Source organism: Elephas maximus, chromosome 1, assembly GCF_024166365.1.
Source record: "Elephas maximus indicus isolate mEleMax1 chromosome 1, mEleMax1 primary haplotype, whole genome shotgun sequence".
Classification (NCBI taxonomy): domain Eukaryota; kingdom Metazoa; phylum Chordata; class Mammalia; order Proboscidea; family Elephantidae; genus Elephas; species Elephas maximus.
Window position 1 is genome coordinate 75,503,875 of NC_064819.1, and position 72,089 is coordinate 75,575,963.

At 41.6% G+C, this 72,089-nt stretch overlaps 7 non-coding genes across 7 annotated transcripts; 5 read left to right on the forward strand and 2 right to left on the reverse strand.

Moving 5' to 3' along the window:
* Positions 1 to 11,978: 11,978 nt before the first annotated feature.
* Positions 11,979 to 12,051, reverse strand: TRNAM-CAU (transfer RNA methionine (anticodon CAU)). The gene has a single exon. It is a non-coding gene; the product is annotated as a tRNA-Met (tRNA).
* A 3,303-nt stretch (positions 12,052 to 15,354) lies between these two features.
* On the reverse strand, positions 15,355 to 15,426 carry TRNAM-CAU (transfer RNA methionine (anticodon CAU)). Its single transcript has one exon. It is a non-coding gene; the product is annotated as a tRNA-Met (tRNA).
* Positions 15,427 to 26,404: 10,978 nt separating this feature from the next.
* TRNAA-AGC (transfer RNA alanine (anticodon AGC)) lies at positions 26,405 to 26,477 on the forward strand. Its single transcript has one exon. It is a non-coding gene; the product is annotated as a tRNA-Ala (tRNA).
* A 19,027-nt stretch (positions 26,478 to 45,504) lies between these two features.
* On the forward strand, positions 45,505 to 45,576 carry TRNAM-CAU (transfer RNA methionine (anticodon CAU)). Its single transcript has one exon. It is a non-coding gene; the product is annotated as a tRNA-Met (tRNA).
* A 3,313-nt stretch (positions 45,577 to 48,889) lies between these two features.
* TRNAM-CAU (transfer RNA methionine (anticodon CAU)) lies at positions 48,890 to 48,962 on the forward strand. Its single transcript has one exon. It is a non-coding gene; the product is annotated as a tRNA-Met (tRNA).
* Positions 48,963 to 65,997: 17,035 nt separating this feature from the next.
* On the forward strand, positions 65,998 to 66,069 carry TRNAM-CAU (transfer RNA methionine (anticodon CAU)). The gene has a single exon. It is a non-coding gene; the product is annotated as a tRNA-Met (tRNA).
* A 3,313-nt stretch (positions 66,070 to 69,382) lies between these two features.
* TRNAM-CAU (transfer RNA methionine (anticodon CAU)) lies at positions 69,383 to 69,455 on the forward strand. The gene has a single exon. It is a non-coding gene; the product is annotated as a tRNA-Met (tRNA).
* The last annotated feature ends 2,634 nt before the right edge of the window (positions 69,456 to 72,089 follow it).

Here is a 72,089-nt window from a genome sequence, read left to right on the forward strand (position 1 = left end):
ATAGGGCATTGAATTTATCTCCCATCTTTCACCTGCATCCTTACAAACCTACCCTTATGCTTTACTTGTTTATTTATTTGGTAGAAATTACTAGAATAAATGTGTGCGAGAGCCAGCTCACACTGGCTTAAGAGAGCCGATTGTAAAATATTCAGGAATTTTGCAAGCCTCTTGTTAAACCACTGGTAGTTTGAAATCAGTCATGGTAGGAGCATTTATGTCACAGAATTGGGGAATACTACAAATCGGGTTGTGTTGTTGTGGTGCTGATGGTCCAGTAACCAGCACACCACTGAGAAAAACCATTATGGACCAGACAGTGTATTAGTGCTGTGTATACTGATATGAATAAGAGAGTATTTCTGGTCTCTAGAAACTTACAATCTGATAAAGAAGATAAACAGGCAAACTACAATTATGTGACAGCCTAGAAACTGACTTTGAGCACACAGACATCTGAAGGAGCCCTATCTCAATCGTCGAGTCAGTCAGGAGTGAAGGAAAACTTGTGTGTTTCAAGCATACAGAAATAGAGCCAAAGCATAGAGTAGATTCAGTATCTCTATTTTGTTTGTTTTGAGGAGCTGGGAAGAGTTATGTGTGAATTCTAGCAGAAGAAATGAGACTGGATATAGATAATAAAAGCAAGAGTGTTAGTTTTATGTTGATCATTGTAGGAAATCTTTCAAAATTTGTAAGGAATGAGTCACATAACTAGATCTACAACTGGAAGAACATTCAATGGGGTGTACTATGAAGAAAAAAATGGAGGAAGAAATCCTGCAGGTAGCAAGATAAGTGTATAATTTTTTTTTTTTTGCCATACAAAGCAACAGTAGTCAGCAAAAAAAAAAAGAAAGAAATACTTACTGATACATACAAAAACATGGATGAACCTCCAAAACATGTGGAGTACAGAAGAAAAAAAAAAAGAGAGACTAAATACTACATACTATGCAATTACAATTGTAAGAAATTCTAGAACACAAAAAGCTCATCTGTGTTGACAGAAATCTCAATGATTTCATTGTGAAGGCATGTGGGGGAGGACACTGAGGGAATGAGTTGAGGCACCCTGATAGGATGGAAATGTTCTACATCTTAATTATGGTCATGATTACATGCGTGTATAAATTTGTCATAACTCATTGAACTATACACTTAAAGTGTGTACATTTTATTAGGTATAAATTATGTTTCAATAAAGTTGATTTTAAAATATAAGCACTATAATACCAAAGGGTATAAAATTTGTTAGTATAAGTGACCTCTCCAGTCTGGTTACTTCTGAAAACAAGAATGCTGAATTTAATGATCGGAAATTTAATAGATAATCATTACAAGCCTAAGGAAGAAACGCGTAAGAGACCTCAACCCTCCTAATGGAGAAATCTGTTAGTAGCACAGACACTAGATCAAAACATTAGTTATTGGAAGAACAATAAATGGAAAGATACTAGGGGCTTATTCCCAGATTTATGGGATGGGCTGGGGAAGAAGGTGTTGCTAAAAGGTGATGTAGGTAGCAAAGCATTAGGGATAACTGTGCTAATTAGGGACATGCTTCCTTCTCCTCATCTAATGTTGTTGTTGTTGCTGCTGTTGAGTGCAGCCTAGTTGATTCCCACTCATAGCGACCTTATAGGACAAAGCCGGGAAAGTGACATTGACTTAGAGCTAGAGCTTTCTTAAAGAGGTCTTTCTCAGTCTTCCTTTTCCCCATGTTCCCAGTTCTGAGCACAAGTTGGTCACTGAGCTCCTCCTTTGAGGCTGTCTCTGAGAAGCTCTGCTCTGGTTCCTGCCCTGCTCTGCCCTGGTGATGGTGAAATTTCTGCAGGACTCGAACAACCCAAAAGCCAAAGTAGGACATGGAGAGATGTTTGCATTTCCGATATAAAAATGGGCCCGATAAGGAGGCAGTGAGGAGAATTAGCTCAGTTGGTAGAGCACTTGCTTAGCATGTGAGAGGTAGCAGGATGGACCACTGCATTCTCCAATTTTATGTGCTTCAGTTTGCTCCCCAAATTCGGCGGTTACCTAATGGTATTCGAATTTACCTGGCTTTAGTGAGGACAGTGAGTGCCATTGAGCTCTGTGCTTCCCTGCTCGGTTTGAGAAAGAAATTAAACCTTGTATACAAAACAAAAACAGGAACACAGTGGTCAAAAAGAACTTTTCCAAATTCTGGCTTTCGGGCTTAAGCCCAAAGCTAAAAAAATATTTTCGCGGGAAATAAATTTCCTCCTTTTGGGAACTAAGTGAAAGCAACACCCTGGGAATTGTGTCAGGAGACACAAGCAGGAGAGTCTGGGTGTGCGGACTTTTTGTCTTTATTCACGTTGACAATCCATGGGCAGGGAGCAGAAGAAAATCTCTCTTCTATCAGCTTCTCTGACAGTTGACCAGGTATTACGGAGAAAGACAGAGCAGAGAGATTTGGAAGGAGCGTGTGTGAAGGTGAGAGCTGGCATATTAATTCAGGTGGTCAGATTCGCTTTTACAAGGAAGGTGACAGTTGATGCTTCTACTCATCTCCTTGAAGGGCTCGTTCTGACGAAACTGTGCCCAAAATAAATTGGGAACGAGATCTTCCTCTAACTTCAAGGTGAACCGCGTTTAAAAATGTTTTTGAAATTGCACTATTACGCCACTTTCAAAGAAACTGCATGAGGTTCCGTGTTAACCACCTCTCACGTGGCGTTCAGCTCAGGTGGCCAGAGCAGAGCTCACCTTGCTGATGGGGACATTCAGTCTCTGCAAGCGCTGGGTTCTGGAGATGCCAGGCCCCTCAGGGTTTGCCCCTCTATCCATCCTTCTCTTTTCCATTTCCCAAACCTCTTTCTGGCACCACTTGATTCCTCTCAGCATTATCGTATGTATCCCAAAACCCACTGCCGTCGAGTCGATTTCGACTCATAGCGACTCTATAAAAAAATAGACCGTACCAAAAAACCAAACCCACAGCCGTCCAGTCGATTCCGACTCATAGCGACCCTTAAGGACAGAGTAGAACCACCCCATAGAGTTTCCAAGGAGCACCTGGTGGATTCGAACTGCCAACATCTTGGTTAGCAGCTGTCGTACTCAACCACTACGCCCCAAGGGTTTCCGTCTAGGAAACCTAGGAGAATATTTTTCTGGATTAAACATGCTTTCCTATTTCTTGCTGGGATGGCTGTGTCAGGCGGCCAGGCAGTTCGGGGCGGGGGGAGGGGGGAGGTCCACGGCTTGAATGTGCTTGCTGTCTTTACTTTCAGGAGATAGAGACAGTGAAGTTGGGAGGGAGGAGCAAGGTTTTTCCCCAGGACCTTTTCTGGTGATCCCTTTTCCTCACACTCCTGGCTCATAGAGGTTTTATCCCAAGCGTCGACTGCGAAGTTCTGCCCTCAGTCCGGTCCTGGCTGGGGCTTGGTGGCCTGAAGTTCCCTGCAGCCCGAAGTAACCAGAAAAGCGGGTGAGGTGTGGTATATTTGCCTATACGTAGACATCGGGGAATTAGCTCAGATGGTAGAGCGCTCGCTTTGCGTGTGAGAGGTGGCGGGATCGACGCCCGCATTCTCCAGTTTTGACCGGCTTCTCCCCCTTGGTTTGCAGACTGTGCTCTCAGTTAATCTCTCCCCCTTGGGTTGTATACTGTGCTGGGCGCTTTGTTGCCTCAATATTACTACTCCCCACAGAGGCTACTATCCCAAGTTCCAGCCTCTTGTACTTTCCACTTCTTACTACTCCCCACAGAGGCTACTATCCCAAGTTCCAGCCTCTTGTACTTTCCACTTCTGTCCCTGGCTTGACATTTCTAATCACTCAAACTTCCACTCAAATTTCACTAAAACTGCACTCGTCAAAGCCCCTGGGTGATCTCCTTAAAATTATAAAATGCAACGGGAACTTTTTTTTTTAATTACATTTAAAATATGACCATTATTCCTCGCGCCACCCCCATCCCCATGAGAATCATCTGTTTCCAGGATTTCTGCAACAACAAGAAGTTTTGGGAGCCCTGGTGGCACAGTAGTAAGGAGCTCTGTTGCCAACCAAAAAGTCAGCAGTTCCAATCCGTCAAGCAGCTCCTTCCAAAAGCTGGAGGGCAATTCTAATCTGTCCTATAGGTTTGCTATGAGTTGGAATTGACTCTTGGCAATGGGGGTTTTTGTTTTGTTTTAACTAGTTCTTGAACTGGTTAATCTCCTTCATCTCCACTTTTTCTCTACCTTGCTTGTAAGAGCGAGCTTGCCCTGAGATTCTATCCTTGGCCGCCTTCTCTTCTTAAGCTAACTTTGGGGTATGTGTAGCCATTCAGACTTGTATGTAAATATTTTTGTAACTGTGACCCCTTCCCTGCAAGGATGTTCTGAACTATTACCTTATCTCAAAGCTATCCAGTATGCATCACATACAATTTTAAATGTTCTAGTAGAAACAAATGAAATTAATTTTAATATCATATTTTATTTATTAAATTATCATATAAAATTATTAAAGAGGTATGTTAAAATTTTTTCTCATACTAAGTTTTGAAATACAGTATGTATTTTACACTGGTAGCATCTCATTACAGGCTAGCCACATTCCAAATACTCTAATTCCACATGGGGAAACCTGCTGGTGGTATAGCGGCTAAGTGTTGCATCTGTTAACCCAAAGGTCAGCAGTTTGAATCCACCAGGCACTCCTTGGAAACTCTACGGGACAGTTTTACCATGTCCTACAGAGTCGACTATGAGTCGGAATTGACTTGACGCCAGTGGGTTTGGTTTTTCGGTTTTAAAGCCACATGTCACTATTTGTTAACCACAATAAGCAGCGAATCCCTAAAGAGTTTATTTCTCCTGCCTTCATCTACAAGCCCTATCTGCATTCTGGAGGGCCATGTCCATTGAGTTCCACCCTTCATCAATGGCTCCCTCACTAATACCTGCACTTACACATCCGATGAGTATTTCAGGACAAATAGGACGTGAAGAGAACCCAATAGCTTCTCTCCCTAAACTGCTTTAGGTAAAGAACTTTCAGCGTTAGAGAAAAGCACCCTCATCCATGCAATTGCCCAAGACAGAGACCAAGGACTTTCATATCCCTTATCAGCGTGGGCATTCAGTGTTTCACTAAATCCTCTTCATTGAACTTCTCTGTCTTAATTAGAAACACTAGCTTCTTTTTATTTTCCTCTTCAGTAACCCAAGCTGATTTTACATTTGGGCCTTTGCATAGCTGTATCTTCTGCGTGAATGTCTCGAGAGTCTTCATGTACCTGACTTTGCCATTAATTGGGTTCACATTCAATTCATCTTCTCAGAAAGACTTTCCCTGAATCACATCAAGTGTTTTACTTCCATCATTTCTGAAATCATCTGGTTTAATATCTCATTTTTATTTTTTGTGGCCCTTATAAAAATGTAACACTGTCTTGCTGGTGCCTGAATCCCCAAGACTAATACATAATATAATGCCCCAGAGCCTAACACTTTAGGCCCGCCCTGAATAAATGTGTGCTGAAGGGATGGAAGGATGAATACATCTAATGCCACCGCCGGTACTCTGTATATCTATTCAGCATCTTTGCCACACCCATTAAGATAATGCCAGAACTCTCCTCCTGACATATAAGTTTACAATTCCAAGTTACAGATGCAAATATTCTTTGACCCAGCAATTCCACTTCCTACAGTGCTCTTGGACCGATGCCAGAAAAATGTGTGTATGACGATAATAATCATTGCAGCAATGGTTGTAACACCAAGAGACTGAAAACCCCCTAAAGGCCCATCTATAGTTTTGAGTTTATACAACAGTTTAATATATTATGGCAGATCCATATGATGGGATCTTTGATTAACTTAAAAATGGGGGTGAGGCACAGGATTTAAAAAAAGAGAGAGAGATTAAAGGTCTATTGTTAAAAGTAAGTTTTCCAAAGAGTGTATATAGCAAGGAGGCAAACATCAAAAACAAACCTCTTGCTGTTAGCTCAATTCCGACTCATAGCGACCCTAATAGGACAGAGTAGAGGATTCTGGGGTTTCAAAGGAGACACAGATGGAATTGAATTACCTTCACCACTGCATTACCAGGGCTCCAGCAAGGAGGCAACAACAACATTAAAAAAAAAAAAAAAAAAAACCCGTTGGCATTGAGTCTCTTCTGACTCATAGTCACCCTATAGGACAGAGTTGAACTGGCCCTTAGGGTTTCTGAGGACTTCTGGTGGATTTGAACTGCTGACCTCTTAGTTAGCAGTTGAGCTGTTAACCACTGTACTACAAGGCATCCAGAAAGGTACATAGATCATTTCCTGTACATTCTTTAAATAGTCTTTAGAAAGACACATAAGCATTTGATAACATGGCTTGTATCTGGGACAGAGAATTGAATGCCAGGGAACACAGCTGGGAGGGAAATTTTTCACTATTACCCTTTGGAAAACTTCTTGAATATTGAACTATGAGATTGTATTACCCGTTCAAAATATGCAAAGTTTTAACATTAAATGTCTGTCTCAGTGGTCTCTGAACTTTTCTATTTTTCCAGAGACAAAAGAGAAATGTGAATTCATTGTATTAATTTTCCCCAATTTTTAGATGAAACTCTCTGACCTCTCTACAGGAATCTTCGTCTACAAAGATAATTTGGATGTCCAGGGCCAGAAACTAAATATGCAAAGGACTACAGAAACCTTGATACAAGAGGTTTTCAAATTTAAAGTGTTTCCTAATCTTGGCAACACTTCTCACCTATCTGCCCAAGGTGGAGAGTGGGGATAAGGATTACATTGGAGATGCAGTGAGAGAAGGGAAAGGGGAATCCCAGGCAGGGAGCCTACATTAGTTCACATGGGTTTTAAGGGCCTGGAGGCAAGGGAGTGAAATTTCAAGTACTCCACCAAATGCCTACAGCCTCTGGAGTAAAGGGACTCAAGCCACAGAAATAGGAACCCAGGATTCACTTCCCAGCTACCCATAACCCAAGCCCTCTCTGAGGGAAGATCACACAGTGCCTGCTGGGGCACAAGGATTTAAGGGAGATAGAGGCTGAACAGTAACCCAAAAGAGCTCTAGTCTCATCAATAGGCCTGTGATTCCACAAAGACCAGCTGTTAAAATAACCCCCTGGCATTCACTATAAACATAATGTCCTCACATCTCCCAGTGCCAATCCTTGGACAGATGAGGTCTTCCAGATCTATCAGGCCATGGTTCAAGTTTCTGTCAGGTGATCCCACTCTCAAAGGTTCGCTTGACCATTCTCTCAATCAAGACATCTAAATAACTTATTTATTCATTCAATAAAAATGGGATTTCATGGATGAGATCTCCATGTATGCTATGAACACACTATGAAAATCAGATTCCTGTGTGGATGAAGGTCAGAAAGAAAATCTATCACAACACTCTGAAATGACTGAGCTGAGGGAGGTATGTTGAACCTCCAGATATCAGGGAGACAGACCACAGCTGCTGGCCTGGAGGAGCTGAAGGTTTTTTCATGATTGGATGGCTCAGAGAGAACATGGAGCCCAAGGGACTTATGGTGTTGTTGGAGAGGGATTGGGAGGAACAGGAAGCAGTAGACTAAAAAACTCTCCAAATACCGCATGGTCCCTACCTGCTTCCAGACAGATCTTGTAGTGTCAACAATTGAAGCTGAACATTGATTTCTTTCTTACAATTATTTTCCGGCAACTAAAAAACAAAACAAATTCCCCTTCAGGTCAAAAGGATGGAATATTTAACTGGAATTTTAAACTAAAATTGCTTGAGTTACATGTAAATGTACAAGTTACCAGTAAACATGGTTTTCTACTTATCCATAGCTAGTCACACAGGGGGAGCCCTGGTGGTGCTGTGGTTAAAGTGCTCAGCTGCTAAGCAACCTACCAGCTGCTCCATGGTAGAAAGATGTGGCAGTCTGTGTCCCTAAAGGCTTACAGCCTTGTAAACCCTATGAGGCAGCTTTGTTCTGTCCTTGTAGTTGCTGTAAGTCAGATTCCACACCGTAGCAATGGTTTTGGTTTTTATTTTGGTTCAGTCACACTGGGGGATGACATGTGAAAGTGGAGCCTGGAAACACAGACTCCAAACCATCTCCTAGACTTCCCTTCAGCAACAGTCAGATAATAATTCTTTTTAAATACAAGAGCCACAGATCATTCTGGGATACCTGTGCTAATTAATTCAGCAGTTATCATCTTGGCCTCCACTAGATAGGACTTCCTCTCTTCTCTTCCATGAAATCAGGAAGTATGAATTGTGATGGAGACAAGAAATTTCCCACAGTTATCTTCTCCAGGTCTTCCTTATCCCCTCCCTCCTCCTCTCAAATCAATGATTGCTCCCTCATTCTTGCCCAAGGCAGTCTCTGAGGTGCTAAGTAGGTACTGTTTTTAGATCCTGGCTTCAATCTTGATGGCAAGAGGGCAGGACATTTGTGGACCTGAATCGCAAATGAACCAAAATCTTGAAAGCAGAGGTAGATGAGGAGAATTGGCTCCAATGACAGAGCACTTGCTCAGCATGCAAGAGATAGTGGGATTCATGCCTGCATTCTCCAGTTTTTCCTCTGGCTGAAAACATGACAAGGACCAAGGAAATCAGGGAAAGAGTGGTAGGGAGAGGACCCCAGGAAGGCTAGAGTGATTCCCAGAAAGTAGAGTAATGCAAAGCAATTTCCTCTGTACTGAACTCTCCCAAACATTTTCATCGATTTCTGTGGGGCTCTAGCCTACGGGAGAAAGGCCTGGCGATCTACTCCTGTAAAGATTACAGATCAGGAAACCCAGGGGCGCAGTTCTATTCTGTCACATGGGCTCGCTATGAGTCAAAATTGACTGCACAGCACACAACGGCCTGGGAAACAAGAGAGCTATGGTTGTCCCCATGGAAAGGCTAGACAATGGAGAGAATTTGTGTGGCTGGGGTGTCCCCGTTTCATGGGCACGGGGAAGAGGCAAGAAGAGACAGAGAGTCCATGAAAGGAAGATTCTGACACCCAGTGAAATCTTTAGAGAAAATTCATGTGGGAAGAGGGGGGCAAGGGAGTAAGCAGAAATAGGTGATCAAGAGGGAAGCGTAAGGGTCTGTCTCAGGCCCCACCGTCAGTGACCCACCATCACTGACGTTACAGGTCACTCTAATGACAGTACAGATTTATATCCTTAGAATGGCCTCAAAAATTAAAAAAGGAAAACAAATAAAATTTCCCAGCACCACTGCCAGAAGCTGAGCTGATTTTTTCCTCTGGTTTTAGAGACAGAAATATGTAAAAAAAAAAAAAAAAAAAATTAACTCTTAACTGAGAATAGTGAAAAGCAGTTTTGTCCCCATCAGTTCTCAGATCCTGGCGGGGTTCAAGGCAGTGAAGACAAGGGAGAGAGCTTTCTGGTTCTCCTATTGCAGAGCAGTGGGAATCCTGGCATTTCATCCCTAGCTCACAGCTTTCCTCTCCTTCAACTTGAGCTAAGCACCTGAGACTCAAGTCCTTGGGTCCTGAGCCATCAAGAAGCCCCTTGACGATACACTGGACATGAAGGAGTCCTGAATGAGGAACGTTCTTCAACAAAGCTAGCAATCTGAAAGCCAGTGATGGAGTGTAGAGGACTGGGTTGAGAAAATGCTCACAGTTGGCTCAGCTGCACAGACACATAGTGCCATAGAGGTGGCCACTGGGCATCTTTGTTGGTTCTTTTCTAGGCTGGTTGACCAATCACAGAGGCCCTTACTCTAGATGACAGCCTTCATGAAGAACTTGTCCAGTCTTGCTCCAGAGTTGGCACTGTGGCTTCCCTATCAATCACTCAGGTTTCAACACAAGTGTCACTTTTTCAGAGAGCCCTTTTCTGACCACTGTGACTAAATCAATACCGTCTGTAGCTTCATCTTCTACATCAAATGTATCTGTATTGAAGAGCATCAGTAAATTAGTGCTGTATTGCCTATCTCCTCTGTAGAATGTATGCTTCCTGAGCCTTGTCCTTTCTTGTTCTCTCAATGTATCCCCAGTGTCTAGAGTTACATCAGGGTATCTGGGGAAAGAAGGATTCTGAAAGAAGATGCCCTGATGCAATGAGACAGCTATGAATTCAAGAATGATTAGTTTGATAAGGAAAAGCTAAATTATGTTATTTTCTCAATTTAGTCTTAGGGCTAAGGGAGGAAAAAGAGGGAGGTAAAGGATTCTAATATGCTTTTAAATATTACAGGCAGGTAGGATAACTCATCAATTCCAGCAGAAATCCATTTTACTCATGCTACATGGCAAATTGACAAGTGCATTTTGCCTTCCCAACAGTAAAATGAAGACTAAGGATATGGACTGCAATTAAAATAATTCCACAGTCTGCCATCTCTCACACTTAGCACTATTGCGTTTAAACCTATTAGAAAACATAATTTGAGTCGGAGATTAATAAACCAATCAAGTTATATTCAGTATTTTGAATCACAATAAAATATTAATTGCTTTATTAAATGTGATGATAGTCTTTACAACTAATAAGTAACATTGAATTTTTATTCAAGTCTGTAAAACTAGATTTTAAAAATTAATAATGAAAAATGAAGGGTAGTAAATACTATTCCTTTTTAGAAAATTATATATATATTTGTATATAATATTACATATTAATTTGTAAAATATAAACAAGATTAACATAGAAAATGGTTTTAAGCAGAATCTTAAAAACTAAATTGTGTATCAGTAAAATATTAATTCTTAATGCATACATTAGAAAAATCACTAAAGTTATCAGCCTACTTTGAAAATGATGCGCTGACAAATTTTATAGCATTATTCCCAGTACTTGTTAGACTTTAGATTCTACTCTGAAATAGGTCTGAAGTACAAATGATTAAATAAGCTGTGTATACAACAAATGAAGTAAGAAAAAAGAAATATTGAAGGAAGCAGAAAGGATAAACAGTAAAGATAAGTGTGGTAATTCGTTAATTAGAAAATAACAGTATCAGCTTGGTCTATTGGGGAAAAAAGTTCAATCATCAGGCAAATAAAAAAAGATGGACTAAGCCCAAATTTCTTAGCTCTTTTGCTCTTTCAAGCACAATGAGTTAGTGGATGCTCGGGTACCACATTTTAAAACTGTGGTAGGACAATTTATCGAAACACTAATTTGTATGTTATCTAACTGTTCTCCTGGGTACAGAAGTAGGCACAAAGCCGAGGCTACTGCAAAGGATGGCAGAGTTCCGGAAGGGAAGTGAAGGGGAAGACCTTCTTTCTATTTCTGCATTGCCCCCTGCTTGGGGTTCCCTTCCCTTCTCTCTTCCTTGGTTTTCCTTCATGGATTAAGTCGAAGTGTGGGTGAAGACATTGCCAGTCCTGTCATATGTGGAACTATACGGGAAGAAAAACAGAAAACGATCAAGTTTACTACAAAGACGTCCAATGTTGTTCATAAAATTCAAAACAGGAAGATTAAAAAAAAAAAAAAGACCACGTTTTCTTCATCTGCATTCAAGCCTAATCCTCCCAGATAGTCAATGAGAAGTCGCTGTCACAGACTGAGGGAGAACAGAGGAGCAAAGCTGGAGAATTTTATGCGAGCCAGGTACAACTCCGGCGCTGTTGAATATTTTGGATAATTGGTTATTTTGGGAATAAAAGTTTTATGGTTTTGCAGAATCCTGCAGGTCTCTGAGAGCTCCAGGTCCACAGCCTTGGTGGAGCCAGATCAGGACTGAGGGTGAAGCGTCTCCTGAACTTCTCAGGAAACAACCTCTGCGGAGCGGGGAGCTCCGGTCAAAGGGGGATCCCGATGCCTTTACCCTGGGAAAGGTTTGGCCCTGACACTTTTCGCTTTTTTTGATATTTTAGAAAAGAAGGGACTCCATTCCAACTGTAAGTAAGTCCAGCTGTCCCAGAATGCTCTGAGTAATTTATCTCTGAAGGGAATTGTGGTTATCATCTACAGAAGGTACAAGGAAAGAAGTAGAAGGAATAAAAACATGTAGAGCAAGAAAAGAGAGTGCCCTCTCTGAGGCTCGAACTCAGGACCTTCAGATTATGAGACTGACGCGCTGCCCACTGCGCTAAGAAGGCACTGGGCTCTGAAAGAGTTACATGTCTCAGAATAATTGAGGGAGGAGTGTGAAAGGTGTTCTATGTTCCATCTTACCCTTAACACGAAACTAGCTTTCTTTCACATCTTCTCAGTTATTTCCCTGATTAGGCCATATTCTTGCTCAGGTATCTTTCAGTTTGATGCAGGAATGAAGTGCTCCTGCATTAGAAGTTAGAGCTAAAGGCACAGCCACAGCTCTTGAGGCACACGTGTGCCCAGGGAAACAAAGGTATTGGTGGGTGGAGACTATGGTGGTGGCACATCTTTTAAATGACAGAGGCAGCAGGGTAGATCCCGTGTTCATGTTGTGTTGCTGGGTTCACAGACTTATGATGTCATTAAATGTTGCTGCCCATGGGGAGACAGGAAGAGACCACAAAGTTCTACTCTTGGGGAGAAAACGGAGAGTAATCAAAAGATGAAAGCTGAATGGGAATACTCCTGGAAAGTGGGTGAAAAGGGGTTTAAAAAAAAAAAGAGAAAAGGTAAGCTGCTAACATGGACGGTAGAAGACCCAGGGGGATAAAAAGGCTGTGATTCGAGGGTATAAATGATAAGGGGAACGCTGAGGCTTCAGAGCATATGACAATTTTTACTTCACTTGACATCACCAAGGAATGTATTCAGTATTTGTTAAGTTTTTTTGTTTAAGGTTTTTTTCCTTTCAAATACATAGAAACCAAAGATTATTAGTGGTTACCAAGGATGGGAGAGAAGGGGAAGGGGGAAGTTTTTCTTAGGGGACACTGAGTTCATGTTAGTGGTGGTGGACTGTTTTAGAAAAGGATAGTGAAAATAGTTACACAACTCGAAGAACATAATCAACAGCACTGAATTACACATGTGGGAATTAGGACTCTGTGCATGTTGTCTTGTGTAAATTTTCACCTCTATCAAAAGAAAAGAAACAATCAACAAAAGGCCAGGGGTCACCACAGCCCCTGAAGCTAGTCCTGCCTGGAATTCCAGGACAGGGTGGATCAAGTGTCATGTCTGCATTTCCTCAAAGAGAAAGTGACACCCAGTGGGATGGACTGGTGGGTGCAGGTTCAGATGCTGGGATCACCTCCGCCGCCCATCTCTTACCTGGTGGGCATGTGGGAGCAGGAGCGAACCAGCCAGTGAGAGCAGATCCAAGTTCTGACCACCATATACCTGCCCCCATGACTACCCTCAGCCTGGACCTTCAGGAGTGGAGGGCAGACCCAAGCCCCTCCTGGGCCAGGAGAATCAGGCCCTGGCCCACCTGACCTGCATCTGGGGGCAGGAACTGAACACTCTCAGGCCCCTTTCTGAGGGGGTGGGGGCAGAGGAAGGTTTGTGAAAAGTCCCAGTGCCTCCAGATGGGGTAGGGGAACACCGGTAGGTCCAGACCCTCAGGAAAGATGGTAAGCTCAGGCCCACAAGGACCCAAGATGGGAGGGAAATCGAGACTCTCCCAGAAATAATAGTAATAATTCGGAGGAAAAAGCAATCAACGTAAAAGACCCAGGTAGAAAAAGGCTTTGTTTCTGGAAAATGTGATCATTGCTTGGCAGTAATGAGGGTGCCAGAGATGTCTATCATACATATTGTACACCTAATAGGCCAGGAGAGTGGTAGACAAGCCAAATGAAAACCATGTAAGGCTTTCTACAGATATGTTAGGGAAAAAATAGGAGAGATTGGAATAAGTTTATTCAAGGGACAACACTAATAGTAATGTAATCTCATGTAATTGATATATTCCTTTCCACGTCCTGAACCCCTGGCCCTTTATTCTCTTTTTCACAAGGTTGACTTTGTTTCTCTTCAAGATTTAGCCCAAATTAAAGGTTGATGGTTCCAACTTACCCAGCACTGCCACAGAAGAAAAGCCTTGGCGATGTGTGTCCATAGAGATGACAGCTGAGAAAACCCTATGGAGAAGTTCTACCCTGTAACACCTGGGGTTTCCTTGAGTTGGAATAGACACAACAGCAGGGGGGGTTGCTGGGGGGGGGGTGGGTAGCTGGGCGGAGAGTGGGTTCCCAAGATTCAGCTCAGATGTGATGTCACAGAGAGCTTCCTCTGACTTCCCCTCCAGAGTGACTTGCTCTGCTTCTGTGGACTAGCGCATTTCCTTATTTCTGAGTTAACATTTCTCTGTTATTGTGACCCATCAGTTTATATTGATGGGGATCAGTTTATATTTATCTCCTTAAAAAAAAAAAATTTATTTATTTTTTTTACCAGATGTTAATTCCTTGAGGGTATCTCAATGACATTTCAATCTGTAGGGTATTACATTGTGCTTCGTAAACGGATATCTAATAACTGTTTTTGAGTTATTAAAGTTAACCTTTAGAAGGTTGGGAAGGAGTTGAACATTGTTATCCACGATGGTTACCTTTTACTGACAGCCTAAATATCTGCCAGCTGCTTTACCTGCATTATCTCATTTAATACTCACATACCTGCAAAGTAAGTATGATCCCCATTTTGCAGACAAGGTCTCAGCAGAGCGACTGAATAGTGGTTTGTCCAAATGCACGTAGCTAACAAAAGGCAGGGGTAAGATTTTAACCTGTTTCTTTCCTGAAGTCTACTCTTTTCTCTTCATGTCAAGTTACTTCTATGTGACATAGAGTTAAAGTTAAAACGTAAAAGTGTGGTTATCCTGGGGATGAACAAACTGTGGTTTTTAAGGAATCTGCAAAAATAAGCCTGGGAACCACTGAGAGTTAGATCTTTTATTGACAAATTTGAGTGCACAAATAACTAATTTTCAGAATTAGGAATTTAAGATTATTTTTTTGCCCTGTGCTACAGAGGCAGACTGAGGCAAATATTTCAGGTTGAGCTTCAGATATCCACACCACCATGCACAGGTTAGCCTCTAGCACTTCTGTTTCAGAAGTCACAATGTCCTTTTACCATGCAGTCATAAAGAGCAGAGAAGTATGGTACTGTATTACTAGTAACTGGTTGCCACCTGGAAACCCTAGTGGTGTAGTGGTTAAGTGCTATGGCTGCTAACCAAAGGGTTGGTAATTCAAATCTGCCAGGCGCTCCTTGCAAACTCTATGGGGCAGTTCTACTCTGTCCTATAGGGTCCCTATGAGTTGGAATCGGCTCCACAGCACTGGGTTCGGTTTTTTTGGTTTGGTTGCCATGAAATCCATTCCAACTCATAATGACGCTACACGGCACAGTAGAACTGCCCCCTAGCGTTTTCAAGGAGCAGCTGGTGGATTGGAAGTGCCAACTTTTTGTTTAGCAGCCAAGCTCTTAAGCCACTTGGCACCAGGGCTCCACTAAAATAGCAGAGGATGGTTTCGATCCATCGACCTCTGGGTTATGGGCCCAGCACGCTTCCGCTGCGCCACTCTGCTCCTTGGCTGTATTACTAAGAGCCAAACTTATCCAGTCCTGATTCATGTCAATATGTCAGCACATAGAATTAATGCCATTTTTCTCAACATTGGTACTGAATAAAAGCTCTAGATCAAATTAGTTCTATGATGCTTAGACCTGGAAATCTACTTATGGCCTCCTGTGGGTTAATTAATGGAAGACTCAAAATTCTTTAAAAAATAAAAATAAAAAAAACGAACATTTTATTTCCAACGTGGAGATGGAGTAGGGCATCGCAGCCACTAATACTTGCCTGCACCACAATCAGCCACTAACAGCACCCGCCAGGCCCCGTTGCCAACAGGAAAATGATTTTCTTCATGGAGCCACCTCTATTCTGCCCTGTGCTTTAGAGGTGGTGGATCCCATTCTCAGCTGCAGAGTCTGAATTGTGATTGATCTGCTTAATCATTGTGGTTCCCTTCTTCATGGCAGTAAGATTTAGGCAAGGGTATGTGGTACAAATGTAGCTAATGACACTGGGAAGCATATAGAAGAGACTGTCCTCACTTTATAACACAGATATTTGTTTGTTTTCCTTCTTACTTGGTCTGAAATTGTGAATGTTTGAAGTACTGCAGGGGACCAGCTGGACTATGAGACTTATATGTTGAGGATGGCAGGGTGAAGAGTCAAAGAACCTGGGTCCTACCAGCCAGGTAGCTTCCCTACCCTCTGGATTTATCGTTATGTGTGATAATAAATCCACTCTGTTTAACCCAGTTGAGTGTTGTTTTAATTGTTGTAGAACTGTTGCTAAAAGTTTCCTGTTACTGGGGAGAGGTCACTGAGCTTGATTTTTCATATAAGTACATCTTACATGCATTTTGTTCTGAATCTCTCTGATTCCTGACATTGTGAAAAAACTCAAATCTAACCATGTAAATAATACGAAAAATGTGAGTTTCTTGTGCTCTTGGCTCACTAAGCTTTTTCTTTCGTACTAGCAGACCAGGTATTCTCTTTACTTGGGAGGGCTACCTGTCAGCCCAGCTCTACTGTCCCAATCTCACTACCTCTGGGTTTACTGGACAAATGTCAGTCCCAACTCCATCCAACCCCTGGAAATTTGTACAGCCACACCTCAAAGCTATATTCATGAAATTAGGATACTTCTACTGTATATAGAGGAAACCCTCATGGCATAGTGGTTAAGAGCTACTTTGTGCTACAGCTACTAACCAAAAATTTGGCAGTTAGAATCCACCAGGTGCTCCCTGGAAACACTGTGGGGCAGTTCTACTCTGTCTTATGATGCTGATATGAGTTGGAATCAGCTTGATGGCAATGGGTTTGCTTTTTGGGACTGTATATAGAAGGAGCCCTGGTGGTGAAAAACCCAAAGGTTGGTGGTTTGAACACACCAGCTGCTCCACGGCAGAAAGATGTGGCAGTCTGCTTTCGTACAGATTTACAGCATTGGAAACCCTATGAGGGAGCTCTACCCTGTCCTATGGGGTCAACACGGGGCAGTTCTGTCCTTTCCTGCAGTGTCCGATGAGTTGGAATTAACTGGACAGCAATGGGTTTGGTTATCAGGTTTACTCTATATAGAATTTGACTGCTTTTCTGTTTAAGCATGCGAACTGGAATAGCATGGGATCTCAGATCTGTGATAATCCATCTATCTAGACCAAAAATTAGACCCTTTTCCTGATGCCTGAGGCATTTTTCTTACTCAATTCTCCACTCACGCACATAGATGTATAATGTAAAATTAGTTATGGTAGACACTGAAGGTGCTGCCTTCAAAGAATGTAAAATCTAGCGGAGAAGACAACTAAGCAGTTGTTTACAGAATAGGGTGATAAATGTTACAATTGTGGTGTGTACCCTGGGCCCTGAGAATACAGGAGGGAAAACAGCCCAACCTGGAGAAAGAATTGATAGCTCATTCAGTTGGCGAGCTTTTCAGGTTTTCCATTTGTTCACCTTGGTCCATGATAGCTAGTTTTGTTTTGTTTCCCACTCTAGGACAGATGAACCTACAATCTTCCTCCGTTATCTGCTGTTTCCAGGGCTCTCACCATGAGGCTAAGGACCTGAAGTCAGAGGAAAATTGAATTAATGAGGCTCAAAGGTAGGTCATGAATTTTTACCTTGTCTCACAGTTAAGCACTGGAGTGCTAATCAAAGCAAAAGGTCAGAGGTTTGGTTTGAACCCACCAGTAGCTCCTGGAGAAAAGACCTGGGGATTTGCTCCCCTGGAGATTACAGTGGAGAAAACCCTATGGGGCAGCTCTAATCTGTTTTATAGAGTCCTATTTTTTTTTTATGAGTTAGAATACCTCTAAGGCACACAACAACTCAGCTAGGAAGCTTGGGAGCAGACAGTGTGTGGGAGGCCAAGTGGACATCAGCCACAGCCAGAAACAGATGGTATAAAAGTGCAAAATCATGAAAGTTAATTAGCAACATTGCCAAAGGTATTCCCTTTTAAAGTCGTGGAGGAATGGATAAGGCCTCTTCCTCAAGATCAGAAGATTCCAGGTTCTACTCCTCGCTGTTTTGAGATTTTACCTTCTTGTTTTCCTGGGAGAGTGGGTGTTCTGCAGTGTTACTTATGAGACACATGGATTATTAAAAAATTCTGAAACGGCTTTTTTTAATGACGAGGCCCTCCTAGTTGCTGGGACTTTCTCTTATTATCACTCCTCAGCGAGAAGGGTCAGGAGCTGCAAGGGAGGATGGTAAGGATTTACAAGGAATGAAATAAGAATCAGATTCTATCACCACAAACCTGGAGAGACAGGTTGGAGAAAAGCGAGGGAGGCTAGATAAGATTTACAGGAATAAAATTTGAATCTGGTACAAATCCACAAAATAGTACCATTTTTACCAGCTCATTTTGCATGAAAATGTCTCTCGTTTTGGGAACTCTTCGCTCTATGTTTTAACGCTCTTTCCTGAGAATTAACACAGAATCCTCCGCGGATCTTGTTTCATTTCCTTCAAAGTTTAGCTGTAAAAGTTCACCCCCAAAACAGCTACAGCCACATAACGAAAAAGACAGAAGCAAAAACCAGGAGGGCAGAGAGCACCACCCATTGCCATGGAGTCCGTTCAGACTAAGTGAACCCATCGGACAGAGTAGAACTGCCCCATAGGGTTTCCCAACTGCCCCATAGGGTTTCCCAGACTGTAAACTTTAGGAAGCAGATTGCCACATCTTTCTCCCTTGGAGCGCCGGGGGATTGGAGCCCTCACTGACCGGTGTGAAAATAACCTTGAGCAAGGACAAGCAGCTGGTGAGCGGTGAGACCTTCACAGAGGAACGGGAAGGATCTGGATCGCGTTTCTATCTAGTGACCGGTGGTGGCAGTGATGGCGGTGGTGGGTGGGTGAAGGGGATCAGTCAGGAGAAAGCAGCAGCACAAAGTTTACCAAGAGTTTCTGTGCTTGTATCCACAGAACCTCCATCCCCAGCTGCACTGACGTCCACACCACGCCCCAGCGCCCCAAGTGGAGGTGACGCCTGGGTGGTCGCTACCGGGAGCACTCCTCCTCTCCTGCGGAAAGAGCTTGGTGAGGCTCAGGGGCGCACACAGCAGAGGAGCAGGCCCAGAGTCCTGGCTCTGGGAATGGACGGTTTTTTTTCTATCCTGGTGAACAGAGCACGTGGCTGGGAGGACACGGGAGGCGGCGGACAGAATCCGGGTGACTTCAGAAAAGAGAGAAACGTGGCCCTGAGGAGCTGGAGTTGGTCCTTGGACCTGGTCTTCCTCCCAGCCCGGAGGTGTTTTAAAGAATTCAATAGGCCCTGTGGTGGTCCTATAGGATTATGAAGCTCAAACTTTTCCTTTGAAAATTTGGAAGAGGTGGTACACTTCTGGACGGGAAAGACAAACGTGCAGTTTTTACACTCCATCACGGCCTTTCTGTTTGCCCCACCACGGACCATCACTGTTAATGGCCGCCTTGTGTCCTGTAGGAGGCCTGGTGGTGCAGTGGTTAAGGGCTCAGGATGCTAACCAGAAGGTCAGTAGTTCTAATCTACCAGCTGCTCTTGGAAACCTTATGGGGCAGTTCTTCTCTGACCTATAGTGTCACTATGAGCCAGAATCAACTCAATGGCAACGGGTTTGGTTTTCTGGTTTGGTGTGTCCTGTAGGAGCCCTGGTGACACACTGATTTAAGCTCTGAGCTGCTAATCAAAAGGTCAAGTTTATCGCCTCGGCTAAAATGCAGCCTACTGCATGGCCTGTCTCTATTCTTTTTCCTGCTTTATTTGATTCTGTGGCACCGGGGCTGCCCTCACAGGCGCAGACTGAAGTAAAGAAGAAGAAGAAAAAAAAAAAAAAAAAACCTTTAGCCCTTCCGCTCCCAGATTCTCATGCAATTCCCAGTTTCAACTCACTAGTTTTTCGAAAGGGAGTATGTTGATTCTCCAGAAATTTACACCAACTTCTGGTTGCAACTCCAAACCCACTATCTGTAAAAAGGGATTGTGAAAGTAGATGTTTTCTTATTGCCTTTGTTGCTCAGCTTTCTTTTCTTTTTGAAACAGTAAGTCTATTGACAATTTCTACAAAGAAAAATAAACTCCCCTGGAATCTTCAGCATAGGATCTTCAGATTCAGAGACAACCCCTCTGACTGCTCCACTGATCTCCCTGCCAGACAAGATGGTTAAATTAAGCCCCAGAAGACCCAAGTCCCCCTCTGTGTGCTGTGCTGCTTGATGGAATGATATTTCTCCATGTACAGAAGCAGCAGTTCCTTGAGGCTTCCCACATAACTCAACATGAGATATCTTTTGAAAGTGCCTGGCACCCATGGCCTTGGGGTTAATACTATCTTGTGATCACCCAGCAGCTGAATGCCCAGGGAGGTACTCAGTGCCTAGGTACATACAGTATGCCCCCAAATGAGGATTTGTTAAATGAATGAAGGAGTTTATCTCCACTGTCCTGCTCCATTAAGGATGTTCGCCATCTCTGCCTGAACTATTATGATAATAACCTTATTCTTCTCCTGGCCTTTGCACTCAACTCTTTTTCCCTGTTATAATCATCTGGAAATCCAATTCAGTTATAGTCCAATCTAAAATCATTTAAGAACAAACTTTTGGATACAGAGAGTATCAAACAGTTTATCATGACCCCTACAGTTCTTCATGAGAACAGCTGACTTGTCTTTCAGCTTCATTCCCAGAAAACCCATGCACACTCTGGACATGCACCCTCTAGACAAACGAAGCCATTGCCGATTCACTTTCATTACTTACTGTTTCATTTTTCTTAAGACCTTGTACACTCCTGAAACACCCTTCAGTAAGGTAGCTGAATGTCTCCTAATCCTTAAAATATAATTTTGGACATTGTCTTCAGTGAAGGTAGAAAGAGAAGGGGAAAGAGAGTGAGAGACAAAGGAATGTGGAAACTCTTACCTCCTTTCCTCTTCTTGTCTGGATTGACTGTCGGTGCCCAGAAAAAAGGAACAGAAGAACGTTTTCTTTATATCTCTTCTGAATAGAACAAGGCCTAACTTCCCATTAAACCTTAGAATCAGTGTCCAAGGGGGGTGGGGTGGGGTGGGGTAGGGTGGGGTGGGGCGGGGTGGGGTGGGGTGGGAGAACAGAAATTTCTACAGTGCCATGATTTGAATTCAAAATGAGGATGCTAACGCAACACAGAGTAATAAGCACTATACAATCACGGAATACCACTGTAAATATTTGAATACTGCTCTTTCTTGTGTATTAATTATGACATTTGGCTTTCTATTAAACCTGTAAGAGCTCAAAAACACCTATTTTCTGACTTTGAAGCTGAGAATGAACGCCACAAAAATTTCATGAGTGGATTAATCTTGCTTCCAGCTGTGGAAAGTTATCTTGTCCATTCCAGAACACCAGAGGGCCTCGCAGCTTGCCACTTTTCCTTAGCGTAATAATTATTTCTTCTTGAATTTACTCCATGGAGGAACTTAACACAGAGGAAAGTGTTTCCCCTCTATGTCACCAATTTCTGGACAGCTAGTAGCTACAAAGAACATCATTCTAACCCTAGCCACCGAGGATAAACTGGGAGGATCTAGACTATGAACCTTTTAATAAATCTTTACTGTAGGAGAGAAACAATAATTTAATATACATTGCCACACAGGATTTTATAAACACAATGGATAGAGAGGCAGGGAGGGCATTGATTTAACTTGTGAGGTCAGGGAAGGGCCCTCTGAGGAAACGATATTTGAGTTGTAGCCTGAGAGAAGAGAGAGTCAACTGTGTAAGTCCGGATCAAGAGTAGAAGAGATTAGAGGCTGACATCTGGGGCCAGGATCTCTGTTGGCAGGCAGACGAGGAGTCGGTGGAAGAGCCCAGTTCCACAGCACACCCAAATATAAGAATTTTCTTTTTCTCAATCTTCGAAACTGTATAATATCCCAGGCCTAACCAGTCCTGCATTCCTGAGGGTCCATCCCATTTCCATAGGGCCTTTGTTGGTAGAACCTCATCATGGATCCTTGGTATCTCTGAGGCTTAAGCTGAAGTTGAAGAGGGGTGAAAAGCAGAAATGCCTCACTAAGTGCTGGCCACTTAGCTCAGTCTGTTAGACGTGGTGCTAATAACACCAAGATTGTGGGTTTAATCCCTGTAGGAACCACTTTCTCTTTGGAGCCAAAGTTGCAGAATCGGGCAAGTCTCTCTTTGGATCCCTGATAGCACAGCAGACGACAGCCCAGCAGCTAACCAAAAGTTCTGCAGTTCCAGTCCACCAGCCACTCCTTATAAACTTTGTGGAGCAGTTCTACTCTGTCTTGTAGGCTTCTACTCTGCCCTACAGGATCACTATCAGAATCAACTCGATGGCAGTGGGTTATGGATTTTTTTTGATTTGGGTAGTGGTGCAAAGTTAAGTACTGGGCTGTTAACCAAAACCGTGGCAGTTTTAACTCAGTACAAAAAAGAGGTTGCGATCTTCTCCCATAAACATTATAGAATAGGAAACCCTCTGGGGGCAGCTCTACTCTGTCATATAGGGTTGCTAGGAGTCGGAATCAACTCCCTGGAAAACAAAACCAACATGTAGGATTTTGCTCTGGACTTTCATTACTGTAAGAAGACACAGACTTCAATGGTGAGATCTGAGCAGATGTTTACAGCCACAGTTAACTGCCTACTGTTCCCACTCTGCCTGCCAGAATTTTCTATACCAATTTCATTTTGTGTTAGAACCTTACTTTCCCTGACTCTTTGGTTTTCTAAAATCCTTTTTCAAGTGCTGCCCTGTGCATTCTCTCCTACATATGGCCCCTTTAGCTTCCAGGCTTTGGTCTTCTTATTTGCCATCCTAAATCTCTGCATAAATCTCAGTCTGAATTAGCAGGGATGCCTTCTCATCACCGCTGAAGTTATCTTTTCTCTGTCCAGAGAATAGAGGTGATGTTCAGGCTCCCCCCTTCTGAGATGTACCATTCATCCTCCATGCAAAATGCCCAGCACAGCCTGGTGACTTTCTCCCTCTCTGAGGATCCCAGTCTCCTCAAGATTCCTTCCTTGCTGCTGCTTCTTGGTTTCCTCCACCTTTTTACAGTTCTTGACTTGGAGCGTTGGTCAAGTCATTGTCAGCCGCATTCTATTTATGCCCACAAGAAAAGAAAAAACAAAAAGACCTAATTCCAACTGTTACCAAGATTTGAACCTGCTGTCACAGGTGAGAAGCTTTGTGGTTGTCATCTAGAGAGCAGAGATCTCTACTACATGTAAGGGAAAGGAAGGTGGAAAGAGGAGAGAAGCCCTGAGTGTCAGTTACCTACTGCTGCTATAACAGAAGTACAACAAGTAGATGGCTTTAACAAACAAAAATTTATTTTCTCACAATTTATGAGGCCCGAAGTCTGAATTCAGAGCGCCGGCCCTAGGGTAAGTCTTTCTTTCTCTGTTAGCTCAGAAGGAAGGTCCTTGTCCCTTCTGAGCTTCTGCTACTGGGCAATCTTCATGTGGCTTGACACCTCTCTTCCCCTATCTCTGCTTTTTTTGCTTGCTTGTTTAATCTCTTTTATATCTTAAAAGAGATTTCTTTTATATCTCAAAAGAGATTGATTTAAGACACACTTTATACAACCCAATAGGACAGGGTAGAACTGCCCCATAGTGTTTCCAAGGAGTGGCTGATGGCTTTGAACTGCCCACTTTATAGTCAGCAGCCATAGCTCACTGTAGCTCTTAACCATTGCAACACCAGAGCTCCAATTCAGTCTTACTAACAAAGACAACCCATTTAGAGGTGGGATTATAACCACAGGCACAGACGTTAGGATTATAACACATATTTTGAGGGGACACACTTCAGTCAATAGCAGCTGTCCTACATGCCCATATGTCTCTCTGGCAAAGTGCCTGAACTACCATTACACCTAAATGCTTCCTGCAAGTCCATTTTAAAATTCAAAGCCCTAAGTGCCACAGCCTTACTTCACTCTCCAGTCCATCCAGGCCTACCAGGAACTTCCAAGCCTCAAAGACTTTTTCAGCACTGTGTGCTCAGAGGATTTACATCATTTTCTTCAGGTCACATAACTGTAAGGAGCAAACCCAGAAATGGAAAGCTGATTTTTTTTTTTTTTTTTTAATTTAAAAAGCTTGGATCCAGCAAGTGTACTCCTAGGTATATACATACATGAGTTGGAAAATTACATCCACACAAACCCTGCCCATGGATGTTTACAGGAAAGTTATTCATAAATTCCAAAAAATTGGAAGTAACTAAGATGCCCTTCAATAGGTGAGTTCATAATAAACTGTGATGCATTCATACAATGGAATATTATTCAGTGACACAAACAAATGAGCTATCAAGGCATGAAAAATCTCATGAAGGAGACTTAAATGCATATGAGAAAGTGAATTAAGCCAGTCTAAAAAAACCTACTTGTATGCTTCTAACTATATGACATTCTGGAAAAGTAAAACTCTGGAGACATTAAAAAAAAAAAAAAAAAAGCCTGTGGTTGACAGAGGTTCAGGGGGAGGGAGGGCGTGATGAAAATGTAGAGCCCAGGGGATTTTTAGGGTGGTAAAACTGTTCTGTATAATACTGTAATAGTGGACACATGACATTATGCCTTTGTCAAAAACACATAGAATTGCACAACACAGAGAGAACCCTAATGTACAGCATGGGCTTTAGTTGATAGTAATGTATCAATATTGGTACATCAAACATAACAAATTCACCACACTAATTCAAAATGTAAATAGTAGGAGAAACTGAGGGTAGAGAAGGAGTATAAGGAAAGCCCCTGTAAGTTTCCGGTTATTTTTCTGTAAAATTAAAACTTCTCTGAAAATAAGATCTATCAAATTTTAAAAGACAAACAAATGTGTGCTCTTCCTTTAACCCAGTACACAGTCTCAGTGTCTGTTTTTCTGCACATCAGCTCATTCATGCATTCATTCATTTAACGAGTACTTACAAAATTGTAGATTTAATCTTCCATTCACCAGACATGAATTCAGAGTCTGTTCTGTGTCGGCCACCCTGTACAACACTGTTAAAAAAAAAAACCCACCACAACACTGTTAAGTACTCTTAACTCCTTCTTCTCCCTCAAATCTCTTCATCCAATGTCTTGACAAATATTTTCTGTGCAACCTCTCTAGAATCTTGCTCTTTCTTCTCATTCCTCTATCGTTTCATTCATTCTACAATGTGTGGAGGATGCATTCTGGCACAGGCAGTGCAGTGGGTGCTGGAGATGCAGAAAGACCAACGACGCTAACCTCAAGAGCTGACCGGACAACAGAGGATAAACCTCAATCCATAAATACTTTTAGAAATTCTTTCCTTTTCACCCGATTTCAGTTTCACTATTTCTAACCTCGTTAACACTTTTCCTGAAATGTTCTCGTGAATTCTTCAAAATTCTTAAGCCTCCGCAATATTCTCCCAACATAACTCCAAGTGTCCAGGCTTTTCAATCACTGCTTCCCTCCATGAGTATTTTACACACACACATAGACACAAAGAAACAAGTGGGTGTTCTTAGCCCTGTGTTCCCTCCTCATCTCCATTTCTCAAGGTCCACTCTTGATTCCTTCAGTCTAATAAGATCTTGCCTCATGACTCCCATGGCTCCTTTGTGTAATACTGTGGAGATTTTTGCTGTTCTCTTTTTTTTTTTTTTTCATATGATGGGGATATATGAGTTCTATATGACACACCTTAATGGAGATTCAACCCAAATCTCTCAGAAGTTAGAAAAAGAGAACTCACAAATCGACAAGTTTCCGGATTATGGCGGTTACTACGCTAGCCTAACAAGTTTAAGGGTTTGGTTCTAAACCGAGCAGAAATACGTGGCGCAGTTTGCCTTCCAGAATTGGGAAGAAGCAGCCCCACTGCCTCCTCCTGGGTGGCGACAACCACGTCTTTCAAAGAGTCAGATGGTCATTCTAGGAGAGCTATGCCACGCCGCAGACCTTTCTGGGTAGGTCCTCTCTAGTTGAGACGTCCTCTCTTCTTGAAAATCAGAAACGTAAAATGTTGGCGGAGCCTGAGCTTTGCAACTGCGACCTCTTCCGGGTTTACCTTTTCTTCTCCCTGGCGGCACAGCAGACTAAGCAGTCACCGAGCTCTTGCCCCAGGCCATCTTGAAGATGGCCCGGCCTGACTGGAGTCCTGATTCCGCATTAATTCCACTAAAAACCAAACCTGTTGCTGTTTACTGGTTCCGACTCTTGCATATCCTGTAGGACAGAGTAGAACTGTCCCACAGCATTTCCAAGGCTGTAGATCTTTGCGGAAGCAGGCTGCCACATCTTTCTCCCGCGGAGCGGCTTATGCGTTCAAACCTTTAGGTTAGCACAGGAGCGCTTAACCACTGCGGCAACAGAGATCCATATGGTTCCGCTTTAATGACCTAGAATATCCTGGTATTCCGGACTGCTCGAGATAGTGGATACTAGAGTGTATTTCGATTCCTGAATAAATATAACACAATTAAGGCACGTGGGGAATTAGCTCAAGTGGTAGAGCGCTCGCTTAGCATGTGAGAGGTAGTGGGATCGATGCCCACATTCTCCACATTTTGCACTTTGAATTTTGATCTGTTGAAAATGAGGAAATATTGAACACTTTGAAATTAGTTGTCAAAGTGCATGCTTTTTCGATTTTGTTACGTCCGCCACTGCCACTATGTAGATCTACGTATTTGTTTTCTGTTTGTTCAGAGGAGCTGTGATTCCAAAAGTGCGTTGCAGGTCCAATTCCTTTTTTTTTTTTCCCCTGCAGCCTGGCCCTAAATGCAGTCACTGACTCAGGGAGAGAGGGGCAGACCAGAGGAAATAAAGCCCCAATGGCAATGAGTTTGTTCTTTTTTACATTTTTATAGTTCCGCATATGACAGGACTGGCAATGCCTTGACTGACACTCCAACAGATTGTACTTAGACGATGAAGGAAAACCAGGATGAGCCAAGGGAAGGTAACCCCTAGAAGGCAGCGATGCGTAAAGAGGAAAAAGGTCCTCACCTTCCCTTCTTTTCCAGGACTCTTCTTTCCTTGCCATAGCTTTGGCATGGGGCCTATTTCTCTGCACCCAGGAGAACAGCTACATAAAACACAAATTAACATTTCAACAAACTATCCTTTTAAAATGTGGTATCTCAGCATCCACTAATTCATTTTGCTTGAGAGAGCAAAAGAGCAAAGAAATTTGGGCTTAGGCCATCTTTTTTTTTTATTTGACTGATGATTGAATTTTTTTCCCAATAGACCAGCCAGATATTTCTATTTTCTAATTAATGAATTACCCCACTTATCTTTACCATTTATTCTTTCTGCTTTCTTCAGTATTTCTTTTTTCTTACTTATTTGGTTGAATACACAGCATATTTAATCATTTGTACTTCAAATGATTCCAACACTGGAATCTAAAATCTAAGAAGTACTATGAAAAATGCTATAAAATTTGTCAACACATCATTTTCAAAATTGTCTGATAATGTCCTTTAATGATTTTTCTAATGCATGCATTAAGAATTAATATTTTATTGACACATAATTTAGTTTTTAAGTTTCTTTTAATACAATTTTCTATTTTCATCTTATTTATATTTTATACATTAATGCACATAATTTTGTAAAATGGAATGGAAACTACCACCTTTCATTTTTCTCATTATTAAATTAATTTTTAAAATTTAATTTAGTAGTATTGAATAAAAATTCAATGTTATTTAATAGATATAAAGATTATTATCAAGTTTAATAAAACAATTAATATATTACCAAGATTCAAAATACTGAATACAAGCTGATTAGTTTATTAATGCCCTATTCAAATTGTGTTTTCTAACTTGTTTTAATGGAATAGTGCTGAGTGCGAGAGATGCCACACTGTGAAATTATATCAGTTGTAATCCATATTCTTAGTCTTCATTTTGCTGTTGGGAAGACAAAACACACTTGTGAATTTGTCATGTGGCATGAGGAAAATGGATTTGTGCTGGAATTGATGAGTTATCCTACCTGCCTATAATTATTAGAAGCATATTGTGGGCATTATCTCAACCCATTTCCTCTGCATTGTATCTCTACCCTTACCAGTGCTAGTTTCCCAGGATTCCTTCATGTCCAGAGCATCATTAAGAGGCTTCTTGATGGCTCAAGACCTGAGGACTTGAGACTCAGGTGCTTAGCTCAGGTTGAAGGAGAGGAAAGTTGTGAGCTGAGGGTGAAAGGCAAGGACTCCCACAGCTCTGCAGCAGGAGAAACAGAAGTCTCCCTACCTTCTCTTCACTGTCTTGACCCTCACCAGGATCTGAGAACTGGTGGGGATAAAATTGCTTTTCACTATCCTTGGTTGGGAGTTTTTTTTTTTTTTTTTTTTTTTCATATTTCTGCCTCTAAAACTAAAAAAAAAATTTTTTTGTTTTTTTAATAGAGGAGAAAAAATCAACTCAGGTTTTGGCATTGGTGCTGGAAAATTGCATCTATGTTTTCTTTTTTTTTAAGTTTTGAGGACATTCCAAGGATATGAATCTGGACTGTCATTACAATGACCTGTAACGTCCGTGATGGTGGGTCAGTGATGGAGGGGTCTGAAACTGACGTTACACTTCCTTCCGTGTTGACCACCTATTTCGGATTACCCCCCTGCTCCCACACTTCCCAATGAATTTTCTCTGAAGATTCCACTAGGTCTCAGAATCTTCCTTTCACTCACTCTCTCACTCTTCATGCCCCCTCCTCAGGGCCATTAAACTGGGAGACCCCAGCCTCACAAATTCTCTGGTTTGTCTAGATTTTCTAGGGGCCAGCCATTAGCTTTCTTGTTTCCAGGCTGCTGTTCTCTGCCTTTGCGTCAAAAACTCGTAGAGACACAACTGCCCTGTAAGATTTCCTAGGTTGTAACATTTACAGAAGGTCACCAGGTCTTTCTCTTGAAGGGTTGCTGTTTCTCAGGCTACAGCCCCACAAAAATGGACGAAAATATTCAGGACAACTCAGTACAGAGGAATTTACTCTGCCTTACTCTTACTTCCCGGAACTCACTCTAGCCTACTTGGGGTCCTGTCCCCACCACTCTCTCTGATTTCCTTTGTCCTGGTCTTTTTTTTTTTTTTTTTTTTTAGTGGCGTAGTGGTTAACTGCTATGGCTACTGACCAGAAGGTTGGCAGTTGAAATCCACCAGGTGCTCCTTGGAAACTCTCTGGGGGCAGTCCTACTCTGTCCTACAGTCGCTATCAGTCGGAATCGACTCGACCGGAAGGGTTTGATTTTGCAGGGGGTTTTTTGGTCTTGTTTTCAGCCAGAGGAAAAACAGAAGAACCCTGGCGTTGATTGCACTACCTCTCGCATGCTAAGCGAGCGCTCTACCATTTGCGCTAATGCCCCTCAACTACGTTCACTTTAAAGATTTTGGCTTATTTGCAATTCTGATCAACAAATGTCATGCCCTCTTGCCACCAGGTTTGAAGCCAGTATCCAAATATAGTAACTGCTTAGCATCTCAGGAACGCGCGAGCATCTTTGATATGGGGGGGAGGGGGGCAAGGAAGACCTGGAGAAGATCGCTGTGGGAAATTTCTCGTCACCATCAAAATTTATACTTTCCAATTTCACGGAGAGAAGAAAGCAAGTCCTATCCAGCGGAGGCTACAGCGGTAACTGCTGGTTAATTAGCACAGGTATCCCAGAATGTCTTGTGGCTCTTGTGTTTAAAGATTTAGGATTATTAATTGACTGTTGACTTAGTAAGGTCTGGGAGATGGTTTGGAGTCGCGTTTCCAGGATCCATTTTCACCTGTCATCTCCCAGTGTGGCTAAACCAAAACCAAACCCACTGCTGTCCAGTTGATTCTGACTTACAGTGACCCAAAAGACAAACAGAACGGCCTCATAGGATTTCCAAGGTTGTAAGTCTTTAGGGACACAGGCTGTCACATCTTTCTCCCCTGGAGTAGCAGATGGGTTGGTTAGTAGCTGAACACTTTAACTACTGCAGCCCCAGGGCTCCCCCCATTATGACTAGCTATATATAAGCAGGAAACCGTGTTTACGTGTAACTTGTACATTTATATGTAACGCAAAATGAGCATTTTAGTTTAAAACTCAATATTCCATCCTTTAGACATGAAAGGGGGTTTGTTTTGTTTTTCAGTTGCTGAAAAATCCTGTTAGAAAGCAATCAATTTCAGCTTTAATAGTTGACACTACAGGATCTATCTGGAAACAGGTGGGGACCATGAAGTATTGGAGAGTTGTTTAGTCTACTTCTTCTTGTTCCTCCCATTCCCCTTCCAACAACACTGTAAGTCCCTTGTGCTCCACATTCTCCCTGAGTCATCCCATCAAGAAAAACCTTCAGCTCCTCCAGGCCAGCAGCTATGGCCTTTCTCCCTGATATCTGGAGGCTGCACATACCTCCCTTAGCTGAGTTATTTCAGAATATTGTGATGGATTTTATTTCTGACCTCCATTTTATGCACACAGGAAACTCATTTTCATTGTGTGCTGGTAGCATACCTGGAGATTTCATCCATTAAATCCCATTTTTACTGAATGAATAAATAAGTTATTTAGATGTCTTGATTAAAAGAGTGGTCAAGCGAACCTTTGAGATTGGAAAGACCTGACAGAAATTTGATCCAGGGCCTGATAGATCTGCAAGACATCCCTTGTCCAAAGGTTGGGGCTGGGAGAAGATATGCGGACATTATGCACAGAGTGAATGGCAGGTGTACAGATTAATGGCTGGCCTTTGTGGAACTACAGGCAGATTGACAGGACTAGAGCTGCCTCTGGTTACAGTTCAGCCTCTATCTATCTGCCTTAGATAGATCCCTGAGCCCCAGCAGGCGCTGTTTGATCTTTCCTCACAGACAGCTTCAGCTATGGGTAGCTGGGAAAGTGAATGCTGGGTTTAGGTTTCTGTGGCTTGAGTCGCTTTACTACAGTCCTTTCACTCAATTTGGTGGAGCACTTGAAATTCAACATCCTTGCCTCCAGGCCATTAAAATCCAAGGGAGCTAATGGATGGAGGCTTTCTGCTGGGATTCCCCTTTCCGTTCCCTCATTGTATTTCCAACCTAATCTTTATCACCTGGAAACCATGGTGGCCTAGTGATTAAGTGCTATGGCTTCTAACCAAAGGGTTGGGAGTTTGAATCTACTAGGTGCCCCTGGGGAGCGCTGGGGGTCAGTTCTATTCGGTCCTGTAAGGTTGCTATGAGTTGCAATGGACTTAATGGCAACGGGTTTGGTTTCTTTTCTTTACTCTCAACCTTGGGCAGATAGGTAAGACAAGTTGCCAAGACTGGAAAAGAGTTTCATTTTGAAAATCTCTTTTATGAAGGTTTCTGTAGTCCTAAACATATTTAGTTTCTGGCCCTGGACATCCAAATTATCTTTGTAGATGAAGACTGCTGTACAGAGTCCAGAGAGTTTGGACTGAAATTGGACATAAACAATGAATACACATTGTTGTTGTTTTTTAATACAGAACTACAGAGACCACTGAGACAGATATTTAATTTTAAAATTTTGCATATTTTGAATAAAAAAACAAAAACCTGTTGCCATCAGGTCAATTCTGACTCAAGGACAGAGCAGAACTCCCCATACAGTTTCAACGGAGCACCTGATGGATTCAAACTGCCAGCCTTTCAATTAGCAGCCATAACTCTTAACCACTACGTGACCAGGGCTTCCAATATTTTGAATGGGTAATAAAATCACATAGTTCAATATTCAAGAGGTTTTCCAAAGGATAATAGTGAAGAATTTCCCTCCCAGCTGTGTTCCCTGGCATTCAATTCCCTGGCCTACATGCAATCAATGTTATCAAATGCTTATGTGTCTTTCCAAAGACTACTAAAGGAATGACAAGAAATGATCTGTGTACCTAAGTGTATTTTTGGGTTAAGAGCTTGGCTGCTAACCAAAAGGTCAGCAGTTCAAATCCACCAGCTGCTTGTTGGAAACCCCAAGGAGCAATTCAACTCTGCCCTATAGGGTCACTATGAGTCAGAATAGGCTGGACTTGAATGAGATTTGTTTTGTTTTTTGTTTTTTTGGTTGTCTCTTTGCTGGGGTGCTGGTAGTGCAGTGGTTAAGGCTGTTCAAATCCACCAGACACTCCTTGGAAACCTTAGAGACCTTGGAAAACTCCACTCTGTCCTATGGGGTGGAATGGACTCAACAGCATCAGATTTGCTTCTAGGGTTTGGCTTCCTGCTATATACTCTTTGGAAAACCTATTTTTAACAATAGACCTTAATATTTCTCTCTCTCTCTTTTTTTTTTTAATCTTGTGCTTCCCTTTCCGTTTTAAGTTAACCAAAGCTTCCATCATATGGATCTGCTACGATACATTAAACTATTCTCTTATTGATAGGTGTTTAGGTAGTTTTCAGTTCCTTTTTTGTTACAAATAGTGCTGCAATGATTATCTTCATACATACATTTTTCTGGTATATGCCCAAGAGCACCGTCAGAAGTAGAATTGCCACGTCAAAGGGTATGTGCTTTTGTAACTTTGAAGTATAAGCTCAAAGGTCAGGAGGAGAGTTCTGGCATTATCCTAATGGACCTGTCAAAGATGCTGAATAGGTACACAGAGTACTGGCAGTGGAGTTAGATGCATTCATCCCTCCATCCCTTCAGCACTCATTTATTACGGGGCTACCTCAACTGTTAGGTTCAGGGGCACTATATGATATATTAGTCTTGGGGATTCAGTCACCAGCAAGACGGTATTACATTTTTGTATGGGGAGATGAAAAATAAAAATAAAATAATAAACCAGATGATTTCAGAAATGATGGAAATGAAACACTTGATGTGATTAAGGGAAAGGTGTTCTGAGGAGATGACTTCAAGGTGAGCCCGAGTGATGGAAAAGTCAGATACGTGAAGACTTTAGAGACTTACAGGCAGAAGGAAAAACTATGAAAAGGTCCAGAGACAAAATCAGCTTGAGTTATTGTGGGGAAAATAAAAAGAACCTAGTGTTTCTAATTTAGACAGAGAAGCTGAATTGAGAGGATTTAGTGAAAAACTGAATGCCCATGCTGACAAGAGGTATGAAAGTCCTTGAGTCTCTGTCTTGGGCAATTGCATGGATGATGGTGCTTTTCTCTAACACTGGAACTTCTTTAACTAAAGCAGGTTTGGGGAGAGAAATTATTGGGTTCTCTTCAGGTCCTGTTAGTCCTGAAACACTCATGGGATGTGTCAGTGGAGATATCAGCGAGGGAGTCAGGGATGAAGGGTGGAACTAATAGACGTGGTGCTCCAGAATGCAGATGGGGATTGTAGTTGAAGGCAGGAGAAATAAACTCCAGAGGGATGCACTGCTTAATATGGTTAACAACTAGTGACATGTGGCTACAGAGTATTTGAAATGCAGCCAGCCTATAATGAGACGCTGCAAGCGTAAAATATGTATGGTATTTCAAAACCTTAGTATAAGAAAAAAAAATTAAAAAATACTTTAATAATTTCATATGAATCACTTGTTGAAATGATAATTTAATAAATAAAATATATTAAAATTAATTTCATTTGTTTCCATTTACCTTTTTCAATGTGTCTCTAGAACATTTAAAATTGTATGTGACGCATACTGTATAGCTCTGAGATAAGGTAATAATTCAGAACATCCCGGCGGGGCAAAGGTCAGAGTTACAGAAATATTTACATACAAGTCTGAATGGTTACAAAGACCCCAAAATTAGCTTAAGATGAGAAGATGGCCAAGGATAGAATCTCAGAGAACACTCGTTCTTAACAGAAGGGTAGAGAAAAAGTAGAGATGAAGGAGATTAACCAGTTCAAAAACTAATAAAAACAAAACAAAACAAAAAACTGGTAGCTAAGAGTCGATTCGGAGTTCGGAGTCATAGCAAACCTACAGGACAGATTAGAATTTCCTCATAGAGTTTCCAAGAGGCGGCTGATGGATTGGAACTGCTGACTTTTTGGTTGTAGCCAAACTCCTAATCGCTGCACCACCAGGGCTCCCAAAACCACTTGGAGTTACATAAATCCAGAGAACAGATGATTCTCATGGAGGCTGGGGGTGGGGCGAGGAATAATGGTCATATTTCAAAAAAAAAAAAAAAACTAGTGCCAAAAGTAAGTAAAAAAAAAAAAAAAAAAGGCTGCCATTGCATTTTATGATTTTTAAAGGATCACCCTGCGGCTTTGATGAGAGCAGTTTTGGTGAAATTTGAGCGGAGGCCTGAGTGACCAAGCCAGGGGCAGAAGTGGAAAGTACAGGAGGTTGGAACTTGGGATACTTGTTTCTGTAGGGAGTAGTAGTAGTGACGCAACAAGGTGGCCAAGCTTCCTAGCTGAGCAGCTCCTAGGCTGTCAGCGGAAGAAGCCAGACTAACTGAGAACACAGTATACAAACAAGAGGGAGAAGCCAGTCAAAACTGGAGAATGCGGGCGTCGATCCCACCACCTCTCACATGCAAAGCGAATGCTCTACCATCTGAGCTAATTCCCGGATGACTGGGTGTACACAAATATGCCACCAAGCCCAAGCCAGGACTGGAATGAGGGCAGAGCTTCACAGTCACACTTGGGATAAAAACTCTGTGAGCCAGGAGTGTGAGGAAAAGGGATTACCAGAAAAGGTCCTGGGGAAAAACCTCTCTCCTCCCTTCCAATTTCACTGTCTTTTTCTCCTAAAAGTAAAGACAGCATACTCCAGCTATGGACCCCTCCCTCCCCCTGGCGCGCCCAGAACTGCCTGGTCCACTGACAAAGCTATTCCAACCTGAACTAGAAAAGCATGTTTAATCAATAAAAATATTCTCCTATGGAAATAGTTTAAACTGAGAAGAACACATTCTTTTGTGGTTACTAGAGGGGGGGAGAGAGGGAGGGTGGGAGAGGGTTATTTACTGATTAGATACTAGATAAGAACTACTTTAGGTGAAGGAAAGGACAACACTCAATACAGGGAAGGTCAGCTCAACTGGGCTGGACCAAAAGCAAAGAAGTTTCCTGAATAAACTGAATGCTTTGAAGGTCAGCAGAGCAAGGGCGGGGGTTTGGGGACTGTGGCTTCAGGGGACATCTAAGTCAATTGGCAAAACAAATTCTATTAAGAAAACATTCTGCATCCCACTCTGAAGTGTGGCATCTGGGGTCTTAAATGCTAACAAGTGGCTATCTAAGATGCATCAATTGGTCTCAACCTACCTGGAGCAAAGGAGAATAAAGAACACCAAGGACACAAGGAAATTATGAGCCCCAGAGACAGAAAGGGCCACATGAACTAGAGACTTACATCATCCTAAGACCAGAAGAACTAGATGGTGCCCGGCCATAACCAATGACTGCCCTGACAGGGAGCACAACAGAGAACCCCTGAGGGAGCAGGAGATCAGTGGGATGCAGACCCCAAATTTTCATAAAAAGACCAGACTTAATGGTCTGACTAAGACTAGAAGAATCCCAGCAGTCATGGTCCCCAAACCTTCTGTTGGCCCAGGATGGGAATCATTCCAGAAGACAACTCATCAGACATGGATTGGCCTGGACAATGGGTTGGAGAGAGATGCTGATGAGGAGTGAGCTACTAGTTATCAGGTGGACGCTCGAGACTATGTTGGCATCTCCTTTCTAGAGGGGAGATGGGAGGGTAGGGGGGTTAGAAACTGGCAAAACAGCCACGAAAGGAGAGACTGGAAGGAGGAAGCGGGCTGACTCATTAGGGGGAGAGTAAGTGGGAGTATGTAGTAAGGTGTATATAAGTTTATATGTGAGAGATGGACTTGATTTGTAAACTTTCACTTAAAGCACAATAAAAATTATTAAAAAAAAAAATTCTCCTATGGTCTATGCTGAGAGGAATCAAGTGGTGCTGGAAAGAGGTTTCGGCGAGGGTCCTGGGATCTTCAGGATCTCCAGAACCCAGTGCATGCAGAGACCCAATGTCCCCACCAGCAAAGTGAGCCCTTCTCTGGCCACCTGAGCTGAATGCCAGGTGAGATGTGGTTAATACAGAACCTCATGCACTCTTTTTGAAAGTGGCATAATATTGCAATTTCAAAAACACATTTTAAAGTGTGTTTCATCTTGGAAGTTAGAGGAAGGTCTGTTTCCAATTTATTTTGAGCGTATTTTCATCAGAATGAGCCTTTAGGGAGATGAGTAGAAGTGTCAGTTGTCACCTTCTTTGTAAAAGCATACCTGACCACCCAAATTAATATGCCAGCCCTCACCTTCACACATGCTTGTTCCAAATCTCCCTGCCCTGTCTTTCTCCATAATACCTGGTCAACTGTCAGAGAAGCTGTTAGAAGAGAGATTTTCGTTTGCTCCCTGCCCATGGATTGTCAACGTGAATAAAGGCAAAAAGTCTGCACACCCAGACTCTCCTGCTTGTGCCTCCTGACACAATTCCCAGGGTGTTCCTTTTATTTAGTCACCAAAAGGAGAAAATTTATTTTCCTGCAAAAACATTTTTTAACTTTGGGCTGAAGCCCAGAAAGGTATATTTAGAAATTTTCTTTTTTTTTTTTTTTGACCACTGTGTTCCTTTTTCTGTTTTGTATAAAATGTTTAATATCTTTTTCAAAGCGAGGAGGGAAACACAGAACACAGTGGCACTGCCCTTGCTAAAGCCAGGTAAATCCAAATACCGTTGGGTAACCATGGAATTAGGAGAGGGAACGGGAGCATATAAAATTGGAGAATGCAGGGGTAGATCCTGCTACCTCTCCCATGCTAAGCCAACACTACCACTTAAGCTTATTCCCCTTGCTTTCTCCTCATTGAGTCCATTTTTATTTTGGAAATGCAAACATCTCTCCATGTCCTACTTCAGTTTTCAGGTTGTTCGAATTCTACAGAAATTTCACCATTACCAGGGCAGAGCAGGGCAGGACCCAAAGTAGAGCTCCTCAGAGACAGCTTCAAAGGAGGAGCTCAGTGACCAACTTGTGCTCAGAACTGGGAACATGGGAAAAAGGAAGACTGAGGAAGACCACTTTAAGAAAGCTCTAGCTCTGATTCAGTTTCACTCTCCCCACTTTGTCCTATAAGGTCGCTATGAGTGGAAATCAACTAGGCTGCACCCAACAGAAAGAACAGCAACAACAACATTAGATGAGGAGAAGGAAGCATGTCCCTAATTAGCACAGTTATCCCTAATGCTTTGCTACCTACATCACCTTTTAGCATCACCTTCTTCCCCAGCCCATCCCATAAATCTGGGAATAAGCCCCAAGTATCCTCCCATTTATTGTTCTTCAAATAACTAATGTCCTATCTAGTGTCTGTGCTATTAATAGATTTCTCCATTAGGAGGGTTGAGATCTGTTACACGTTTCTTCCTTAGGCCTGGATTATAATGATTATCTATTAAATTTCCGATCATTAAATTCAGCATTCTTCTTTTCAGAAGTAATCAGATTGGAGAGGTCACTTATACTAACAAATTTGACACTCTTTGGTATTATAATGCTTATATTTTAAAATCAACTTTACTGAAACATAATTTATACATAATAAAATATACACATTTTAAGTGTATATGTCAATGTTATGACAAATGTATACACGTATTAATCATGACCATAAATAAGATGTAGAACATTTCCATCATATCAGGGTGCCTCATCTCATTCCCTCAGTGTCCGCCCCCACATGCCTTCACCAAGAAATCATTGAAATGATGTCTGTCAGTACAGATGGGCTTTTTCTGTTCTAGAATTTCCTATGATTTTAATCACATAGTATGTAGTATTTAGTCTCTGTTTTTTTTTTTCCTTTTCTTTTCCTTCTTTACTCCGCATGTTTTGGAGATTCATTCATGTATTAGTATTTCTTTTTTTTTTTTTTTGGCTGACTACTGTTGCATTGTATGGCAAAAAAATTTATAAATTTAGAGATCCTATTCTCTATTACATCCATCATTTTACATTTATTAAGAAACAAGGTGGCCTGTCTTAGTGAATATACTACGGGCCCATCTAATTTTCTCATTTACCCGCACCTCTTAGTTCAAATCACTTAGCTATATTGTCATTAGTATTGTAACAATCTTTTAGCTCATCTTGCTAACTACAAGATTTCTTCCTCCATTTTTTTCTTCATAGTACACCCCACTGAATGTTCTTCCAGTTGCAAATCTAGCTATGCGACTCATTCCTTATGAAAGTTGAAAGACTTCCTACTACTATCAGCATTAAACTAACACACTTGCTTTTATTATTTTAACATTGAATCTATATCCAGTCTCATTTCTTCTGCTAGAATTCACACATAACTCTTTCCAGCTCCTCAAAACAAAAAATAGATACAGAATCTACTCCGTGCCTTGGCCCTATTTCTGTATGGCTGAAACACAGATCCATCACATCTTCTCTCACAAGCTTTCCTTCACCCCTGTCTGTACTTAACGATTCGGATAAGGTTCCTTCAGTTGTCTGTGTGTTCAGAGTCAGTTTCTAGGCTGTCATATAATTGTAGTTTGCCTGATTATCTTCTTTATTAGGTTGTAAGTTTCTACAGAGCAGAAATATTTCGTATTCATATCAGTATACATAGCATTAATGCAGTGTCTGGTCCATAACGTTTATTCTCAGTGGTGTGCTGGTTACTGGACCACCTCCACTACCACAACACAGCCTGATTTGTAGCACTTGCCAATTCTGTGGTATAAATGCTCTTACCATGGATGATCTCAACCTACCAGGCTTGCAAAATCCCTCAATATTTAAAAATCAGCTTTCATAAGCCGGTGTGAGCTGGCTCTAGCACATTATTCTAGGAATTTCTAAAAAATAAATAAACAATTGAAGCATGAGGGTAGGTTTATAAGGATGTAGGTGAAAGATTGGAAATAAATTCAATGTCCTCTTCAGATAGACAGGAGAGATGCTGTTTCCTCTTCAGTGTGCCAAGTCTGGGAGCCTTGGAGCTGTAGGCAATGAGCTGCAGACTACAAGAAGAGTTCAATGTTCTTCCCAAATTAGTTAGACAGAAACCATAAAGCTTCAAATTATGATGCTGGTTCTACAGAATTATATCCACATTTTTCAAAAAATTGACAAATCCATTTATTTCAAGATATTTTGTACTCAGGAATGGAAACTTTTGAGAAAAGGAGAATTTTTCCAGCTCCCCTGGTTTTATTACAATAGAGGTGCAGGCTGTGTTCTGATCCAAACGAGGTTTGAGGAATCATGAATATTATGTTGATTTTTTACATGCCTTCTCTAGTTTTGGAAGCTCAGCACAAAGTAGACTAAACAAAATCCAGTGCTATACATATTTTCTCTACAAAATAGATGAAAAAGTAGACTTATCTCATTAATTAACATTGAGAGTCCTGTTTAGTGTATGGAGACATTATAAATAATTTGAGCTAAGAGCAGAGTCACAGCCTTGAGACTTAACTACTTGGAAATTTATGTAAAGGTGACACACATTCCATTCCCTGCTTACATAAAGCGTTCATCAGACCCTATAGGACAGAGTAGAACTGCCCCATAGAGTTTCCAACGAGCACTGGTGGATTCAAACTGCTGACCATTTGATTGACCACTGCACCACCAGGAGTATTATTTTTCATTTGCTTATTAGATCACCCTAAGAATCTAAATTTTTGCCTGGCACTTGGTAAGCACTCAATTAATGCATCTTAAATTAAAGAAAGCCTAATTTAATGCATTAAGAATGCATAGGAGAAATGGATGCGATTCAGACTAGTGGTTTTTTCTTTTTTTAAAGGAATCAGGGAAACTGTGTAGGATAAAGGGTATTTTTGCTAGACTTGGAGATAACAGACTGAGTTCCGATGTGAGTACTTTGGAGTTTGAGGATAAGAGGGTGGATAGAAGGCAGCTTCTTGTGCAAAGATGTGAAGATAAATAAATGAGGGCCCAGAAAAGAATAAGCAGGTAGATTACTGTTGTTCTAGGTAAACATACAAGAAAACTAGTTTGGCATGAAGATGGTGAGCCAATGGTTTGTACCTTCTTTAGCAATTCCTGTCCTGAACGCTTTATATAAAATTTTATACATGACAGATTCAGCAACTAAATGTTTAAGTCCTTTTATTTACTTGACTATACCACATCCCTTAGCACTTTCTGTTCCAGCCATACTGAATTACGTGCAGTAGGCAAACTCTATCACGCCGATCCTTACCATAATATCTCACTTTCTATCCACCCTCTTATCTTGTAAATCAAGACAACTCTTCATTATGAATCAATTAAACTCAGCTATCACCTCTGCAACACTCCCCTTAACTTCTAAGATAGGTTCCGACAATTTTATAGTTATACCCACTAGCCCTTATATGTTCAATGCAACAGTTTCAATTGAGAGCTTTTTTTTTTTTTTTTTTAAATTAGCAAGAAAACTTAGTATAGTGCTAGGTTTAGAGATGATGAATAATTCAAGAAAAATATCATGGACTTCGTTGTCACTGAGTTTTCATCCCTGAACTGGCTCTAAAAAGCTAACTGACTTTAGATAATCTTGGTTTTCTACTTTCCCACGGCTACATAGATATATGACAACCATGCAGGTTATGTTTCTAAGATGTCTACCACATAATATATTCTTAATAAATGACAGCCATTAATATTTACAATACTAATAACAACACAGCTAATAAATACATCTCACTATTCTCTCTGTGTGACATCCCAACTTCAGCAATGAATTGTTCAGTGGAGGGCCTTTAGGAGTTTATATTACTTGTAAAAATGCCATTAGAATCTTAGTTACATTTTAAATCAGACTACTCTAATCCATGTCAAACCAGATGGAATTACTTTTTTTCTCTAATAATGGAAAAGTTAATAATATGTTGTAACCCTGCCCCAATTCATAGACTTTCTCAAGAGAAAACTACATTTCAAAAACCTTTTAAAACTAACCATTCTGAAGCCAACACTTTGAACAAAGATTAGGTTGGAGCTAAAACATAAAATGATACTGGCGTAGAGCATGCTTCCTTCTTCAAGCAGTTAAAAGCAAGCAGTTGCACAAAACTAAATGGGTGGCTCCTGTTTGGAGGACGGATGAAAAGGGAGAAAGGGACAGGAGCTGGTTGGATGGACACAGGAGACCTGGGGTGGAAAGGGGGAGTGTTCTGTCACATTATACGGATTGCAACTAGTGTAACATAACAATACGTGTATAAATTTTTGTATTAGAAATTAACTTGAGCTGTAAACTTTCACCTAAAGCAGAAAAAAAACATTATAGGTAGCCATCTAAGACACAGCTATCAGCCTCTACTCATTTGGAATAAAAGAAGAAGAGAAAAACCAAAGGTTTGGGGAAAAAGTTGTCTATAGGACTAATAGACTGTACAAATCATGGCTTCTTCTATCCTGAGACCAGAAGAACTAGATGGTGCCAGGCTACCACTATAGACAGTTCTGATGAGGGCCACGATTAATGAATCTTGATAGAATGGTAGAGAAATGTGGAAAAGTAGTCAAATTCTTAAAAAGTTCAGATTTACTGCACTGGTTGAGACTAGAAGACTCCCCAAGACTATCACCCTGAGATATCTTTAAAACTTAAACCAAAATTAATCCTAGAGGTCATCTTTTAGTTAAATAACAGACCAGCTCATAAAATAAAGAATATCACTCAGGAGTAATGAGCTCCTTTAAAAAAAATAACTTACATGAGACCAAGTGGTCAAAAATTTTTCTAAAGCAAAGATAATAGGGTAAGGTGGCAGTGAAACTGAGAAAAAAAAAAAATTCTACAACCAGAACAGAATGAATGAGAAGGATGACACACTGTGGAAAATGTAGCCAATATCACTAAATAATTTGTGTAGAAATTGTTAAATGGGAATCTAACTTGCTGTGTAAATTTTCACTATAAAAAGAATAAGTTATTATGTAAAAACAAAAACAAAAAACAAACCCATTTAAAACTAATGTCTACAGAAGGACTGATTTTTGCCATGTTCTCTCTAGAGGCGGGAGGTGTCTCCAATAACACATTCACTTGAAATTCATTAACAACAGAGATGGACAAGGTCTATGTAGAAAGACGGGCAAGGGAAAGCAGTCTCATCCTCAGTGAGCCATAATATGAAGTTCCGAAACCTAAGCTTGTGTTATTGGTAAGAAAATATGGTCAGCTTCTTGAAAGGCATCTTTGCTCTTTCGTGTAAAGCCAATGCTCTTATGGTTCTGTTGAGAAGAGAGATGAGGAGCAGCTCTGAGCTGTGTGTGAGAGTTTTTCTATCCAACTGGATTCCAAGCAAGCGAAAGAGGCAGGAGGAGGTTAAGGACAGGGCTCAACCAGCTCTCCACTAGGACAAACCGAGTCCCATCTTAGAAACTTAACGGCTTCATGAATTTATTAAAAACCTGGACCAGTTAGTACGTGGAGAAAAGAATACAGAGACAGTGACTGAGAAACTTCTTTTGGGCCATTAGAGAGTCCCCGTTTGACTCTCTTCCTTTTAGTGACAAAGGAAGCAGGAAGATCCTGTGTCAAGTCTATGCCACAGGAATCTTCTTACATTCTCTTCTCTGGCCACATGCCTGCTAGTCAGCATGCCATGTTCCAGGGACGCTGGAACCCTTCCCCTGCCTTGTTATTCATGCGTGTCTCTTCTCCCAGTTTTTCACACAGAATCTCCTAAAAATCTCTTTTCATACACTTCTCCTTATGTACATTTCTTCACTCTGAATTGATTCCTACCCATAAAGTGCTTTTTCATCAGAGTAATAGAATTTATCAACAAATTAGCATATAAAGCTTTTAATACATGCTTTTGTATTTTTTTCCTTAAAAATACTTATATAATATCATAATACATACCATTATGCACATTTCTTTCTTAATACATCCTGGACATTTTCCAGTAATTTATCTGTATAGATCCGCCTCACTCAGATGAATAAAAACCAATGTCAAACCCAAACCCAGGGAGGAGATTCCAACTGCCCATAGGGTTTCCAAGGAGTAACTGGTGAATTCAAAGTGCTAACCTTTTGGTTAGCAATTGAGTTCTTAACCAGTGCACCACCAGGGCTGAATAACTGCTGAGAATTCCATTGCATGCCTTTTACCATAAGCAGTCAGTGGGCATATGGCCGTTGCTTACCAATTTAGCATGTTTACAGCTTCTGAATGATGTAGGTCTTTTTTGATGATGCCCACTCTTCCAGACGTGTCTGAGATTTTGACATCCTGGGTGAATTTCTGGAGGTTATTTTTCATTTCTGGCTGTGGCTGATGTCCACTTGGCCTCCCACACACTGTCTGCTCCCAAGCTTCCTAGCTGAGTTGTTGTGTGCCTTGGGGGTATTCTAACTCATAGGACTCTATAAGACAGATTAGAGCTGCCCCATAGGGTTTCCTCCATTGTAATCTCCAGGGGAGCAAATCCCCAGGTCTTTTCTCCAGGAGCTACTGGTGGGTTCGAACCAAACCTCTGACCTTTTGCTTTGATTAGCACTCCAGTGCTTAACTGTGAGACAAGGTAAAAATTCATGACCTACCTTTCAGCCTCATTAATTCAATTTTCTTCTGACCTCAGGTCCTTAGCCTCATGGTGAGAGCCCTGGAAACAGCAGATAACGGAGGAAGATTGTAGGTTCATCTGTCCTAGAGTGGGAAACAAAACAAAACTAGCTATCATGGACCAAGGTGAACAAATGGAAAAACTGAAAAGCTCGCCAACTGAATGAGCTATCAATTCTTTCTCCAGGTTGGGCTGTTTTCCCTCCTGTATTCTCAGGGCCCAGGGTACACACCACAATTGTAGCATTTATCACCCTATTCTGTAAACAACTGCTTACTCAGTTGTCTTCTCCCCTAGATTTTACATTCTTTGAAGGCAGCACCTTCAGTGTCTACCATAACTAATTTTACATAATACATCTATGTGCGTGAGTGGAGAATTGAGTAAGAAAAATGCCTCGGGCATCAGGAAAAGGGTCTAATTTTTGGTCTAGGTGGATTATCACAGATCTGAGATCCCATGCTATTCCAGCTCGCATGCTTAAACAGAAAAGCAGTCAAATTCTATATAGAGTAAACCTGATAACCAAACCCATTGCTGTCCAGTTAATTCCAACTCATCGGACACCGCAGGAAAGGACAGAACTGCCCCATGTTGACCCCATAGGACAGGGTAGAGCTCCCTCATGGGGTTTCCAATGCTGTAAATCTGTATGAAGGTAGACTGCCACATCTTTCTGCCATGGAGCAGCTGGTGTGTTCAAACCACCAACCTTTGGGTTTTTCACCACCAGGGCTCCTTCTATATACAGTCCCAAAAAGCAAACCCATTGCCATCAAGCTGATTCCAACTCATATCAGCATCATAAGACAGAGTAGAACTGCCCCATAGTGTTTCCAGGGAGCACCTGGTGGATTCTAACTGCCAAATTTTTGCTAGTAGCTGTAGCACAAAGTAGCTCTTAACCACTATGCCATGAGGGTTTCCTCTATATACAGTAGAAGTATCCTAATTTCATGAATATAGCTTTGAGGTGTGGCTGTACAAATTTCCAGGGGTTGGATGGAGTTGGGACAGGCATTTGTCCAGTAAACCTAGAGGTAGTGAGATTGGGACAGTAGAGCTGGGCTGACAGGTAGCCCTCCCAAGTAAAGAGAATACCTGGTCTGCTAGTACGAAAGAAAAAGCTTAGTGAGCCAAGAGCACAAGAAACTCACATTTTTCATATTATTTACATGGTTAGATTTGAGTTTTTTCACAATGTCAGGAATCAGAGAGATTCAGAACAAAATGCATGTAAGATGTACTTATATGAAAAATCTAGCTCAGTGACCTCTCCCCAGTAACAGGAAACTTTTAGCAACACTTCTACAACAGTTAAAACAACACTCAACTGGGTTAAACAGAGTGGATTTGTTATCACACATAACGATAAATCCAGAGGGTAGGGAAGCTACCTGGCTGGTAGGACCCAGGTTCTTTGACTCTTCACCCTGCCATCCTCCACATGAGTCTCATAGTCCAGCTGGTCCCCTGCAGTACTTCAAACATTCACAATTTCAGACCAAGTAAGAAGGAAAACAAATATCTGTGTTATAAAGTGAGGACAGTCTCTTCTATATGCTTCCCAGTGTCATTAGCTACATTTGTATCACATACCCTTGCCTAAACTTTACTGCCATGAAGAAGGGAACCACAATGATTAAGCAGATCAATCACAATTCAGACTCTGCAGCTGAGAATGGGATCTACCATCTCTAAAGCACAAGGCAGAATAGAGGTGGCTCCGTGAAGAAAATCAGTTTCCTGTTGGCAACGGGGCCTGGCGGGTGGTGTTAGTGGCTGATTGTGGTGCAGGCAAGTATTAGTGGCTGCGATGCCCTACTCCATCTCCACGTTGGAAATAAAATGTTCGTTTTTTATTTTTATTTTTTAAAGAAATTTGAGTCTTCCATTAATTAACCCATAGGAGGCCATAAGTAGATTTCCAGGTCTAAGCATCATAGAACTAATTTGATCTAGAGCTTTTATTCAGTACCAATGTTGAGAAAAATGGCATTAATTCTATGTGCTGACATATTGACATGAATCAGGACTGGATAAGTTTGGCTCTTAGTAATACAGCCAAGGAGCAGAGTGGCGCAGCGGGAGCGTGCTGGGCCCATAACCCAGAGGTCGATGGATCGAAACCATCCTCTGCTATTTTAGTGGAGCCCTGGTGCCAAGTGGCTTAAGAGCTTGGCTGCCAAACAAAAAGTTGGCACTTCCAATCCACCAGCTGCTCCTTGAAAACGCTAGGGGGCAGTTCTACTGTGCCGTGTAGCGTCATTATGAGTTGGAATGGATTTGATGGCAACCAAACCAAAAAAACCGAACCCAGTGCTGTGGAGCCGATTCCAATTCATAGGGACCCTATAGGACAGAGTAGAACTGCCCCATAGAGTTTGCAAGGAGCGCCTGGCAGATTTGAATTACCAACCCTTTGGTTAGCAGTCATAGCACTTAACCACTACACCACTAGGGTTTCCAGATGGCAACCAGTTACTAGTAATACAGTACCATACTTCTCTGCTCTTTATGACTGCATGGTAAAAGGACATTGTGACTTCTGAAACAGAAGTGCTAGAGGCTAACCTGTGCATGGTGGTGTGGATATCTGAAGCTCAACCTGAAATATTTGCCTCAGTCTGCCTCTGTAGCACAGGGCAAAAAAATAATCTTAAATTCCTAATTCTGAAAATTAGTTATTTGTGCACTCAAATTTGTCAATAAAAGATCTAACTCTCAGTGGTTCCCAGGCTTATTTTTGCAGATTCCTTAAAAACCACAGTTTGTTCATTCCCAGGATAACCACACTTTTATGTTTTAACTTTAACTCTATGTCACATAGAAGTAACTTGACATGAAGAGAAAAGAGTAGACTTCAGGAAAGAAACAGGTTAAAATCTTACCCCTGCCTTTTGTTAGCTACGTGCATTTGGACAAACCACTATTCAGTCACTCTGCTGAGACCTTGTCTGCAAAATGGGGATCATACTTACTTTGCAGGTATGTGAGTATTAAATGAGATAATGCAGGTAAAGCAGCTGGCAGATATTTAGGCTGTCAGTAAAAGGTAACCATCGTGGATAACAATGTTCAACTCCTTCCCAACCTTCTAAAGGTTAACTTTAATAACTCAAAAACAGTTATTAGATATCCGTTTACGAAGCACAATGTAATACCCTACAGATTGAAATGTCATTGAGATACCCTCAAGGAATTAACATCTGGTAAAAAAAAAAAAAAATTTATTTCTTTAAGGAGATAAATATAAACTGATCCCCACCAATATAAACTGATGGGTCACAATAACAGAGAAATGTTAACTCAGAAATAAGGAAATGCGCTAGTCCACAGAAGCAGAGCAAGTCACTCTGGAGGGGAAGTCAGAGGAAGCTCTCCGTGACATCACATTTGAGCTGAATCTTGGGAACCCACTCTCTGCCCAGCTACCCACCCCCCCCAGCAACCCCCCCTGCTGTTGTGTCTATTCCAACTCACGGAAACCCCAGGTGTTACAGGGTAGAACTTCTCCATAGGGTTTTCTCAGCTGTCATCTCTATGGACACACATCGCCAAGGCTTTTCTTCTGTGGCAGTGCTGGGTAAGTTGGAACCATCAACCTTTAATTTGGGCTAAATCTTGAAGAGAAACAAAGTCAACCTTGTGAAAAAGAGAATAAAGGGCCAGGGGTTCAGGACGTGGAAAGGAATATATCAATTACATGAGATTACATTACTATTAGTGTTGTCCCTTGAATAAACTTATTCCAATCTCTCCTATTTTTTCCCTAACATATCTGTAGAAAGCCTTACATGGTTTTCATTTGGCTTGTCTACCACTCTCCTGGCCTATTAGGTGTACAATATGTATGATAGACATCTCTGGCACCCTCATTACTGCCAAGCAATGATCACATTTTCCAGAAACAAAGCCTTTTTCTACCTGGGTCTTTTACGTTGATTGCTTTTTCCTCCAAATTATTACTATTATTACTATTATTATTATTTCTGGGAGAGTCTCGATTTCCCTCCCATCTTGGGTCCTTGTGGGCCTGAGCTGACCATCTTTCCTGAGGGTCTGGACCTACCGGTGTTCCCCTACCCCATCTGGAGGCACTGGGACTTTTTACAAACCTTCCTCTGCCCCCACCCCCTCAGAAAGGGCCTGAGAGTGTTCAGTTCCTGCCCCCAGATGCAGGTCAGGTGGTCCAGGGCCTGATTCTCCTGGCCCAGGAGGGGCTTGAGTCTGCCCTCCACTCCTGAAGGTCCAGGCTGAGGGTAGTCATGGGGGCAGGTATATGGTGGTCAGAACTTGGATCTGCTCTCACTGGCTGGTTCGCTCCTGCTCCCACATGCCCACCAGGTAAGAGATGGGCGGCGGAGGTGATCCCAGCATCTGAACCTGCACCCACCAGTCCATCCCACTGGGTGTCACTTTCTCTTTGAGGAAATGCAGACATGACACTTGATCCACCCTGTCCTGGAATTCCAGGCAGGACTAGCTTCAGGGGCTGTGGTGACCCCTGGCCTTTTGTTGATTGTTTCTTTTCTTTTGATAGAGGTGAAAATTTACACAAGACAACATACACAGAGTCCTAATTCCTACATGTATAATTCAGTGCTGTTGATTATGTTCTTCGAGTTGTGTAACTATTTTCACTATCCTTTTCTAAAACAGTCCACCACCACTAACATGAATTCAGTGTCCCCTAAGAAAAACTTCCCCCTTCCCCTTCTCTCCCATCCTTGGTAACCACTAATAATCTTTGGTTTCTATGTATTTGAAAGGAGAAAAACCTTAAACAAAAAAACTTAACAAATACTGAATACATTCCTTGGTGATGTCAAGTGAAGTAAAAATTGTCATATGCTCTGAAGCCTCAGCGTTCCCCTTATCATTTATACCCTCGAATCACAGCCTTTTTATCCCCCTGGGTCTTCTACCGTCCATGTTAGCAGCTTACCTTTTCTCTTTTTTTTTTTAAACCCCTTTTCACCCACTTTCCAGGAGTATTCCCATTCAGCTTTCATCTTTTGATTACTCTCCGTTTTCTCCCCAAGAGTAGAACTTTGTGGTCTCTTCCTGTCTCCCCATGGGCAGCAACATTTAATGACATCATAAGTCTGTGAACCCAGCAACACAACATGAACACGGGATCTACCCTGCTGCCTCTGTCATTTAAAAGATGTGCCACCACCATAGTCTCCACCCACCAATACCTTTGTTTCCCTGGGCACACGTGTGCCTCAAGAGCTGTGGCTGTGCCTTTAGCTCTAACTTCTAATGCAGGAGCACTTCATTCCTGCATCAAACTGAAAGATACCTGAGCAAGAATATGGCCTAATCAGGGAAATAACTGAGAAGATGTGAAAGAAAGCTAGTTTCGTGTTAAGGGTAAGATGGAACATAGAACACCTTTCACACTCCTCCCTCAATTATTCTGAGACATGTATCTCTTTCAGAGCCCAGTGCCTTCTTAGCGCAGTGGGCAGCGCGTCAGTCTCATAATCTGAAGGTCCTGAGTTCGAGCCTCAGAGAGGGCACTCTCTTTTCTTGCTCTACATGTTTTTATTCCTTCTACTTCTTTCCTTGTACCTTCTGTAGATGATAACCACAATTCCCTTCAGAGATAAATTACTCAGAGCATTCTGGGACAGCTGGACTTACTTACAGTTGGAATGGAGTCCCTTCTTTTCTAAAATATCAAAAAAAGCGAAAAGTGTCAGGGCCAAACCTTTCCCAGGGTAAAGGCATCGGGATCCCCCTTTGACCGGAGCTCCCCGCTCCGCAGAGGTTGTTTCCTGAGAAGTTCAGGAGACGCTTCACCCTCAGTCCTGATCTGGCTCCACCAAGGCTGTGGACCTGGAGCTCTCAGAGACCTGCAGGATTCTGCAAAACCATAAAACTTTTATTCCCAAAATAACCAATTATCCAAAATATTCAACAGCGCCGGAGTTGTACCTGGCTCGCATAAAATTCTCCAGCTTTGCTCCTCTGTTCTCCCTCAGTCTGTGACAGCGACTTCTCATTGACTATCTGGGAGGATTAGGCTTGAATGCAGATGAAGAAAACGTGGTCTTTTTTTTTTTTTAATCTTCCTGTTTTGAATTTTATGAACAACATTGGACGTCTTTGTAGTAAACTTGATCGTTTTCTGTTTTTCTTCCCGTATAGTTCCACATATGACAGGACTGGCAATGTCTTCACCCACACTTCGACTTAATCCATGAAGGAAAACCAAGGAAGAGAGAAGGGAAGGGAACCCCAAGCAGGGGGCAATGCAGAAATAGAAAGAAGGTCTTCCCCTTCACTTCCCTTCCGGAACTCTGCCATCCTTTGCAGTAGCCTCGGCTTTGTGCCTACTTCTGTACCCAGGAGAACAGTTAGATAACATACAAATTAGTGTTTCGATAAATTGTCCTACCACAGTTTTAAAATGTGGTACCCGAGCATCCACTAACTCATTGTGCTTGAAAGAGCAAAAGAGCTAAGAAATTTGGGCTTAGTCCATCTTTTTTTATTTGCCTGATGATTGAACTTTTTTCCCCAATAGACCAAGCTGATACTGTTATTTTCTAATTAACGAATTACCACACTTATCTTTACTGTTTATCCTTTCTGCTTCCTTCAATATTTCTTTTTTCTTACTTCATTTGTTGTATACACAGCTTATTTAATCATTTGTACTTCAGACCTATTTCAGAGTAGAATCTAAAGTCTAACAAGTACTGGGAATAATGCTATAAAATTTGTCAGCGCATCATTTTCAAAGTAGGCTGATAACTTTAGTGATTTTTCTAATGTATGCATTAAGAATTAATATTTTACTGATACACAATTTAGTTTTTAAGATTCTGCTTAAAACCATTTTCTATGTTAATCTTGTTTATATTTTACAAATTAATATGTAATATTATATACAAATATATATATAATTTTCTAAAAAGGAATAGTATTTACTACCCTTCATTTTTCATTATTAATTTTTAAAATCTAGTTTTACAGACTTGAATAAAAATTCAATGTTACTTATTAGTTGTAAAGACTATCATCACATTTAATAAAGCAATTAATATTTTATTGTGATTCAAAATACTGAATATAACTTGATTGGTTTATTAATCTCCGACTCAAATTATGTTTTCTAATAGGTTTAAACGCAATAGTGCTAAGTGTGAGAGATGGCAGACTGTGGAATTATTTTAATTGCAGTCCATATCCTTAGTCTTCATTTTACTGTTGGGAAGGCAAAATGCACTTGTCAATTTGCCATGTAGCATGAGTAAAATGGATTTCTGCTGGAATTGATGAGTTATCCTACCTGCCTGTAATATTTAAAAGCATATTAGAATCCTTTACCTCCCTCTTTTTCCTCCCTTAGCCCTAAGACTAAATTGAGAAAATAACATAATTTAGCTTTTCCTTATCAAACTAATCATTCTTGAATTCATAGCTGTCTCATTGCATCAGGGCATCTTCTTTCAGAATCCTTCTTTCCCCAGATACCCTGATGTAACTCTAGACACTGGGGATACATTGAGAGAACAAGAAAGGACAAGGCTCAGGAAGCATACATTCTACAGAGGAGATAGGCAATACAGCACTAATTTACTGATGCTCTTCAATACAGATACATTTGATGTAGAAGATGAAGCTACAGACGGTATTGATTTAGTCACAGTGGTCAGAAAAGGGCTCTCTGAAAAAGTGACACTTGTGTTGAAACCTGAGTGATTGATAGGGAAGCCGCAGTGCCAACTCTGGAGCAAGACTGGACAAGTTCTTCATGAAGGCTGTCATCTAGAGTAAGGGCCTCTGTGATTGGTCAACCAGCCTAGAAAAGAACCAACAAAGATGCCCAGTGGCCACCTCTATGGCACTATGTGTCTGTGCAGCTGAGCCAACTGTGAGCATTTTCTCAACCCAGTCCTCTACACTGCATCACTGGCTTTCAGATTGCTAGCTTTGTTGAAGAACGTTCCTCATTCAGGACTCCTTCATGTCCAGTGTATCGTCAAGGGGCTTCTTGATGGCTCAGGACCCAAGGACTTGAGTCTCAGGTGCTTAGCTCAAGTTGAAGGAGAGGAAAGCTGTGAGCTAGGGATGAAATGCCAGGATTCCCACTGCTCTGCAATAGGAGAACCAGAAAGCTCTCTCCCTTGTCTTCACTGCCTTGAACCCCGCCAGGATCTGAGAACTGATGGGGACAAAACTGCTTTTCACTATTCTCAGTTAAGAGTTAATTTTTTTTTTTTTTTTTTACATATTTCTGTCTCTAAAACCAGAGGAAAAAATCAGCTCAGCTTCTGGCAGTGGTGCTGGGAAATTTTATTTGTTTTCCTTTTTTAATTTTTGAGGCCATTCTAAGGATATAAATCTGTACTGTCATTAGAGTGACCTGTAATGTCAGTGATGGTGGGTCACTGACGGTGGGGCCTGAGACAGACCCTTACGCTTCCCTCTTGATCACCTATTTCTGCTTACTCCCTTGCCCCCCTCTTCCCACATGAATTTTCTCTAAAGATTTCACTGGGTGTCAGAATCTTCCTTTCATGGACTCTCTGTCTCTTCTTGCCTCTTCCCCGTGCCCATGAAACGGGGACACCCCAGCCACACAAATTCTCTCCATTGTCTAGCCTTTCCATGGGGACAACCATAGCTCTCTTGTTTCCCAGGCCGTTGTGTGCTGTGCAGTCAATTTTGACTCATAGCGAGCCCATGTGACAGAATAGAACTGCGCCCCTGGGTTTCCTGATCTGTAATCTTTACAGGAGTAGATCGCCAGGCCTTTCTCCCGTAGGCTAGAGCCCCACAGAAATCGATGAAAATGTTTGGGAGAGTTCAGTACAGAGGAAATTGCTTTGCATTACTCTACTTTCTGGGAATCACTCTAGCCTTCCTGGGGTCCTCTCCCTACCACTCTTTCCCTGATTTCCTTGGTCCTTGTCATGTTTTCAGCCAGAGGAAAAACTGGAGAATGCAGGCATGAATCCCACTATCTCTTGCATGCTGAGCAAGTGCTCTGTCATTGGAGCCAATTCTCCTCATCTACCTCTGCTTTCAAGATTTTGGTTCATTTGCGATTCAGGTCCACAAATGTCCTGCCCTCTTGCCATCAAGATTGAAGCCAGGATCTAAAAACAGTACCTACTTAGCACCTCAGAGACTGCCTTGGGCAAGAATGAGGGAGCAATCATTGATTTGAGAGGAGGAGGGAGGGGATAAGGAAGACCTGGAGAAGATAACTGTGGGAAATTTCTTGTCTCCATCACAATTCATACTTCCTGATTTCATGGAAGAGAAGAGAGGAAGTCCTATCTAGTGGAGGCCAAGATGATAACTGCTGAATTAATTAGCACAGGTATCCCAGAATGATCTGTGGCTCTTGTATTTAAAAAGAATTATTATCTGACTGTTGCTGAAGGGAAGTCTAGGAGATGGTTTGGAGTCTGTGTTTCCAGGCTCCACTTTCACATGTCATCCCCCAGTGTGACTGAACCAAAATAAAAACCAAAACCATTGCTACGGTGTGGAATCTGACTTACAGCAACTACAAGGACAGAACAAAGCTGCCTCATAGGGTTTACAAGGCTGTAAGCCTTTAGGGACACAGACTGCCACATCTTTCTACCATGGAGCAGCTGGTAGGTTGCTTAGCAGCTGAGCACTTTAACCACAGCACCACCAGGGCTCCCCCTGTGTGACTAGCTATGGATAAGTAGAAAACCATGTTTACTGGTAACTTGTACATTTACATGTAACTCAAGCAATTTTAGTTTAAAATTCCAGTTAAATATTCCATCCTTTTGACCTGAAGGGGAATTTGTTTTGTTTTTTAGTTGCCGGAAAATAATTGTAAGAAAGAAAGCAATGTTCAGCTTCAATTGTTGACACTACAAGATCTATCTGGAAGCAGGTAGGGACCATGCGGTATTTGGAGAGTTTTTTAGTCTACTGCTTCCTGTTCCTCCCAATCCCTCTCCAACAACACCATAAGTCCCTTGGGCTCCATGTTCTCTCTGAGCCATCCAATCATGAAAAAACCTTCAGCTCCTCCAGGCCAGCAGCTGTGGTCTGTCTCCCTGATATCTGGAGGTTCAACATACCTCCCTCAGCTCAGTCTCATTTCAGAGTGTTGTGATAGATTTTCTTTCTGACCTTCATCCACACAGGAATCTGATTTTCATAGTGTGTTCATAGCATACATGGAGATCTCATCCATGAAATCCCATTTTTATTGAATGAATAAATAAGTTATTTAGATGTCTTGATTGAGAGAATGGTCAAGCGAACCTTTGAGAGTGGGATCACCTGACAGAAACTTGAACCATGGCCTGATAGATCTGGCAGACCTCGTCTGTCCAAGGATTGGCACTGGGAGATGTGAGGACATTATGTTTACAGTGAATGCCAGGGGGTTATTTTAACAGCTGGTCTTTGTGGAATCACAGGCCTATTGATGAGACTAGAGCTCCTTTGGGTTACTGTTCAGCCTCTATCTCCCTTAAATCCTTGTGCCCCAGCAAGCACTGTGTGATCTTCCCTCAGAGAGGGCTTGGGTTATGGGTAGCTGGGAAGTGAATCCTGGGTTCCTATTTCTGTGGCTTGAGTCCCTTTACTCCAGAGGCTGTAGGCATTTGGTGGAGTACTTGAAATTTCACTCCCTTGCCTCCAGGCCCTTAAAACCCATGTGAACTAATGTAGGCTCCCTGCCTGGGATTCCCCTTTCCCTTCTCTCACTGCATCTCCAATGTAATCCTTATCCCCACTCTCCACCTTGGGCAGATAGGTGAGAAGTGTTGCCAAGATTAGGAAACACTTTAAATTTGAAAACCTCTTGTATCAAGGTTTCTGTAGTCCTTTGCATATTTAGTTTCTGGCCCTGGACATCCAAATTATCTTTGTAGATGAAGATTCCTGTAGAGAGGTCAGAGAGTTTCATCTAAAAATTGGGGAAAATTAATACAATGAATTCACATTTCTCTTTTGTCTCTGGAAAAATAGAAAAGTTCAGAGACCACTGAGACAGACATTTAATGTTAAAACTTTGCATATTTTGAACGGGTAATACAATCTCATAGTTCAATATTCAAGAAGTTTTCCAAAGGGTAATAGTGAAAAATTTCCCTCCCCGCTGTGTTCCCTGGCATTCAATTCTCTGTCCCAGATACAAGCCATGTTATCAAATGCTTACGTGTCTTTCTAAAGACTATTTAAAGAATGTACAGGAAATGATCTATGTACCTTTCTGGATGCCTTGTAGTACAGTGGTTAAAAGCTCAACTGCTAACTAAGAGGTCAGCAGTTCAAATCCACCAGAAGTCCTCAGAAACCCTAAGGGCCAGTTCAACTCTCTCCTATAGGGTGACTATGAGTCAGAATAGACTCAACGCCAACAGGTTTTTTTTTTTTTTTTTTTTTTTAATGTTGTTGTTGCCTCCTTGCTGGAGCCCTGGTAATGCAGTGGTGAAGGTAATTCAATTCCATCTGTGTCTCCTTTGAAACCCCAGAATCCTCTACTCTGTCCTATTAGGGTCGCTATGAGTCGGAATTGAGCTAACAGCAAGAGGTTTGTTTTTGATGTTTGCCTCCTTGCTATATACACTCTTTGGAAAACTTACTTTTAACAATAGACCTTTAATCTCTCTCTCTTTTTTTAAATCCTGTGCCTCACCCCCATTTTTAAGTTAATCAAAGATCCCATCATATGGATCTGCCATAATATATTAAACTGTTGTATAAACTCAAAACTATAGATGGGCCTTTAGGGGGTTTTCAGTCTCTTGGTGTTACAACCATTGCTGCAGTGATTATTATCTTCATACACACATTTTTCTGGCATCGGTCCAAGAGCACTGTAGGAAGTGGAATTGCTGGGTCAAAGAATATTTGCATCTGTAACTTGGAATTGTAAACTTATATGTCAGGAGGAGAGTTCTGGCATTATCTTAATGGGTGTGGCAAAGATGCTGAATAGATATACAGAGTACCGGCGGTGGCATTAGATGTATTCATCCTTCCATCCCTTCAGCACACATTTATTCAGGGCGGGCCTAAAGTGTTAGGCTCGGGGCATTATATTATGTATTAGTCTTGGGGATTCAGGCACCAGCAAGACAGTGTTACATTTTTATAAGGGCCACAAAAAATAAAAATGAGATATTAAACCAGATGATTTCAGAAATGATGGAAGTAAAACACTTGATGTGATTCAGGGAAAGTCTTTCTGAGAAGATGAATTGAATGTGAACCCAATTAATGGCAAAGTCAGGTACATGAAGACTCTCGAGACATTCACGCAGAAGATACAGCTATGCAAAGGCCCAAATGTAAAATCAGCTTGGGTTACTGAAGAGGAAAATAAAAAGAAGCTAGTGTTTCTAATTAAGACAGAGAAGTTCAGTGAAGAGGATTTAGTGAAACACTGAATGCCCACGCTGATAAGGGATATGAAAGTCCTTGGTCTCTGTCTTGGGCAATTGCATGGATGATGGTGCTTTTCTCTAAGGCTGAAAGTTCTTTAACTAAAGCAGTTTAGGGAGAGAAGCTATTGGGTTCTCTTCACGTCCTACTTGTCCTGAAATACTCATCGGATGTGTAAGTGCAGGTATTAGTGAGGGAGCCATTGATGAAGGGTGGAACTCAATGGACATGGCCCTCCAGAATGCAGATAGGGCTTGTAGATGAAGGCAGGAGAAATAAACTCTTTAGGGATTCGCTGCTTATTGTGGTTAACAACTAGTGACATGTGGCTTTAAAACCAAAAAACCAAACCCACTGGCGTCAAGTCAATTCCGACTCATAGTCGACTCTGTAGGACATGGTAAAACTGTTCCGTAGAGTTTCCAAGGAGTGCCTGGTGGATTCAAACTGCTGACCTTTGGGTTAACAGATGCAACACTTAGCTGCTATACCACCAGCAGGTTTCCCCTTGTGGAATTAGAGTATTTGGAATGTGGCTAGCCTGTAATGAGATGCTACCAGTGTAAAATACATACTGTATTTCAAAACTTAGTATGAGAAAAAATTTTAACATACCTCTTTAATAATTTTATATGATAATTTAATAAATAAAATATGATATTAAAATTAATTTCATTTGTTTCTACTAGAACATTTAAAATTGTATGTGGTGCATACTGGATAGCTTTGAGATAAGGTAATAGTTCAGAACATCCTTGCAGGGAAGGGGTCACAGTTACAAAAATATTTACATACAAGTCTGAATGGCTACACATACCCCAAAGTTAGCTTAAGAAGAGAAGGCGGCCAAGGATAGAATCTCAGGGCAAGCTCGCTCTTACAAGCAAGGTAGAGAAAAAGTGGAGATGAAGGAGATTAACCAGTTCAAGAACTAGTTAAAACAAAACAAAAACCCCCATTGCCAAGAGTCAATTCCAACTCATAGCAAACCTATAGGACAGATTAGAATAGCCCTCCAGCGTTTGGAAGGAGCTGCTTGACGGATTGGAACTGCTGACTTTTTGGTTGGCAACAGAGCTCCTTACTACTGTGCCACCAGGGCTCCCAAAACTTCTTGTTGTTGCAGAAATCCTGGAAACAGATGATTCTCATGGGGATGGGGGTGGCGCGAGGAATAATGGTCATATTTTAAATGTAATTAAAAAAAAAGTTCCCGTTGCATTTTATAATTTTAAAGAGATCACCCAGTGGCTTTGACGAGTGCAGTTTTGGTGAAATTTGAGTGGAAGTTTGAGTGATTAGAAATGTCAAGCCAGGGACAGAAGTGGAAAGTACAAGAGGCTGGAACTTGGGATAGTAGCCTCTGTGGGGAGTAGTAATATTGAGGCAACAAGGCGCCCAGCACAGTATACAACCCAAGGGGGAGAGATTAACTGAGAGCACAGTATGCAAACCAAGGGGGAGAAGCCGGTCAAAACTGGAGAATGCGGGCGTCGATCCCGCCACCTCTCACACGCAAAGCGAGCGCTCTACCATCTGAGCTAATTTCCTCGATGTCTACGTATAGGCAAATATACCACACCTCACCCGCTTTTCTGGTTACTTGGGGCTGCAGGGAACTTCAGGCCACCAAGCCCCAGCCAGGACCGGACTGAGGGCAGAACTTCGCAGTCGACGCTTGGGATAAAACCTCTATGAGCCAGGAGTGTGAGGAAAAGGGATCACCAGAAAAGGTCCTGGGGAAAAACCTTGCTCCTCCCTCCCAACTTCACTGTCTCTATCTCCTGAAAGTAAAGACAGCAAGCACATTCAAGCCGTGGGCCTCCCCCCTCCCCCCGCCCCGAACTGCCTGGCCGCCTGACACAGCTATCCCAGCAAGAAATAGGAAAGCATGTTTAATCCAGTAAAATATTCTCCTAGGTTTCCTAGACGGAAACCCTTGGGGCGTAGTGGTTGAGTACGACAGCTGCTAACCAAGATGTTGGCAGTTCGAATCCACCAGGTGCTCCTTGGAAACTCTATGGGGTGGTTCTACTCTGTCCTTAAGGGTCGCTATGAGTCGGAATCGACTGGACGGCTGTGGGTTTGGTTTTTTGGTACGGTCTATTTTTTTATAGAGTCGCTATGAGTCGAAATCGACTCGACGGCAGTGGGTTTTGGGATACATACGATAATGCTGAGAGGAATCAAGTGGTGCCAGAAAGAGATTTGGGAGATGGAAAAGAGAAGGATGGATAGAGGGGCAAACCCTTAGGGGCCTGGCATCTCCAGAACCCAGCGCTTGCAGAGACTGAATGTCCCCATCAGCAAGGTGAGCTCTGCTCTGGCCACCTGAGCTGAACGCCACGTGAGAGGTGGTTAACACGGAACCTCATGCAGTTTCTTTGAAAGTGGCGTAATAGTGCAATTTCAAAAACATTTTCAAACGCGGTTCACCTTGAAGTTAGAGGAAGATCTCGTTCCCAATTTATTTTGAGCACAGTTTCGTCAGAACGAGCCCTTCAGGGAGATGAGTAGAAGCATCAACTGTCACCTTCCCTGTAAAAGCGAATCTGACCACCTGAATTAATATGCCAGCCCTCACCTTCACACACGCTCCTTCCAAATCTCTCTGCTCTGTCTTTCTCCGTAATACCTGGTCAACTGTCAGAGAAGCTGATAGAAGAGAGATTTTCTTCTGCTCCCTGCCCATGGATTGTCAACGTGAATAAAGACAAAAAGTCCGCACACCCAGACTCTCCTGCTTGTGTCTCCTGACACAATTCCCAGGGTGTTGCTTTCACTTAGTTCCCAAAAGGAGGAAATTTATTTCCCCGCGAAAATATTTTTTTAGCTTTGGGCTTAAGCCCGAAAGCCAGAATTTGGAAAAGTTCTTTTTGAGCACTGTGTTCCTGTTTTTGTTTTGTATACAAGGTTTAATTTCTTTCTCAAACCGAGCAGGGAAGCACAGAACTCAGTGGCACTCACTGTCCTCACTAAAGCCAGGTAAATTCGAATACCATTAGGTAACCGCCGAATTTGGGGAGCAAACTGAAGCGCATAAAATTGGAGAATGCAGTGGTCCATCCTGCTACCTCTCACATGCTAAGCAAGTGCTCTACCAACTGAGCTAATTCTCCTCACTGCCTCCTTATTGGGCCCATTTTTATATCGGAAATGCAAACATCTCTCCAGGTCCTACTTTGGCTTTTGGGTTGTTCGAATCCTGCAGAAATTTCACCATCACCAGGGCAGAGCAGGGCAGGAACCAGAGCAGAGCTTCTCAGAGACAGCCTCAAAGGAGGAGCTCAGTGACCAACTTGTGCTCAGAACTGGGAACATGGGGAAAAGGAAGACTGAGAAAGACCTCTTTAAGAAAGCTCTAGATCTAAGTCAATGTCACTTTCCCCGCTTTGTCCTATAAGGTTGCTATGAGTGGGAATCAACTAGGCTGCACTCAACAGCAGCAACAACAACAACATTAGATGAGGAGAAGGAAGCATGCCCCTAATTAGCACAGTTATCCCTAATGCTTTGCTACCTACATCACCTTTTAGCAACACCTTCTTCCCCAGCCCATCCCATAAATCTGGGAATAAGCCCCTAGCATCTTTCCATTTATCGTTCTTCCAATAACTAATGTTTTGATCTAGTGTCTGTGCTACTAACAGATTTCTCCATTAAGAGGGTTGAGGTCTCTTACGCGTTTCTTCCTTAGGCGTGGATTGTAATGATTATCTATTAAATTTCCGATCATTAAATTCAGCATTCTTGTTTTCAGAAGTAATCAGACTGGAGAGGTCACTTATACTAACAAATTTTATACTCTTTGGTATTATAGTGCTTATATTTTAAAATCAACTTTATCGAAACATAATTTATACCTAATAAAACGTACACACTTTAAGTGTATAGTTCAATGAGTTATGACAAATTTATACATGCATGTAATCATGACCATAATTAAGATGTAGAACATTTCCGTCCTATCAGGGTGCCTCAACACATTCCCTCAGTGTCCTCCCCCACATGCCTTCACCATGAAATCATTGAGATTTCTGTCAACACAGATGAGCTTTTTGTGTTCTAGAATTTCCTACAATTGTAATTGCATAGTATGTAGTATTTAGTCTCTCTTTTTTTTTTTTCTTCTGTACTCCACATGTTTTGGAGGTTCATCCATGTTTTTGTATGTATCAGTAACTATTTCTTTCTTTCTTTTTTTTTTTTTTTTGTTTTTTTGCTGACTACTGTTGCTGTGTATGGCAAAAAAAAAATTATACATTTATCTTGCTACCTGCAGGATTTCTTCCTCCATTTTTTTCTTCATAGTACACCCCATTGAATGTTCTTCCAGTTGTAGATCTAGTTATGTGACTCATTCCTTACAAATTTTGAAAGATTTCCTACAATGATCAACATAAAACTAACACTCTTGCTTTTATTATCTATATCCAGTCTCATTTCTTCTGCTAGAATTCACACATAACTCTTCCCAGCTCCTCAAAACAAACAAAATAGAGATACTGCATCTACTCTATGCCTTGGCTCTATTTCTGTATGCTTGAAACACACAAGTTTTCCTTCACCCCTGACTGACTCGACGATTGGGATAGGACTCCTTCAGGTGTCTGTGTGCTCAAAGTCAGTTTCTAGGCTGTCACATAATTGTAGTTTGCCTGTTTATCTTCTTTATCAGATTGTAAGTTTCTAGAGACCAGAAATACTCTCTTATTCATATCAGTATGCACAGCACTAATACACTGTCTGGTCCATAATGGTTTTTCTCAGTGGTGTGCTGGTTACTGGACCATCAGCACCACAACAACACAACCTGATTTGTAGTATTCCCCAATTCTGTGATATAAATGCTCCTACCATGACTGATTTCAAACTACCAGTGGTTTAACAAGAGGCTTGCAAAATTCCTGAATATTTTACAATCGACTCTCATAAGCCAGTGTGAGCTGGCTCTCGCACACATTTATTCTAGTAATTTCTACCAAATAAATAAACAAGTAAAGCATAAGGGTAGGTTTGTAAGGATGCAGGTGAAAGATGGGAGATAAATTCAATACCCTATTCAGACAGACAGGAAAAGGTGCTGTTTCCTCTTCAGTGTGCCAAATTTGGAAGCCTTACAGCTCTAGGCAATGAGCTCCAGATTATAAGAAGACTTCAATGATCTTAAATTAGTTAGACAGGAATCACAGAGCTTCAAATTATGATGCTGGTTCTACAGAATTATATCCACGTCTTTCAAAAAATTGACAAATCCATTCATTTCAAGATATTTTATATTCAGGAATTGGAAACTTTTGAGAAAAGGAGAATTTTTCCAGCTCCCCTGGCTTTATTAAGATAGAGGTGCAGGCTGTGTTCTTATCCAAATGAGGTTTGAGGAATCATGGATATCACATTGACTTTTTGCATGCCTTGTCTAGTTTTGGAAGCTCAGCACAAAGTAGACTAAACAAATCGGGTGTTATACATATTTTCTCTACAAAATAGACGAAAAAGTAGACTTATCTCATTGATTAACTATAAATTATAAAATAATATTTGTGAAGAGTGTACTTAGTTCAAGCAGATACACAAAACTAAATGGGTAGCTCCTGTTCAGAGGCAGGATAAGAAGGCAGAAAGGGACAGGAGCTGGTTGGAAGGACATGGGAAACCTGTGGTGGAAAGGGGGAGTGTGCTGTCACATTAAAGGGATTGCAACTAGTGTCACATAACAATATGTGTATAAATTTTTGTATGAGAAATTAATTTGAGCTGTATCCATTCACGTAAAACAAAAAAAAAGCTTACAGGAAGCCACCTAAGACACAGCTTTCAGTCTTTACTCATTCAGAGTAAAAGAGGAAGACATAAACCAAAGGTTCACAGAAAAAGTTGTCTATAGGACTAATAGACTGCATGAACCATGGCCTCATCTATCCTGACACCAGAAGAACTAGATGGTGCCAGGCTACCACTATTGATAGTTCTGATGAGGGCCACGATTGATGAATCTTGATAGAATGGGAGAGAAATGTGGAAAAGTAGTCAAATTCTTAAAAAGTTCAGATTTACTGGACTGGTTGAGGCTAGGGTACTCCCCAAGACTATCGCCCTGAGATATCTTTAAACCTTAAACCAAAATTAATCCTAGAGGTCATCTTTTAGTTAAATAACAGACCAGCTCATAAAACAAAGAATATCACTCAGGAGTAATGAGCACCTTTAAAAAAAGTTACTTATATGAGACCAAGTGGTCAAAAATTTTTCTAAAGCAAAGATAATAGGGTTAGGTGGCAGTGAAACTGAAAAAAAAAAAATTCTACTACCAGAACAGAATGAATGAGAAGGATGACACACTGTGGAAAATGTAGCCAATATCACTAAATAATTTGTGTAGAAATTGTTAAATGGGGATGTAACTTGCTGTGTAAATTTTTACTATAAAAACAGTAAGTTATTATGTAAAAACAAAAACAAAAAGCAAACCCGTTTAAAACTAACGTCTGCAGAAGGACTGATTTTTGCCATGTTCTCTCTAGAGGCGGGAGGTGTCTCCAATAACACATTCACTTGAAATTCATTAACAACAGAGATGGACAAGGTCTGTGTAGAAAGACGGGCAAGGGAAAGCAGTCTCATCCTCAGTGAGCCATAATATGAAGTTCCGAAACCTAAGCTTGTGTTATTGGTAAGAAAATATGGTCAGCTTCTTGAAAGGCATCTTTGCTCTTTCGTGTAAAGCCAATGCTCTTATGGTTCTGTTGAGAAGAGAGATGAGGAGCAGCTCTGAGCTGTGTGTGAGAGTTTTTCTATCCAACTGGATTCCAAGCAAGCGAAAGAGTCAGGAGGAGGTTAAGGACAGGCTCAACCAGCTCTCCACTATGACAAACCGAGTCCCATCTTAGAAACTTAACGGCTTCATGAATTTATAAAAAACCTGGACCAGTTAGTATGTGGAGAAAAGAATACAGAGACAGTGACTGAGAAACTTCTTTTGGGCCATTAGAGAGTCCCCATTTGACTCTCTTCCTTTTAGTGACAAAGGAAGCAGGAAGATCCTGTGTCAAGTCTATGCCACAGGAATCTTCTTACATTCTCTTCTCTGGCCACATGCCTGCTAGTCAGCATGCCATGTTCCAGGGACACTGGAACCCTTTCCCTGCCTTGTTATTCATGCGTGTCTCTTCTCCCAGTTTTTCACACAGAATCTCCTAAAAATCTCTTTTCATACACTTCTCCTTATGTACATTTCTTCACTCTGAATTGATTCCTACCCATAAAGTGCTTTTTCATCAGAGTAATAGAATTTATCAACAAATTAGCATATAAAGCTTTTAATACATGCTTTTGTATTTTTTTCCTTAAAAATACTTATATAATATCATAATACATACCATTATGCACATTTCTTTCTTAATACATCCTGGACATTTTCCAGTAATTTATCTGTATAGATCCGCCTCACTCAGATGAATAAAAACCAATGTCAAACCCAAACCCAGGGAGGAGATTCCAACTGCCCATAGGGTTTCCAAGGAGTAACTGGTGAATTCAAAGTGCTAACCTTTTGGTTAGCAATTGAGTTCTTAACCAGTGCACCACCAGGGCTGAATAACTGCTGAGAATTCCATTGCATGCCTTTTACCATAAGCAGTCAGTGGGCATATGGCCGTTGCTTACCAATTTAGCATGTTTACAGCTTCTGAATGATGTAGGTCTTTTTTGATGATGCCCACTCTTCCAGACGTGTCTGAGATTTTGACATCCTGGGTGAATTTCTGGAGGTTATTTTTCATTTCTGGCTGTGGCTGATGTCCACTTGGCCTCCCACACACTGTCTGCTCCCAAGCTTCCTAGCTGAGTTGTTGTGTGCCTTGGGGGTATTCTAACTCATAGGACTCTATAAGACAGATTAGAGCTGCCCCATAGGGTTTCCTCCATTGTAATCTCCAGGGGAGCAAATCCCCAGGTCCTTTCTCCAGAAGCTGCTGGTGGGTTCGAACCAAACCTCTGACCTTTTGCTTTGATTAGCACTCCAGTGCTTAACTGTGAGACAAGGTAAAAATTCATGACCTACCTTTCAGCCTCATTAATTCAATTTTCTTCTGACCTCAGGTCCTTAGCCTCATGGTGAGAGCCCTGGAAACAGCAGATAACGGAGGAAGATTGTAGGTTCATCTGTCCTAGAGTGGGAAACAAAACAAAACTAGCTATCATGGACCAAGGTGAACAAATGGAAAAACTGAAAAGCTCGCCAACTGAATGAGCTATCAATTCTTTCTCCAGGTTGGGCTGTTTTCCCTCCTGTATTCTCAGGGCCCAGGGTACACACCACAATTGTAACATTTATCACCCTATTCTGTAAACAACTGCTTACTCAGTTGTCTTCTCCCCTAGATTTTACATTCTTTGAAGGCAGCACCTTCAGTGTCTACCATAACTAATTTTACATAATACATCTATGTGCGTGAGTGGAGAATTGAGTAAGAAAAATGCCTCGGGCATCAGGAAAAGGGTCTAATTTTTGGTCTAGATGGATTATCACAGATCTGAGATCCCATGCTATTCCAGCTCGCATGCTTAAACAGAAAAGCAGTCAAATTCTATATAGAGTAAACCTGATAACCAAACCCATTGCTGTCCAGTTAATTCCAACTCATCGGACACCGCAGGAAAGGACAGAACTGCCCCATGTTGACCCCATAGGACAGGGTAGAGCTCCCTCATGGGGTTTCCAATGCTGTAAATCTGTATGAAGGTAGACTGCCACATCTTTCTGCCATGGAGCAGCTGGTGTGTTCAAACCACCAACCTTTGGGTTTTTCACCACCAGGGCTCCTTCTATATACAGTCCCAAAAAGCAAACCCATTGCCATCAAGCTGATTCCAACTCATATCAGCATCATAAGACAGAGTAGAACTGCCCCATAGTGTTTCCAGGGAGCACCTGGTGGATTCTAACTGCCAAATTTTTGCTAGTAGCTGTAGCACAAAGTAGCTCTTAACCACTATGCCATGAGGGTTTCCTCTATATACAGTAGAAGTATCCTAATTTCATGAATATAGCTTTGAGGTGTGGCTGTACAAATTTCCAGGGGTTGGATGGAGTTGGGACAGGCATTTGTCCAGTAAACCTAGAGGTAGTGAGATTGGGACAGTAGAGCTGGGCTGACAGGTAGCCCTCCCAAGTAAAGAGAATACCTGGTCTGCTAGTACGAAAGAAAAAGCTTAGTGAGCCAAGAGCACAAGAAACTCACATTTTTCATATTATTTACATGGTTAGATTTGAGTTTTTTCACAATGTCAGGAATCAGAGAGATTCAGAACAAAATGCATGTAAGATGTACTTATATGAAAAATCTAGCTCAGTGACCTCTCCCCAGTAACAGGAAACTTTTAGCAACACTTCTACAACAGTTAAAACAACACTCAACTGGGTTAAACAGAGTGGATTTGTTATCACACATAACGATAAATCCAGAGGGTAGGGAAGCTACCTGGCTGGTAGGACCCAGGTTCTTTGACTCTTCACCCTGCCATCCTCCACATGAGTCTCATAGTCCAGCTGGTCCCCTGCAGTACTTCAAACATTCACAATTTCAGACCAAGTAAGAAGGAAAACAAATATCTGTGTTATAAAGTGAGGACAGTCTCTTCTATATGCTTCCCAGTGTCATTAGCTACATTTGTATCACATACCCTTGCCTAAACTTTACTGCCATGAAGAAGGGAACCACTATGATTAAGCAGATCAATCACAATTCAGACTCTGCAGCTGAGAATGGGATCTACCATCTCTAAAGCACAAGGCAGAATAGAGGTGGCTCCGTGAAGAAAATCAGTTTCCTGTTGGCAACGGGGCCTGGCGGGTGGTGTTAGTGGCTGATTGTGGTGCAGGCAAGTATTAGTGGCTGCGATGCCCTACTCCATCTCCACGTTGGAAATAAAATGTTCGTTTTTTATTTTTATTTTTTAAAGAAATTTGAGTCTTCCATTAATTAACCCATAGGAGGCCATAAGTAGATTTCCAGGTCTAAGCATCATAGAACTAATTTGATCTAGAGCTTTTATTCAGTACCAATGTTGAGAAAAATGGCATTAATTCTATGTGCTGACATATTGACATGAATCAGGACTGGATAAGTTTGGCTCTTAGTAATACAGCCAAGGAGCAGAGTGGCGCAGCGGGAGCGTGCTGGGCCCATAACCCAGAGGTCGATGGATCGAAACCATCCTCTGCTATTTTAGTGGAGCCCTGGTGCCAAGTGGCTTAAGAGCTTGGCTGCCAAACAAAAAGTTGGCACTTCCAATCCACCAGCTGCTCCTTGAAAACGCTAGGGGGCAGTTCTACTGTGCCGTGTAGCGTCATTATGAGTTGGAATGGATTTGATGGCAACCAAACCAAAAAAACCGAACCCAGTGCTGTGGAGCCGATTCCAATTCATAGGGACCCTATAGGACAGAGTAGAACTGCCCCATAGAGTTTGCAAGGAGCGCCTGGCAGATTTGAATTACCAACCCTTTGGTTAGCAGTCATAGCACTTAACCACTACACCACTAGGGTTTCCAGATGGCAACCAGTTACTAGTAATACAGTACCATACTTCTCTGCTCTTTATGACTGCATGGTAAAAGGACATTGTGACTTCTGAAACAGAAGTGCTAGAGGCTAACCTGTGCATGGTGGTGTGGATATCTGAAGCTCAACCTGAAATATTTGCCTCAGTCTGCCTCTGTAGCACAGGGCAAAAAAATAATCTTAAATTCCTAATTCTGAAAATTAGTTATTTGTGCACTCAAATTTGTCAATAAAAGATCTAACTCTCAGTGGTTCCCAGGCTTATTTTTGCAGATTCCTTAAAAACCACAGTTTGTTCATTCCCAGGATAACCACACTTTTATGTTTTAACTTTAACTCTATGTCACATAGAAGTAACTTGACATGAAGAGAAAAGAGTAGACTTCAGGAAAGAAACAGGTTAAAATCTTACCCCTGCCTTTTGTTAGCTACGTGCATTTGGACAAACCACTATTCAGTCACTCTGCTGAGACCTTGTCTGCAAAATGGGGATCATACTTACTTTGCAGGTATGTGAGTATTAAATGAGATAATGCAGGTAAAGCAGCTGGCAGATATTTAGGCTGTCAGTAAAAGGTAACCATCGTGGATAACAATGTTCAACTCCTTCCCAACCTTCTAAAGGTTAACTTTAATAACTCAAAAACAGTTATTAGATATCCGTTTACGAAGCACAATGTAATACCCTACAGATTGAAATGTCATTGAGATACCCTCAAGGAATTAACATCTGGTAAAAAAAAAAAAAAATTTATTTCTTTAAGGAGATAAATATAAACTGATCCCCACCAATATAAACTGATGGGTCACAATAACAGAGAAATGTTAACTCAGAAATAAGGAAATGCGCTAGTCCACAGAAGCAGAGCAAGTCACTCTGGAGGGGAAGTCAGAGGAAGCTCTCCGTGACATCACATTTGAGCTGAATCTTGGGAACCCACTCTCTGCCCAGCTACCCACCCCCCCCAGCAACCCCCGCTGCTGTTGTGTCTATTCCAACTCACGGAAACCCCAGGTGTTACAGGGTAGAACTTCTCCATAGGGTTTTCTCAGCTGTCATCTCTATGGACACACATCGCCAAGGCTTTTCTTCTGTGGCAGTGCTGGGTAAGTTGGAACCATCAACCTTTAATTTGGGCTAAATCTTGAAGAGAAACAAAGTCAACCTTGTGAAAAAGAGAATAAAGGGCCAGGGGTTCAGGACGTGGAAAGGAATATATCAATTACATGAGATTACATTACTATTAGTGTTGTCCCTTGAATAAACTTATTCCAATCTCTCCTATTTTTTCCCTAACATATCTGTAGAAAGCCTTACATGGTTTTCATTTGGCTTGTCTACCACTCTCCTGGCCTATTAGGTGTACAATATGTATGATAGACATCTCTGGCACCCTCATTACTGCCAAGCAATGATCACATTTTCCAGAAACAAAGCCTTTTTCTACCTGGGTCTTTTACGTTGATTGCTTTTTCCTCCAAATTATTACTATTATTACTATTATTATTATTTCTGGGAGAGTCTCGATTTCCCTCCCATCTTGGGTCCTTGTGGGCCTGAGCTGACCATCTTTCCTGAGGGTCTGGACCTACCGGTGTTCCCCTACCCCATCTGGAGGCACTGGGACTTTTTACAAACCTTCCTCTGCCCCCACCCCCTCAGAAAGGGCCTGAGAGTGTTCAGTTCCTGCCCCCAGATGCAGGTCAGGTGGTCCAGGGCCTGATTCTCCTGGCCCAGGAGGGGCTTGAGTCTGCCCTCCACTCCTGAAGGTCCAGGCTGAGGGTAGTCATGGGGGCAGGTATATGGTGGTCAGAACTTGGATCTGCTCTCACTGGCTGGTTCGCTCCTGCTCCCACATGCCCACCAGGTAAGAGATGGGCGGCGGAGGTGATCCCAGCATCTGAACCTGCACCCACCAGTCCATCCCACTGGGTGTCACTTTCTCTTTGAGGAAATGCAGACATGACACTTGATCCACCCTGTCCTGGAATTCCAGGCAGGACTAGCTTCAGGGGCTGTGGTGACCCCTGGCCTTTTGTTGATTGTTTCTTTTCTTTTGATAGAGGTGAAAATTTACACAAGACAACATACACAGAGTCCTAATTCCTACATGTATAATTCAGTGCTGTTGATTATGTTCTTCGAGTTGTGTAACTATTTTCACTATCCTTTTCTAAAACAGTCCACCACCACTAACATGAATTCAGTGTCCCCTAAGAAAAACTTCCCCCTTCCCCTTCTCTCCCATCCTTGGTAACCACTAATAATCTTTGGTTTCTATGTATTTGAAAGGAGAAAAACCTTAAACAAAAAAACTTAACAAATACTGAATACATTCCTTGGTGATGTCAAGTGAAGTAAAAATTGTCATATGCTCTGAAGCCTCAGCGTTCCCCTTATCATTTATACCCTCGAATCACAGCCTTTTTATCCCCCTGGGTCTTCTACCGTCCATGTTAGCAGCTTACCTTTTCTCTTTTTTTTTTTAAACCCCTTTTCACCCACTTTCCAGGAGTATTCCCATTCAGCTTTCATCTTTTGATTACTCTCCGTTTTCTCCCCAAGAGTAGAACTTTGTGGTCTCTTCCTGTCTCCCCATGGGCAGCAACATTTAATGACATCATAAGTCTGTGAACCCAGCAACACAACATGAACACGGGATCTACCCTGCTGCCTCTGTCATTTAAAAGATGTGCCACCACCATAGTCTCCACCCACCAATACCTTTGTTTCCCTGGGCACACGTGTGCCTCAAGAGCTGTGGCTGTGCCTTTAGCTCTAACTTCTAATGCAGGAGCACTTCATTCCTGCATCAAACTGAAAGATACCTGAGCAAGAATATGGCCTAATCAGGGAAATAACTGAGAAGATGTGAAAGAAAGCTAGTTTCGTGTTAAGGGTAAGATGGAACATAGAACACCTTTCACACTCCTCCCTCAATTATTCTGAGACATGTAACTCTTTCAGAGCCCAGTGCCTTCTTAGCGCAGTGGGCAGCGCGTCAGTCTCATAATCTGAAGGTCCTGAGTTCGAGCCTCAGAGAGGGCACTCTCTTTTCTTGCTCTACATGTTTTTATTCCTTCTACTTCTTTCCTTGTACCTTCTGTAGATGATAACCACAATTCCCTTCAGAGATAAATTACTCAGAGCATTCTGGGACAGCTGGACTTACTTACAGTTGGAATGGAGTCCCTTCTTTTCTAAAATATCAAAAAAAGCGAAAAGTGTCAGGGCCAAACCTTTCCCAGGGTAAAGGCATCGGGATCCCCCTTTGACCGGAGCTCCCCGCTCCGCAGAGGTTGTTTCCTGAGAAGTTCAGGAGACGCTTCACCCTCAGTCCTGATCTGGCTCCACCAAGGCTGTGGACCTGGAGCTCTCAGAGACCTGCAGGATTCTGCAAAACCATAAAACTTTTATTCCCAAAATAACCAATTATCCAAAATATTCAACAGCGCCGGAGTTGTACCTGGCTCGCATAAAATTCTCCAGCTTTGCTCCTCTGTTCTCCCTCAGTCTGTGACAGCGACTTCTCATTGACTATCTGGGAGGATTAGGCTTGAATGCAGATGAAGAAAACGTGGTCTTTTTTTTTTTTTTAATCTTCCTGTTTTGAATTTTATGAACAACATTGGACGTCTTTGTAGTAAACTTGATCGTTTTCTGTTTTTCTTCCCGTATAGTTCCACATATGACAGGACTGGCAATGTCTTCACCCACACTTCGACTTAATCCATGAAGGAAAACCAAGGAAGAGAGAAGGGAAGGGAACCCCAAGCAGGGGGCAATGCAGAAATAGAAAGAAGGTCTTCCCCTTCACTTCCCTTCCGGAACTCTGCCATCCTTTGCAGTAGCCTCGGCTTTGTGCCTACTTCTGTACCCAGGAGAACAGTTAGATAACATACAAATTAGTGTTTCGATAAATTGTCCTACCACAGTTTTAAAATGTGGTACCCGAGCATCCACTAACTCATTGTGCTTGAAAGAGCAAAAGAGCTAAGAAATTTGGGCTTAGTCCATCTTTTTTTATTTGCCTGATGATTGAACTTTTTTCCCCAATAGACCAAGCTGATACTGTTATTTTCTAATTAACGAATTACCACACTTATCTTTACTGTTTATCCTTTCTGCTTCCTTCAATATTTCTTTTTTCTTACTTCATTTGTTGTATACACAGCTTATTTAATCATTTGTACTTCAGACCTATTTCAGAGTAGAATCTAAAGTCTAACAAGTACTGGGAATAATGCTATAAAATTTGTCAGCGCATCATTTTCAAAGTAGGCTGATAACTTTAGTGATTTTTCTAATGTATGCATTAAGAATTAATATTTTACTGATACACAATTTAGTTTTTAAGATTCTGCTTAAAACCATTTTCTATGTTAATCTTGTTTATATTTTACAAATTAATATGTAATATTATATACAAATATATATATAATTTTCTAAAAAGGAATAGTATTTACTACCCTTCATTTTTCATTATTAATTTTTAAAATCTAGTTTTACAGACTTGAATAAAAATTCAATGTTACTTATTAGTTGTAAAGACTATCATCACATTTAATAAAGCAATTAATATTTTATTGTGATTCAAAATACTGAATATAACTTGATTGGTTTATTAATCTCCGACTCAAATTATGTTTTCTAATAGGTTTAAACGCAATAGTGCTAAGTGTGAGAGATGGCAGACTGTGGAATTATTTTAATTGCAGTCCATATCCTTAGTCTTCATTTTACTGTTGGGAAGGCAAAATGCACTTGTCAATTTGCCATGTAGCATGAGTAAAATGGATTTCTGCTGGAATTGATGAGTTATCCTACCTGCCTGTAATATTTAAAAGCATATTAGAATCCTTTACCTCCCTCTTTTTCCTCCCTTAGCCCTAAGACTAAATTGAGAAAATAACATAATTTAGCTTTTCCTTATCAAACTAATCATTCTTGAATTCATAGCTGTCTCATTGCATCAGGGCATCTTCTTTCAGAATCCTTCTTTCCCCAGATACCCTGATGTAACTCTAGACACTGGGGATACATTGAGAGAACAAGAAAGGACAAGGCTCAGGAAGCATACATTCTACAGAGGAGATAGGCAATACAGCACTAATTTACTGATGCTCTTCAATACAGATACATTTGATGTAGAAGATGAAGCTACAGACGGTATTGATTTAGTCACAGTGGTCAGAAAAGGGCTCTCTGAAAAAGTGACACTTGTGTTGAAACCTGAGTGATTGATAGGGAAGCCACAGTGCCAACTCTGGAGCAAGACTGGACAAGTTCTTCATGAAGGCTGTCATCTAGAGTAAGGGCCTCTGTGATTGGTCAACCAGCCTAGAAAAGAACCAACAAAGATGCCCAGTGGCCACCTCTATGGCACTATGTGTCTGTGCAGCTGAGCCAACTGTGAGCATTTTCTCAACCCAGTCCTCTACACTCCATCACTGGCTTTCAGATTGCTAGCTTTGTTGAAGAACGTTCCTCATTCAGGACTCCTTCATGTCCAGTGTATCGTCAAGGGGCTTCTTGATGGCTCAGGACCCAAGGACTTGAGTCTCAGGTGCTTAGCTCAAGTTGAAGGAGAGGAAAGCTGTGAGCTAGGGATGAAATGCCAGGATTCCCACTGCTCTGCAATAGGAGAACCAGAAAGCTCTCTCCCTTGTCTTCACTGCCTTG